Here is a 70,756-nt window from a genome sequence, read left to right as displayed (position 1 = left end):
ACGCTTCGGTCAAGCCAACATCCGAGCCCATTATCTCTGTAGCACCCCAGCCCATTATTACCCCCGATGGGCAAAATCCTACACCGGAGACTATGAGCTCCGTTGCTCAAAATCTAGAGCTAACTCCCGAGCCAGTGGTAAAGGTATATAGTTTTTAAATATATAAGCACTTATTAATTTAAATTGCAACGTGTTTTAATATTTTATTATGATGCTTATTATACTAAACAACACAATTTTCAGGAGGCGACTCCTTGTTCTCTTTTGCTGCCTCAGTTCGGTGTTGCTAGTGATGGCGACTTAATTGAGGTTGCATATGGTGTGGCACAGCTAACCAAAGAGAAACTATTAGATGCCCGAGGTAGTTTCGTCACATGGCCATATGCTTGGGTCCGATTCACTACCATGGTAATAATCATTTGTATCTTATTTTATTTTTATTTTTTTAATTTCATGCTTACACTAATTTAATTGTATAAATTGAAATAGCAAAAGAGTCCAAAGGGCTCTAGGAGATAGATCGGTTCCTCATCAAAGGTGTCGACTGGGTCAAAGTCGATGACAATCACTCCAATTTTGACTGATGCGTGCTAAAAGATCTCCCTCAAGATTACAAATGGCTGCACACATGTGCATCTCGCATGCGTGAGGAGGACCCAATCGTTCTAACCCTACAGAAGAAACAATTTTGCTTTGTTGAGAGCCCATTTGTAATTATTAGTCCTAGTGACATTGGGCAATTTTTGAGAGGAGAAATGTTGAATGTAGCTCTTATCCATGTCTACATAAGGTGATGTTCATTATCTTACAATTTAGGCATTATTGTTTAATTGTTTTAACAACCGAATTACTGACAAAATTTTCTTATTCGTGAGTTTAGTGCGGCTTACGAGGAGCTAAATTCTTGCGAACCTCCAGTAAAAAATGGATGGTTTTGTCCTGAGATGATTTCGGGTACTTAAAGCGTAAATGATCCAGATGACATCAAAGCATACATTGAGACTGCTTTGAATAATTCCCTTGCATCTAAACACACGTTCATTCTAGCTCCACATGTGGAAGAGTAAGTTTTATTTTTGAAATTTAACTTATCTTTTGATTTTTAAGTTCACATAATCTCTAATTTGTTGATTTTAAATTTGCGTTTATAGTTTGCATTGGATACTTTAGGTCATATGTCATCTGACGAATACTGTGCACGTCTTCGACTCATTACAAAAAGTTTAAAGCCCGCCTCGCAACACAAAATTCAAAGCCTTGTTGAATGCGTACGTAATTTTATAAATTTTACCAATTTCATTTAATTAAGTGTTATATAGATATAAATAGTATTACATTAATATTATTACATGCGTTGATATATAAATAGTTATACTTTTCCCATGCGTTTCAGTATAATGAAGAAAGTGTGTGGAGAAATAGATCTATATCCAGAGCCACATTTCTGAAATGGACAGCACTAAAGGTACACAACACTATTCGATTTTATGGGTTTTTAAGCTTTTTTGGCACTTTCGATCATAAAGTAGCTCAAACTTGGTTTGTTTTGCACGAAACTTGGCACACAACACTATTTGGTATATAGTATTGTGTTGAAGTGGTTGGGATTGAAAACCATAGTCATATGCTAGAAATTAAGTATTAAGTTGCGATTTTATGGGTGTTTAATCTTTTTTGGCACTTTCGCGAATAAAGTAGCTCAAACTTGGTTTGTTTTGCACGAAACATGGCACACAACACTATTTGGTATATATTATTGTGTTAAAGGGGTTGGAATTTAAAATCATAGTCATATGCTAGAAATTTCGTGTTATGTTGCGATTTTATGGGTTTTTAAGCTTTTTCGGCACTTTTGCGCATAACGTAGCTCAAACTTGTTTTTTTGGCACGAAAATTGGCACGCAACACTATTTGGTATATATTATTGTGTTGAAGAGGCTGGAAATGAAAATCATAGTCATATGCAGAAATTAAGTGTTAAGTTGCGATTTTATGGGTTTTTACGCGTTTTTGGCACTTTTGCGCATAAAGTAGCTCAAACTTGGTTTGTCTTGCACGAAACTTGGCACACAACACTATTTGGTAAATATTATTGTGTTGAAGTGGTTAGAATAGAAAATCAAAGTCATATGCTAAAATTAAGTTTTAAGTTGCGATTTTATGGGTTTTTAAGATTTTTTGGCACTTTTGCACATATAGTAGCTCAAACTTGGTTTGTTTTGCACGTAACTTGGCACACAACACTATTTGGTATATAATATTGTGTTAAAGTGGTTGGAATTGAAAATCATAGTCATTTGCTAGAATTAAGTGTTAAGTTGCAATTTTATGGGTTTTTAAGCGTTTTTGGCACTTTCGCGCATAGAGTAGCTCAAACTCGGTTTGTTTTGCACGAAACTTGGCAGAAAACACTATTTGATATATATTATTGTGTTGAACTGGTTAGAATTGAAAATCATAGTCATATGCTAGAAATTAAGTGTTAAGTTGCGATTTTATGGGTTTTTAAGCTTTTTTAGCACTTTCGCGCATAAAGTAGCTCAAACTTGATTTGTTTTGCACGAAACTTGGCACACAATACTATTTGGTATATATTATTGTATTGAAGTTTTTGGAGTATAAAATCATAGTCATATGCTATAAATTACGTGTTAAGTTGCGATTTTATGGGTTTTTAAGCTTTTTTGGCACTTTCGCGCATAACGTAGCTCAAAGTTGGTTTGTTTTACACGAAACTTGGCACACAACACTATTTAGTATATATTATTGTGTTGAAGTGGTTGGAATTGAAAATTATAGTCATACGCTAGAAATTTATCAAGTAAATGAGTTAAATCTACAAGAGTGAATCCACAAGGGTCATCATATTTTACGTATCGTCAATTGCTATCTACCCACTTGCATTTGAAAAGACCAATGGTGAAGCTAGAGTATTCAAGATCCCATATTTCATGTACCCGTCCTTAGTATAACAATTTAGCATCAACCTGTCCTTAGTATAACCCTCATATTTTTTGACATCTTCGCGAGGACCAAAAACTAACCACGTAATAGTTTCAAATAATCCCTCGAGTTGTTCACATACTACTCGATTATAAAACTAATCAATAAATATCTTATTATGCAAATGCATCAATGCTTTATTCCCTTTAGAAGGATACTTGGCCACAATATATCAATATGCTCATTCAAAAAAAGATGGACTTCTGGAATATGATGCAAGACATACAAGTGTGCTTGTAGGTGACAGTCTCTAGGAGTTGTGATTGATATTGAGCCAATTTTTTCTTTTCTCTCAAGCCTTTATTCATTCCGAGAGGTAGGCAATGAAATTACCAATCTCATCGCTCATAGTGCCTCGAATCATACTTCGGGTTGTGCTGGATTCCTCAATTTGTTTTGTAAAACTCTCATGTGTCTTTCAAAAGGATAACACCACCTTAATAAAACTGGACCTAAAAGGTTGATTTCGTAAACGAGATGGACAATAAGATAAACCAATATGTCAAAAAAAGAAGGTGAAAAAATACATCTCAAACTTGCATAAAGTTACAATCACGTCGATTTGAAGAGTATCAAGTTTAAAGGGAACAAGCACTTTACTACATATTGAGTTGAAGAATGAACATAACTCGGTAATAGCATATCTTACATGTTTTGTCCGTATTCCACGGATTGGAATTGGTAAGAACACTTAAATCATTACATGGCAATCGTGAGATTTCATGCTTTCCAACATCAAGTCACCATTTAGGGTCACAAATCTTTTCATGTTGGATGAGTACCCAAATAGAACCTTAATGCCATACAAACACTCACAAAATGCCCGCTTCTCTTCCTTTGACAATGTATAGCCAACTGGAGGAAAATTATTCTTATAATTACTTATCTTCTTTATCACAGTATCCTTTTGTTTGCCTTTTCCCTTGTTACTTCCACCTTCTTCTTCAGCTCGATTTCTTTTCTTACTCATTAACCTGTGACCACAACTCCGAACAAAGAACCTTATATTCAAAGTAATCTCGCACCGTCTTAACATCTTTCGTCTTACCCAAAATGTTCATGAACGTCCTGAGTATGGCATCGCATACATTTTCCTCTATATGCATAACGCCAAGACAATGCCTAACCTGTATATCTCTTTAATATGGAAGCTTCCAAAAGATTGATTCTTTTTTTCTATAGTCGGTATTCACCCCGTTGCACATACCCTGTTTTACCAAATATAGTTTCAACTCCCTTAACCTGTTAGTAAACCTCATAACCGGTCAACAGTCAACGAGCTACATGGTGCTCAACCTCCCCATTGAACGTCTTTTCCTTTTTACGATATTAGTGATCTCGTGGGAGGAACTTTCGATGGTGCATGAATACATGTTTGCATTTAGGAATCCACGTGGATTCCAAGTCATCAATACATATTGGACATGCTTTCTTCCCTTTGTTCTTATACCCTAATAATTTGCCATATGATAAAAGATCATTGACGGTGCATAAAAGCATTTTCACATAATGTGAACTCCTCATTAGCATGTGAAGACTCAACTCCTTTATATGATGATATTCAAAACACATATTAGATTAAATAAATTAATTAAGTAATCATATTTAGTTGTTTAACTAGGTCCAAAATCATATTGGATTTAAAGTGTTAAATTGAAAGATAAGATAAATAAAACTTATGTCTTAATAAGTAATTACACGTTTTTGTCATATAGCTTAATTACATGGTTTATAACTTGATAAATTGAATGAGTAATTTAATTGGTAAACAAGTTTATACAAATTATAGGTTTTCCTATAAATATGGAGTTGTTTTTAGCTCACCTAAAAAGTACGAAAAATAATTCAAATGAAGCTAAAATCTAGGAATTTTATGTGGCTTATGAATTTCGTTTGTTTCTGTTTGAATTAATCATTATTAAATGCTTAGCATGAGTACTAACGTGGCAACAAATCAAAGTTTTGAAAAAGCTAAAAATAGTGACAAAAACGTGTGTTGAACAAGTCAAAGTGGAGCATCAGTTTTTACTTGTTGTCTAAGACTTTGAAGACTGGTTTAACATAACCAGTTGGCGAAAATAAAGGAATGAAGTTTCAATTGTTTTAACGGCTATGTTGGAGGCGTAACATATATATAAGAGGCTTCATTCAAGAATTAAAAGATTGCAACACAACTTACAAAATAGCTTTTTATTTACATTGAGTCTTAATATCAAAAAGTGTTGTAAACTTAATTCATCTAACTTTGTCATTTGTAATAGGTCTTAGAGTAAAATAAAAGAGTTAGACCTTTAATCTACGCCTTAAAGCGTGGAATACTTTTTAAAGTATTCATTTGATTTCTCTTTTGTGAGATTGGGATTAGAACTTTTATTAAGGGAACGTATAAAACGTTCTTCAAGTGGAGGAACGTGGTGAGAGAAGATAAATATATCTTCTTAGTCATCTAAGGTTCATTAATAGAAGCTGTTGGGTTGGAAAAGAACCCATAGGCAGGGAGTAGGCTATTGATAGCCAAACGTCGTTAACAAATCCCTTGTTCTTATTCAAGTTCATTTTCGTATTTAGTTCTTAGATTTATTATTCGATATAACAGTTCAAGAAAACTGTTTGAAAAGTCTTCTAAGATAATGAGCTCACCTTCTAGAGAATAATTTTACTCTCTAGAGAGTATTCGATCTCCTAGCAACCGTCAATTGGTGTCAAAGCTAAGTTTCATGTATAAAGATTAATATCTTGTGATGGATACGATAGGAGAAGAGTTGTTTGCTCAAGGTCATTCGTGTTCTAGGCCTCATTTGTTTTATGGAACAAATTTTCCTCATTGGAAAACTTTAATGAAGATGTTTTTGATTGATCAAGATATTGAACTTTAAGATATCATAACTAAAGGACCTAAGGTGCCAATGAAAAAGTACGCTCAAGGCAATGATGTTGAAAATCCGAGTCCAAATACTCAAAAAGTGATTTGGAATTCGTGTCCAAAAACTATAGAGCAATGAATCAATTATGTTCTGCTTTAAATGGTATTGAGTTCAATAGAGTTTCATCATGCACAAGTGCTAAGGAAATATGGGATAAGTTAGTTGTGACGTATGAAGGAACAAGTTAAGTCAAGGACACAAAGATCAATATCCTCATGCATCAATACGAAATTTTCAAGATGAAAAAGGATGAGAATATTAATGAAATGTTTACTCGTTTTACATTGATTACTAAGAGTTTGAATTCTCTTGATAAAACTTTTACTAATGCAGAAAAAGTCCATAAGCTCTTGAGGTGTCTTCTAAGATCTAAATGGGGTCCAAAAGTCACCGCCATTGAAAAAGCTCAAGACTTGAGAGTACTTTCACTTGACGATCTTCTTGGAAAGCTCACAACTCATGAACTTACCCTACATGATGATAGTGAAAGTGATGTAACACTATCTATGAAGAATCTTGCACTAAAGGAAAAGAAATATCAAGAATCCTAAAGCGAAAATAAGGAAAGTGATGATGAGGAAGATCCATTTGCTTTAATCACAAGACGTCTAGAAGGAATTATGAAAATGCGAAAAAGATATAAAAAGTTCAAATCTAGAAACAAAGGTAAATCTTTTAATTCCAATTCTAAAACTAAGAAACTTGCTTGTTTTGAGTATGGATCTACAGAGCATCTTGTAAAGGAATGTCCTAAAATGAAAAAGAGGAATACTACAAAGAAAACAAAAAGAAACAAGCAATGATTGCTAAGTAGAGTGACTTCGAAGGGTCAAGTGAATCGAAAAATAAAGATGGTGGCAAATGATGACAAAGATGACGATTTAGAACAAAACTCTAAGGAGTTACTTGACTATCTTAACTCTTGTTCTAAAGACGAATAAGTTAAAGCTCTCTTTGATATGTTTCAAATTGAACAAATCTTAAAAGATAAGAAAAACATATTAGAATATAGAATTCGTCACTACGTCGAAGGTTGTGAAGACTTATAAAGAAAAATGAATCGCTTATGGCTGAAAAATTAAAATTTGAAGAGACTGACTTAGTCTTGAAAGAACAGAATATCAGTCAAATGAAAAAGCTCATTGATCTTCAGAATAAAAACTATGATCTTGAATCTGATCTTAAGACTTTGAGATATGCGTCTGAGAAAAGTTTACAATCCTTAACTAAGCTAAATGATTCTGAATATAAATTCGTAAAAATGCTTACACGACAAAAAGGATCTAATGCTAAACGTGGTATCGGTTATAATAACGCCAAACATAACTATAAGAATCAAACCACATTTGTTAAAAGTGCATACAAGCATAGACGCATGCCTACTTGCTCCTATTGTTACAAAGAAGGACATCTTAAGTTTGCATGTCCACATAAATGTAAGGACAACTATATCAACAAGAATACCTTTCCTTATGAATTACGTGAGTAGATAAAACAGATATGGGTTCCTAAAGGGACAAGACCACCTAACATGGTCTACCCCGAATATGCTCCCAAATTTGTCACTTAATTAGCTGAGTAAGGTTGCGAAACATTATTTTTTGTTTCGTAGGAAAAGCAAAAATGGATCTTAGATAGTGGATGTTCAAGACGTATGTGTGCTAAAGTTTCTTTGTTTTTAGAGATTAAAGAAAAGTGCAGTGGCTCGATTACTTTAGACAACAAAGCTAAATGCAAAATATTGGGTGTTAGCAAAGTTGGTAAGGATCCTTCTAAAGTTATTGATAATGTTTATTTGGTTGAAGGCCTAAAATTTAATTTGCTAAGTGTGTCTCAATTATGTGATAAAGGTAATCAAGTGATATTTGATAAAGAAAAATGTATTGTCAAAAATCCTAACACCGGAGATACATTTATTACTGCCCGTAGACATGATAATATTTATGCTATGAGTGCTAACGAAATTGAAGCTCAAAATTTCAAGTGTTTAAAGGCTATAACAGATGATCCAAACCTATGGCATAGAAGGCTTGGTCACATCAATACGCACACCATGCATGAATTAGTAAGTAAAGATCTGGTTAAGGGACTTCCATCTCTTGACTACAAGCACAGTCCTTCATGTGATGCATGCATTAGAGGTAAACAATTAAGAAGTTCATTTAAACCGAAGAAAATGGTAAGCACTTCAAGACCATGTGAACTTTTACATATTGATCTATGTGGTCCAATGCGTGTAAAGAGCACACGAAGTAAATCTTATACTCTAGTAACCATTGATGATTATTCTAGATTTACGTGGGTTGATTTTTTGAAGAATAAAGGTAAAGCCTGGAAGCCGTTTTCAACACGTTGTAAAGAAATGCAAACTCTATTGAATCTTCCAATAGTGTCATTTGATTCCAACATTAGATTTTTCTTGAATATAAATTGAGTTAATTTTAATGGCAACAATCAATTTCTTCTCCCCAAATCACGTATTCAAGTTAATCAATTCCTAAAATTTTGACAACATACAACGGTGGCCAAGTGATTAGCGTCTTGGCGGTTGCCGGTTGGGTACTCGTTCTCCGATTCTCGCAAATCGAGTACATTTCTAGTGCTAGTCGAGTATAGTATCAATTTTCGGTTGGGCAGTAGTGAATTACAGCCTGAGCTTACAGGTACTACACCACTACTCATATAGATTTTGATTTTTTTTTTATGTTTAAATTCTTTTTTTGTAATTCTTTTTTGAGGAATATAGATTTGGATTTTACAGTATTGATGTAATTGTATTTTTTTATATTTTTATTTTATTTATGGTGTTATACTTTTGAGAAATTGTGTTTTTGTAATCATAATCGTGTTTTTGAGGAAATAAGATTTGGATTCAAATATATATTGTATTTTAAGGAATTGAGATGAATTGCTTTACAGTTAGTGAATTTCTTTTTGTATTTTTATTTTTGTAATTACTAATAAATTTATATTATATTTGTGATGTTATATTTGTAAAAGTTTACTCATTAAAATTTGGAAATAAATTATATTTTGGAAAATTTGGAGGAAAAAATACATCAATAGATTTTTAGTGATTCTATATTTTAGAAAGTTTATTAGGGGCCTAATTTTTTCAATTGGCCTAGGGCCCATTAAATTTCAGGACAGGCACTAGGTTGAGGAAAGAATACATGTAGTATTTAATGAATCCGACAGTGGAATATTAAGTGAAGGTTTTAAAGAGTTAAACCTTAATAAATGATTTGATGATGTAAGTGACGATGAATTAGATGCCAATAATCATAATGAAGATAAAAAGAAGAATATGCAAGATCCTATACAAAGTCTTGACGAGGTTGAAGAAAACAGGTTGAGCGCATTGAAGACTCACAACCTGATCTTGAGACCCGATCCAATTATTGACAGCCTACAATCCAAGACAAACCATGAAGAGCATAAGCGGACCAACAACTGTGAAGACCATAATTGGATCAACAACACACTTGCTGAACCTACTAAACTTAGCACGAAAACTAAAGAAGACTATCTCCAATCTGGACCAAGCATGAGTATCAGAACATGGCAAGACCAGGAGGGATCAACAGAAGGCCTCCCAGCAACAATCAGACGAAACAGAAGCCTGGATCAAGGCGAACAGACAGCAGAATAGACAGAGCGACAAACTATCAGTCAGCCTACCTTGCAAGATACGGAGAGCCCAACCTGGTGCATGAAAGAATGTGGAAACTCAGAGGAAGGCATCTCTATACATGGACCAAGAAGCCAGGGCCAAAGGACAATGCTGATAGTCCTCACAAAACCCACGAGTATAGCTGCAAGGTCCTGTGTTCGTCAGTTTTCTGATAAGGCTGATTTAGTTGTAAATAGAACTTATTGCATTTCTATTTTAATACTCATGTATAGCACGCGCTCTAAACATTAGACACAGAAGCAGTGAAGTTTGTTAGTCATCAAAACTAGCCGTTAAAGTCCTATATAAAGGGACATCCTCAAGTGTATGATTCATTCAGATTGTTAATAAGAAAATTCCTTCAAGTAAAATGCTTTGCAATTTCCTTCCCTGGGTGAGTTCTTTGTGAGTGAAACAAAGAGGGCATTCGATTTTTCCACGAAGGTTAAGAGAGTGAATCTTAATGTTAGTGTGAGGAAGAGACCAATTGGTTGATATAAGGCCAATTTGTTTCTGTCCAAGGCACAGAACCATTCATTAGAATTGTTCTGGCCACCTTATGTTCATTCAGAACAGAAGGCTTATCGTGTGGCGTTTGATTAAGATCAATCTTGGGGCTGATCTTGGAGGGAATAATTGAGTTCTTGGATCATTCAACACTTGCACACATCAAGACCCAACCTCAAGACCTGAAAGAGCTCCTGAACGTACTGATTTAAATACTCCAACTAAAGATTCCTCAAAGGAAGTAGGAATGAAATCTGTAAACAATCACACACCATCCATACTAAGAAGAAGTTTTAGATTGTCATCTCAACATCCTCCGAAAAACATAATGAGTGATCCAAACACAGGTACTCAAACTTAATCCTCTCGTAAAAATTTATCTGCATTTTCTGCTTTTGTTTCTCTTGTAGAACCAAAGGATATAAAAGAAGCTATACAAAAACCGGAGTGGATCATTACTATGCAAGTGAATTAAATGAATTCGAAAGAAATAAAGTTTGGGATCTAGTTGAAAGACCACTAGATCGTACTATTATTGGAACTAGATGGTTCTTTCGCAATAAGCTTAATGAGGATGGAGAGATCATAAGGAACAAGGCAAGGCTAGTAGCTCAAGGCTATAATCAAGAAGAAGGTATTGATTATGATGAAACTTTTTCACCCATAGCAAGATTAGAATCTATTCGAATTATGCTTACTTTTGCTTCGTATATGAACATAAAATTATATCAAATGGATACTAAATGTGCTTTCTTAAAAGGCTACTTACAAGAGGAAGTATATGTTTAACAACTGTGTTGAAAATTCGAATTTGCATAATCTTGTGTTTAAATTTAACAAAGCATTATATAGCTTGAAACAAGCTCCAAGTGCTTGGTATGACATATTTAGCTCACATTTACTTAAGAATAACTTTCACCGAGGTAAAATTGATAAAATGCTTGTTATTAAGACTAAAGTAAAAGATATTCTTATTGTTCAAGTATATGTTAATGATATATTGTTTGGAGCTGCTAATAATTCTTTATGCAAGGAATTTTCTAAGATCATGTGCAACGAATATGAAATGAGCATGATGGGAGACTTAAAAATTTTTCTTGGACTACAAATAAAGCAAAACAAAGATGGCATATTTATTGTCAAAGTAAATATGTTAGAGATCTTTTAAAGAAGTACAATATGAACAATGCAAAAGTGCCAATACACCCATGAGTGCAACATTAAGTCTAGATCAACATATAAATGGTAAGAGTGTTGATCAAACGTCTTATAGAGGTATGATTTGTTCTTTATTGTATTCAACAGCTAACCGTCCGGACATAATGTTTTTTGTTTGTTTATGTGCTCGTTTTCTAGCTAACCCAAAAGAATCTTAGTTAACAGCAGTTAATAGAATCTTTAGCTATTTACATGGGACTAAAGACTTTGGTCTATGGTACCCTAGTTGTCATAGTTTTGCTTTAATTGGTTTTTCAGATGCGGATTATGCCGGCTATAAGGAGGATAGAAAGAGCACTTCAGGATTGTGTCAATTCTTGGGATCATCTTTGATTTCATGGTATTCTAAAAAGCAAAATTGAGTGGCTTTATCTACGGTAGAAACGGAATATATAGCAGCCGTTGCATGTTGTTCTCAAATTTTATGGATTGCACAACAACTTCATGATCTTGGAGTTGATCTCAAAGGTATTCCAATTAAGTGTGAAACAATACAAGTGCAATTTGTATTACTAAAAATCTAGTATACGTCACCACTTCATACATGATCATGTTGGAAAAGGTAATATTTCTTTATCTTTTACTCCTATAGAAAATCAATTAGCTGATATATTTACAAAACCTTTATGTCCTGATCGTTTTGCATATATTCGTATGGAACTTGGAATGTTGAATGACGTTGCATGAACTTAGGGGGAGTTAGGGTAAAATCAATACTAAGTATGTATTTAAGGGGAGTATTTTAATTAATTATTCTAGTAATTTGCATGATTATCTTACATAAAAATTTTGTGTGATTGCATGAGAAATGTACATGTCTTTATTTAACGTATATTTAAGGGTTGAAAAATAAATTTCAATTGCTGAAAATATACTTTATATAATAAAAAATGGATTTTGAAATTAAATACCTTTAATTAATAAAGGATGTTTAATTATCTTAAACTAATATTGTATTTATGGAAATAAAATTGGTTCATCAAAAGCTATACTTTACAAATTAGTTGATGTATCTTGTCCCATTTCAATTAAGCCATAAATTTCTCTCATAATTGTGATTACATTCACTCTCTCACGTAACTTAATCTCACAAGCTGATCAAATTTTTGTTCATACTCATTATTGCTTTTTTCCAAAGTTGTCAAATCACAACTTTATTGTGTCAAATCCATTGCACTTGTTTTGGCCTTTTAAACCCTTTGTGAATTTTCTCTTTGCATACTGCATTTCGAAACTTGTAATCTTGCCTTTCTATTTCAAGAAATCCTTTCTTTCTCTTTTAAGCATTCAAGAACTCATCTATAGCACTAAAAATGAAAAATCACTCGTTCTTCCACCAAATCTGAAAAAGGTAAATCCTCAAAATCTCCAGGGCTTGAAACCCCAAACCCAACAATTCCCTCACCTCTTGCTTCTTTAAAGTTTTTGAAAAATTAGTTTGAAAATCATACTGCATTTGGGAAATTGATTGATACTTTCAAGCACCGTTCATTATCTTTTATTGACATTCTTGACTATAATTTCTTCTTGTTAAAAGATTTCGATGTTGTTTCCTCCTTATTTCAAACAACTCCTGGAAATTGTTAGATGCAGGTTCAATCACTTACCCTACTCTTGTTAAAGTTTTCAATCGTAATCTTTCTTTCATAACCGTTGATGGGTTTTCAGCCTTAAGGAGTTTTGTCAAAGTCCAAGAGATTGTAATCTCTAGAACCCTCATCAATGATTTGTTTAAATTTTCACTTGATTTGAAGATTCTACCCCTAATGGCTTTTCGAAATGCCAATGATATGATTGTTCTTGCCTCCCATTCTGATTTTTCTTCAACAAAACAACTTACCCATAATGGCTTGAATTTGTGTGGGAAGTTACTTCATAATCTCCTTGTTAAGACTGTCTATTCTCGAAACTCTTCTTGTGAACTTGTTACAGATGCGCACATTAATATCATGTGGAAGGTTGCTTCTGTAAAAAACAATTGATTATGCCTTCCTCATCATTTCAAACTTACCTTTTTGTAGTTCTCCTCTACGAAACATTGCTCTTCCCTATGCTAATCTATTGACATTGGTCTTTGACCATTTTACTCTGCTCTCTAATTTAGAGGAAGTGAATTATTCTAGCCCTCAGTCCCTCTCTAACAATGTCCTCCCTCCCCTTGGCATATTCAAAGTTAATGGTAAGTACTTACACTCACACTTATAAATATCTAAAAAAAAGGATCTCCAAAACATCCATGGAAAGAAGCTTACACGCCTTGAACCACAACTTAAAGAACACACCACCTACTCTCGCCTCCAGTCTCTTGACTCAGAGGTTAATGAAATGAAAATGTCCATCCTTGTGTTACACGATAAAGTGTCTACCCTGACTTTTATGTTGGAAACTTTCATGAAAGAGATGAAAGGCATGGTTGTTGAGGATGTAGTATTGGAAGAAGAGGTAGAAGAGGGAGAGGCTGCAGAGAAGGAGGAGGAGGTAACCAAGGATGAGTTTGAGCATACAGTTTAAGAAGAGGAGATTGTTGACCCCATTACATAAGCACCACCACCACCAACTATTGAGACTACTCTACAAGCTGACGTGAAAACTTCTTCTACTGGTAAATCAAAAGCTTCCAAGAAGGGGAAGACTGGATCCAAGTTGTAAATTTGTTAAGTTTGATGAACAATATTTTATTTTTGGCAAACATTTTAGTTTTTGGTACAATAATCCCAAACATTTTAGTTCCCGATTTCTTTTTTGCTGAAAGTCAAAAAGGGGGAGAATATTTTATTTTGGTTGTAATAGCTTAGATTAGTTGTAGTTTGTTTTGCATAGTTGTTTTACACGCTGCTTATTTCTTTTGCTTGCTTACTGTTTGATTATTATGCTTGCTGCATTATACATATTAATCATGTTCATTATCATATTCATGTTGATACTTATGCTTGGTGGGTAGTGTTGGTCGTTAACATTGATTGTTGTTCATATGTTGGTTGATGATGCTAGTTATTAATGATCGTGATAAATTATTGATGATACGATCTAAAAATTAGGATGATTGTCTCTTTGCATGAATTATGGTTGGTTCATTGGTTGCTTAGCTTGTTGGTTTAGATAACGTTTTATTGATATTAAATTCTATGCATGTATTGTCATTGGTTTATACATATGTTATATTATGCTTACAGTTCTGTTTTGAGACAGATTTCAAAGTCTTGAAAATTTCTGCTTAATAATAACATAACAAGGTTTATAGATTTATCTAAGTATTTGTTCGTATCATGTTTTAAATCATGGTCACCTAGTAATATGATTTAGGAAAATATGATTTTGACTTTCATCAAGGGGGAGATTGAAGACACATATTAAATTAAACAAATAAATTAAGTAATCATATTTAGTTGTTTAAATAGGTCCAAAATCATATTGGATATAAAGTGTTAAATTGATAGATAATTTAAGTTCAAAAATATGTTGAAATAAGTTTAAAAATAAATTGTCTTAAGTTTAATGTTTTTATAAGATAAGATTAAATAAAATTTATGTCTAAATAAGTAATTACACGTTTTTTTCATATACTTTAATTACACGGTTTATAACTTAATTAATTAAATAAGTAATTTACTTGGTAAACAATTTTACACTAATTATAGGTTTTCCTATAAATGTGGAGTTGTTTTAGCTCACCTAAAAAATACGATAAATAATTCAAATGAAGCTAAAATCTAGGAATTTTATGTGGCTTATGTATTTCGGTTGTTTTTGTTTGAATTAATCAATATTCAGTGCTTGGCATGAGTACTAACGTGGCAATATATCAAAGATTTGAAAGAGCTAAAAATAGTAACAAAAACGTGTGTTGAACAAGTCAAAGTGGAACGTCAATTTTAATTGTTGTCCAAGATTTTGAAGACTGGTTCAGCATAACCAGTTGGCAAAAATTAAAGAATGAATTTTCAATTGTTTTAATGGCTATATTGAAGGCGTAACATATATATAGGTGGCTTCATTCAAGAATTAAAAGATTGCAACACAACTTACGAAATAGCTTTCTACTTACATTGAGTTTTAATATCAAAAAGTGTTTTAAACTTAATTCATGTAACTCTCTCATTTGTAATAGGTTTTAGAGTAAAAAAGAGAATTAGAACTTTAATTTATGCCAGAAAAGCTTGAACTACTTTTTAAAGTATTAATTTGACTTCTTTTTTGCGAGATTGGGATTAGAACTTTTATCAAGGAAACTTATAAAACGTTCTTCAACGGGAAGAACATGGTCAGAGAAGATAGAGAGATCTTCTTAGTCATCTAAGGTTCATTAATAAAAGGCGTTGGATCTTAAGGGTTGGAAAAGAACCCATAGGCGGGGAGTAGACTATTGATAGTCGAACCTCGTTAACAAATCCCTTATTCTTATTCAAATTCATTTTCTTATTTAGTTCTTAGATTTATTGTTTGACCTAAAAGAATTCTAGAATACTGTTTTGAAAGGTCTCCCAAGCTCTTGAGCTCACCTTCCAATGAAATATTTTAAACGGGCATACTCTCTATTCACCCCCCTCTAGAAAGTATTCGATCTCTTATCAATCTTTAGCATGTGCATCAAACACAGTACCCCTTCATTTCATATCTTTCTTAAATCCTCAACGAGAGGTGCAAGATATTTATCTATGTCATTCCCATGTTGTTTAGGACTCGAGATTAGAAGAAAAAGCATACTGTACTTACGCTTCATACATAACCAAGGAGGCAAATTATAGATAACTAATAGTACCGGCTAAGTACTATGTTGAGAGCTAAAATTGCCGAATGGGTTCATTCCATGCATACACGACTCAAGACTTAAATTATGATCTTCATTCCCAAATGTCTTATGCAACCTATTAATAATCTTATACTTCAGAGAATCAGCTGGATGTGTGAGCAAGTGACCTTTCTTCACACTATCAGCATGCCACCTCAAATTTGACACATCTTTCTTTATTGAAAATAAGCGCTTGCATCTAGGTATTATTGAAAGATACCATTATAATTTAGGAGGCCCTTTAGGATCTTGAGCCCATGTATACTTATAAAGCGATAACCCACACCTCGAACACTCTTCTAAGTTTTCATTTTCATTCCGATAATTACACAGTCATTCGGACACGCATGAATTTTCTGGTACTCTAAGACGAAGAGTTTTTTGGCATAATATGTCGGCTTTGGAAGTTTCATTTCCATTAGGGAGCATCACACCCAACGCTTCTAATAACATTGTGAAACTATTGTCACTTCAATTAAACTTTGATTTACTGTTGAAAATTGACAAGATGGTTGTTAGGTTGGTGAACTTTGTACATCCAGGGTACAAAGGCTTTTGAGAAGCCACTGTCAACAAGTCAAAAACACTAGAACGTTTTCTTAACTCATCCTTGACCCCCTCCATCATCTCTTCAACACGATCTACATTCTCATTGACATTCTCTTCATTTGTCTCAAACCTATTAACACGATCTACATCCTCATTGACATCCTCATTAACATCCTCATCAATAATATTTTCTTCGTAATACCCCTCCTCACCATGCCAAAACCAAACATGATATTGAGGCCTAAATCCACGTCGAAGTATGTGCTCCCTAAGGATGTTAACACTATTTACCTTTGATACATTGCCACACTTGACACATGGGTAACAAAAACAAACCCCCCCTCCTAACTTGATGTTCGACGGTAATAATAAAAGATTCTAATACCCCATTAACAAATTGTAACGATTTAATGCTACTATACATCCAAGAACTATCTTTTGTCCTAAGTGTGATTAATTAAAAATAAATATAAACTTAAACCTAATCAACCCAAATTAACTCTATTTAACCCTAATTAACCTAATGAGCCTTCATATTATTTAAATTATTCTTATGTATATTCTAATTACAAAACATATATAAACAAAAAAATCATTTTTTAAGAAAATACACATAAATAAAAATAATTAACAAACTAATAATAACATAAACTTGAAAAATGTAAAACTTAAAAACAACTAAAATAAAACAACTTTATTAATCTACCTTAAAATTATAATTAATCTAAATTAGTAGTTATATACACATAAAAATATCAAAGACAAAACTTGATAGTTGAATAGAAATTACCTTGGTATTTAGATGACAATATTGTATCTATAATTGGGTTATGTAACCTGCAATGAAAAACAAAAAACAAAAATTAGTATAAAAAAAACTCGAACCAAAAACACCATGGAGCTTGAAGAAATTATACTTAAATGCTTTAATTTCAAGGGTTGAGCAAGAACAAGAACAAGAACAAGAAGACACAAAAAAACTAAAAATGGCGAGAACTTGAAGAAGAAATAAGACAACAAAAGCTTGAAGAAGAAGAAAATGGTAAATTTCATGCAAGAAGAAGAAGAGTAACAAGAAGAATTTCCTGTGGGTGGAACAAAAGTCGACTCAGCTTTTTGTTCTAATCAGACTGTTGTGTCTTTATGTGTTCTTTGAATTAAGTGCATTGGATTCCATATCAATTTTGATTTTACAAAGGCATAATGCGGAGGAATAATGCTCATGAATAGCATAGTTACAATGGTGTTTATTGATGGTCATTATGCTTAATCATTAATGTGTGATTAAATGTTGATGATTCATTGGTATAGTTGAAATAGTATAGAAAGGGCTTGCGGAAGGATGTCACACACACACACCTAATTTTTGATTTTTTTTCCTTGCTTTCTCTCTTACTTGTGTTCTTTCAAAAAGAGTTATAAACTTCTTGATAGAATTTCCAAAGTTTATAATTCACTAAACACTTTATTATTAAGTGACATACCCTAAGTACTAAGGGTGTGTCGTGTTGTTTGTATCTCGTTGTGAATTTTTAAGTCTCAACCCAAGTACCTTTGTGGGGGAAGTATCACAAAAGGAAAGTGATTACACGCATAAAACAAGTATCCAGTTTCCGGGTAACGGTTGTCATTACAAAGTTTATCTTCAAGTTTGTTCTTAGTGTAATTTGTGTAAATTTTATTTTAGCCATCAACAAAGGGAAAAATACAATTTTCCAAATTGTAATTTGTATTTTGCATTACTATTTATAAGAGCAACATATTGACATTCTAATATTTTTATTCGTATTCTTGTTAAAAGAAGAATATATGAAATTCGACATTTTAACTTGTAAAATAAAAAAATGAGAAATTATCAATGGGATTCCTAAGTTTTAACACTTTATCAATGGTACCTCAAAGTTTTTTTTTTATTATAAATAGTACCCTCGTACTATTGAGCATTTTACACTGTAATCTTTTTAAAATTTTTTCGTCAAAAATTTTCCAAACCCTTAACTTTTTTTCTTTTTCTTTTATTTTTCAATTCAAAACATAAATAAAGTTAATGGTTTTGAACGATTTCGGACGGAAAAAGTTTAAAAAAATTACTATTGTAAAATGCTTAATAATATAAGAATACCGAATCATTTCCCTAAATAATGCAATTGTATAAAGTATTTCCCATTTTGCTTGAAATGGAAAACTAATTCCCACATTACCGTCCACGTAGGATAGCTTTGAGAAATTTTTTTTTTTTTAAATATAACCGCTACATGAAGTAGCGGTTTTATTCAGGCATCTGGAGTAAAACGCCATCTGAGATGGCGGTTTGGTAATGGGAATTTTTTTTTTTAAAAAAAAAATGTTAAGTAAACCGCCACTTGAAGTGGCGGTTTGGTAGCAGTACAAAGCAGCCAGAATGTCGTGAGTTTTCATTCATTCCATTCCATTCTTAGTTGCTGCTGGTTTTGCTAAAAAAAAAAATTCTTCACTCTCATTTACTTCAAATTTACAATTCCTCTCATTCAACTAAGCTAATAAACTACATTCCCATCTTCTCCTTGTGTACTAGTTCATTTTCATCCTCATTTAAGGTATGAATAAAACCCTAATTTTTGTTCAATATGCAAATTGTTTTTTTTGTTCATTATTGTTTGAATTGAAGTTATAAAAACGTTAATTGTTTGTTACATTCTATTGTTTTCATGATTTAAGCTTACGTTTTACACATTTGTAGTTGAATTTTAGGATTTGTTTTGTATGCATATAAAGTGTTTGATGAAATGCTTCAATGAAAGTTTATTACTTTGTAGGGTTAGTTTAATGGTTTTTGTATATATTCATGGTATTTTTAGCTTTTATATTTGAAATGAACCTTATAATAAGTGTTCTAATACCTTAGTATCACAAATTCTTGTATTCAAATTTACACTTCCCGTTATAGTGTATTGGGGTGAGGAAGTCATGATATTGGTTGCAAATTGGTAGCAAATTGGTGGAGATATCACATGAAAGATCATTATCCCATTGAAAAACATGTTGAATTGGTTGCAAATTTAGATAATGCGAGGGAAGTCATGATATTTTTATGATTTTTATAACACTTATGGCGATGAAAAACACGTAACAGCGATCATGGCGATGCGGGGCCCAGTTGATCCATCAGTGCTTACGCTTCAGGCGACACACAAGAGCGTAGCTGCGAGGGAGGGCTCCACTGCCCAATTGGTTACTCGTCAGCACTACCAGGCGAGTACGTTACGGTGGGAGGTGGATGACAGGGTATTAGACGTAGTCGAGCTAGCTGGTTTCAGATACATTCACCGGTTGTTGGGCGGGGGCTTAGAGCTCGATCGAGCTCTTATCACTGCATTGGTGGAGAGGTGGAGGCCGGAGACACATACCTTCCACCTCACAGTTGGCGAGGCAACGATCACGGTGCAAGATGTGGCAGTTATCATGGGAATGCCGGTTGAAGGACAAGCAGTCATTGGTCATGGGGAGGGAAATTGGCCAGCATTAGTACATGAGCTGCTAGGGGTTTGGCCGGAAAACCCTCAAGACCCCTCACAGCCGAAGATCATCGTTGGATCGTCATTGAAGCTGACTTGGCTTCGACAGCATTTTAGCGCGCTTGAGGATGATGCAGATGATGTGACGGTTGACAGACATGCCCGAGCTTACATCTTGTACCTGTTTGGATGCATCTTGTTTCCGGACAAGAGCGGCGACTCGGTACAGTTGATCTATCTCCCTCTACTGGGAGACTTGGAGCGCGTAGATGAGTACAGTTGGGGAAGTGCTACCCTAGCGTATCTGTATCGTAACTTATGTCGAGCATCTCGTAAGGGTGCCAAGGACATGGGTGGATGCTTGATGTTGTTACAGATATGGTCATGGGAGCACATTCATATAGGGAGGCCCATTATTCGGACGGTTCGACCGGATGGGCAACATGATCAGGAAGATGACGCGGATGATTTTGAACCGATATTAGGGTCACAGCATCGGCGCGGGATGGATCCTTTGGCAGTAAGGTAGCAACACTCAATTCACTATTCAAATTCATAATTTCACTATTTTATGATAGATGAAAATGTTAATCAATGTTTATTTGTTTGCAACTGGCTTCGCGTATATCTTTCGAGATCCCACTCCCCACATACTCTCGTCTACTACAGGGACGCACTAGATCGACAACGGGACGAGCAGGTTAGTAACATTTACTATTTGTATTAGTTATGAATAAATTGTATACATTACTAAGCATATTGATTTCTATTACAGATGACATGGCAGCCTTACACAGCGGCTAAGATGGAAGCTCTACCGCACATATGTACATCGGGCCACGAGATTTGGAGATCGCGTTGTCCTCTTATTTGCTTTAACATCGTCGAGCTACATTTCCCGGATCGTGTCATGCGTCAATTCGGTTTGGAGCAGGTAATTCCGCAAGCCTGTGACACCCAACCTCAACTACATGCGATCGATCGGAGGACTGGGGACAAGAACTACCTCGTACGACATAGATCGCATGTAGATGCGTGGAACGACCGAGCATCTACATTGGTTGGAGGAGATAACTTCACAGGTCATAGCTCTGCTATGTACATGAGTTGGTACAGGCGCATCTCCATATTACGCCTAACGAACACCGCATTTGCGCAGCCAGGATCACATTACCATCCGACATCTACGTTACTGGTACGTTTTCTTTCAACACTCATAACAAATAGTAATAGTTTTAAGTAACTCTTTTAACAACATAATGATAACAAACAGGCTGAGCGCATCCGATCGGTACTCATACAATGTAATGACACGATTCAAGGGGCCGCTACATCGCCAGTTGACGTGGGGTATCGGCTATGTTCTCAGACCTTAGGCTCCATTAACGCGTCGTTGACCGATGCATTGAGTCAGGCGGGTTATGAGTACCTCATACCGACTCCACCCGTCATTGGCGAGGTAGATGACACATTCCACACTCCTTCTCCAAGGAGTTCAGCCCATAGAGGTAGCTCTTCCGGAGGATCCAGTTCTCGGTCCACAAGAGGCCGCCAGCGTTCATCTACTCGAGGTCGGTCTTCCAGATCGCCATCGACATCCGCTACTATGTCGCCGTTCGTTCCCCCGTCTTCCATCAACACTCCTCCGCCACATCCATCGCCTCCGCAAAGGATTATCACATATCAGCGTGCTAGTCAACGACGAGCTCCTGCTCTTAATGTCATTGCGGAGGTTGACGAGTTCACACCATCATCATCCACCGGTGCGCAAAACAAAAGGGGCCGGGGGTTGTAGTTTAACAAACTTTGTATATTCTTATATGACTTGAACTTCTTGTATGAGTTTCCATAATTGTAATATATCTTTGTATTATTTTCATAATTATTTTTTCCAAAACAAGCTGGTTCGTAATTGATTATTATGGAATAGATGGTATTGAACTACTTTAATGCATGTTGCGTTCACTATTTTAAAATGAAAGAAAAAAAAATAAAAAAAATAAAATGCCATAAGCAAACCGCCACATGAAGTGGCGGTTTACCAGGGACCAAACCGCCACATGAGATGGCGGTTTGCCTTGACCAAACCGCCACTTCATGTGGCGTTTTTCTGCTTAAGGCAAACCGCCATCTCAAGTGGCGGTTTTGTCTGAAAAAATTTAAAAAAAAAACACTTTTCCTCGTGGACGGTATTGTGGGAAATACTTTCCCAAATTATTTAAAGTGGGAATTTTTTTTTACGCAATATAATAGGAATAGACTCAAGAATACCATTAATAATAAAAAAAATTAAAAATACCATTTATAATAAAAAAATTGAGCGATACCACTAATCATTTCTTAAAGTAATACAAAAAGTAACAAATATGGCCAACCTTCTCCTTGCTTCCTTCTTTCCCCGAGTCTCGACTTTTTAACCATCGAGATCCCTTGCTGGAACCGGGAAGGGAATGTTCTCTTATATGTACTCTTCTTTCTCTGTCTGCCCACTATCTTTCTCTCTCCAAATTTCCAAATTTCGATTCTTGCTTCACTTTCTCTCTCTTCCTCAGTTTTTGGATCTTTCTAAAAAAAAATCAAAATACAGGTAAATTCCATCCATAGAGAACCGCGTAATCTGGAACAAGCTTTAACAATGATGAAAAACATTCTGGTCACTGGTGGAGCCGGTTACATTGGTAGTCATACAACTCTTCAGCTTTTACTAGGCGGTTTTAAAGTCGTCGTTGTTGATAATCTTGATAACTCGTCCGAACTCGCTATTCAACGAGTCAAGGAACTCGCTGCTGAGTTCTCATCAAATCTTTCTATTGTTAAGGTAAATTAAATTTCCTAATTTAATTGCTTTTTGTTGATATTGAGACTCAATTAACGATTCCTGTGCTGGATTTTGATTAATTTATTATTTTTGGTTTATCGATATGTCGGTGGATCGTATTCGTGGAACGCTAGAAATCTTCTGTTCATTAATTTTTAAAATTTTTAGGTGCAATTTGTATTCGTGAAATTATATTGCGACGTTTCGACTCAATTTCGTCGTTGTTCTTTTACTAGAATTTGAATTTGAATATGAATTTGTTTAATTTTTATTCTCTAATATTTATTAGCTATTGTTGGGGAGTTGAATGAGCATGTAATCTCTTGCAAATAGTAATCACTGCTGTCATGTTGGTTTTTATATTTTTGCGCTTGGAAGAAAATTGGCTTTCTTGTGAGGAGTAAATTCTTCCATTGCAATGAAATGCTGTGTTGGAGAAACGTTTAATTTTGTAACCTTTAGTGGTTTATTTAAGTCATCGGAGTATTTTGTTCTAATTATGCTGACTTTTAAAATTTGTTTTAATCTAATTTAATTTTCTGGCATTAGAATATTACTCCCTCCTATTCAGCTGAACTGTCCCATTTGACTTTTCACACTTGCCGAGGCAACATTTTAACTCTTAATATTTCAAATTATGCTTAATTAAAAATTATAAAAAGTTGATATTAATAATCCTTGTATTGAGACGAATCAAACAAGATCCCATATGACTATGTTTTAACTTATAGATTAAGAGTAAAATACAAATTAAGAGTGATAAGTGAATAGTGCCAAAAAAAAAATGGGACAATTCAGCTGAATAGGAGGTAGTATTAGTTTGCATTTGGCTTTATTTGTTTTCCACCTAATGTTTGTTTTGGAAGATTGACCTCAAGTAAACAAAGCTAAAAGTGGAAATAATTGTTCGTGGTATTATCATTGAAATTCTATTTCTATACCTTAGTATAGAAGTATTAGAGGTGATTTTGTAGGCTTCTAATTCATTGAAAATTTACTTCCTAGCAATTATTTATTTACATAGTTAAATTGACATAATTTTGGCAAGTGTAGGAAATGAAATTTGCTTTGGAAGTCGAAATCCTCACAATACATTAAGGGTATCGGCAACTCCAGATTTCTATGTCAATTAATGTTCAATAAACTAGAAATAACATTTCCTAGAAATTTGAAAATGTATGTAAATTTCAAGGAATTTGAAATTCCTATTGGAATTTGCATCATGTGTCAACCATTGTTAGAAAATGTGTTTAATATATGTGTTATTTTGTGTCGTTGTTGTTTAAAACAATTGTCTATGGTCTAGTGTGTGGTGTCCATGTATGTGTAATGTTGTCATGTAGGTCCATATTGCTTATTGCTAAATCTTACCAGTTTTGCACTAATGTCTCATCTCCACTCCGTCTGATGTACTTGTGAAATTTGATTCTCTTTTAATGCTAGTTGAATTAAGGATCATTTTTAACTGAAGTAAAGGTGAATTTTCCAATAAATACATCTTTGTTGACTAAAATATAAATAATACTCCCTCTTATTCACCCTAATAGCCCCATTTAATTTGCCAATGCTATAATTCTATCATTAACATCTTTAACTATGCATAATATAAATCGTAAAATGTTGATATGAATGATATTTGCTTTGAAATGAATCAAACAAGATCCCACATGACTATATTATAACTTATAGATTAAGAATAAAATACAAGTTAAGAACGATCGATAAACTGTGTCAAAAGTCAAATGTGACTATTAGGGTGAATAGGTGGCCGCATATAAAAATCTAGAAGCACTCATACATTTTTACTTTTGTTTGTTGCACTTAGCTTTGCTATATTTGATGCTTTTATTAGAGATTGAACATTAACCCTTTTTTCTCTTTAATTTATTGGTCATGATCTAATAGCTATCGTTGTCTTCTCCCTATAGTCTTCTCTACACAAATAATAATTCATCTGAGATATTACTTCTTGGTACAGGTGGATCTTCGGGATAAACTAGCTGTTGAGAAACTTTTTTCTTGGACAAAGTAGGGAGACTGATTCATTTCTAGAACTTATCTATGTTGTTCTTTACTACATTTGATAATTCTCTTGCTAAAATTGTACTCTGTCTTGTGCTTGGGGAGCCAGTGAGGTATAATAATGTTTTTATTATACTGTGAGGCTTCCGATCGAATGTTGGTCTTGACTTTTGATGTCATGTCACCTCCTTCCTTGTATTTTGAGGTCTCCTAATTTTCAATGATAGAGATAATTATGTTGTGACATTTGATATTCTCTTCTCTGTTGCAGATTTGATGCTGTCATTCACTTTGCTGGATTGAAAGCAGTTGGTGAAAGTGTACAGAAACCACTGCTTTATTACAATAACAACATCATTGGTACAGTTAATTTGCTGGAAGTCATGTCTCTTCATGGATGCAAGAGGGTACATTAATCTCTTTTCTAATACCATGGAGCAAATTCTTTCATATTCCTAGATTTATATGAAATATTACTGCTGATTCTACCTTTTCAATTTGGTTTAGCTAGTCTTCTCATCATCGGCAACTGTGTATGGCTGGCCTAAGGAGGTCCCTTGTACTGAGGAGTTTCCATTGTCTGCAGCAAATCCATATGGACGAACCAAGGTGTGTTGAGTATTAACACAAATTTCCTATTTGTTTGGTTCTATGTCATGCTAAATTTGATGAAAAATTAATCAAACTACTCTCTCTGGTGTGCTTTTTTGGTTCAGCTCTTCATTGAAGAAATATGCCGTGATGTTCAGCGCTCTGATGCTGAATGGAAAATCATTCTTCTAAGATACTTCAATCCAGTTGGTGCACACCCTAGTGGGCATATTGGCGAGGATCCACGTGGAATTCCAAACAATCTTATGCCCTTTATGCAGCAAGTAGCTGTTGGAAGAAGACCCCACTTAACCGTCTATGGGACAGATTACAATACTAAAGATGGCACCGGGGTATGTTATCCAGGAAACATGTTATTGTTTTGATTTCTTTTTGCATTTTAGATTTCTTATGCTTCTTTTGTCTAGTTTCTTTTGGTCTTCCTGTATGGACTTTATATTTTCTATCATGGTGATTTGATATACTCAAAAAATCTTTTTAGTTTCTCATTTACAAAATTTTTCAATCCTGCAATTCGTGGTGCATTAACTTTGTCATATGCCAATTTTTTATGTTCTGTGCAATTTTGAATCCCTCTTATTCACATTTCTGACAAAAGATGTATTTCAGGTCCGTGATTACATTCATGTTGTTGATTTGGCTGATGGACACATAGCAGCTCTGAATAAGCTTTTCAAGGCTAACCTAGGTTAGTAAATGTTAAAATTCATAAAGTGGACTTCATTCAGCCAAAGTTTTATTTGGTAATATCATATATTAGAGAAGTATTTATCATTAAAGCTCGTGAGTCGTGGCTTAAGTCACAGTTTCTCGCTTTGCCTTTAATAATATACTGAACTCTCCATAAAGAGAGAACAATGATGTGCAGTAACAGACAGGGGAATTTATTTACAGCTTGTGAAGTCTACAATTTGGGAACTGGCAAGGGCACAACAGTGTTGGAGATGGTAGCTGCATTTGAGAAAGCATCAGGAAAGGTAAAGAGCTCAAGCCTTTTGCTCCCTTTAGGGTTACCTGTGTTTGTTTTCTTGTGGATGATATGAAGGCATGTTTATTACTGAACAAATTTCATTTTTATGGTATTCTGATCAGGTCTTTTGTTCTGCTTTTCTGGATTCTTTCCATTACCGTAATGCCATATGATGGCTCGGTAGGGCTTATGAGATATCAGATGTACTTAACCTTAGACTTGCAACAACAATTAGTCGTTCCAATTGACCCTTGATAGAAAACATAATTGCTTTATCTGGTTTGACCATATTTGGCTCATCATTAGAAATTTTGAATTGAAGTTGTTTGAGGGCACTATTGTAGAATTCGTGCAAAAATATGTACTTGCAGACCTAGCTATCCTGAACTTTAAGGCGTGGTAATAGGCTTTTCTGTCTAATTTAGTTCTTTTCCGATCACATTATGTAGGATTAATTGCTTAAGGTGACATTATGGCTTGTCCGAGGCCAGTAAGATTGCACTGGAAGAATGTCTTTTTATGTATTGTCCCTTCTGTTTATTATCGCTTTGGATTTTGGACCCTTTTTAACTAACCACTAGCAATGCCTATCATTTCAGAAAATCCCTATTGTAATGGCTGAAAGACGCCCTGGTGATGCTGAGATTGTATACGCCTCAACAGAAAAAGCAGAACGGGAACTAAATTGGAGGTAAGTACTGTTGTTGACTGATCTACATATGCTCATTAGCCATGTCACTTATTTTTAAATTTTAGTCAAGTTTATTTTCTCCAATAAATGTCGTTATTAGTTCTACTATGACAACAAATGGGTACTTGACATTCACCTTCTGCAAATCTTGATGTGTTTTCGCAGGGCCAAATACGGAATCGATGAGATGTGCCGTGATCAATGGAACTGGGCTAGCAAGAATCCTTATGGTTATGGCTCACCTGATAATAAAGATGATTGATTTACCAGGCTGAACAGACTAAAGAACAAAAATACACTCAACATATGTACAATCTAATCCCATTGGTACAGCTTCCACTTGTTGCTACACCATCATACAGCTTTTATCCAGCCTAACTTTAGGAATATAAGTGATTGATATGAAAAAATAGTCCATTTGTTAAGCATATACTTCTATGTTAGTATAAATAGGCCAAGTATGACATGTATTTACTTAATTTATAGGCTATATTAAAAAGAAAAAGAAAAGAAGAAAAGAGCATAATGTATTTAGAAGATCAATTATTTTTTGCATGTGCTCTCATTTTGGCTGAAAATACTGGAAGCTGTTATGCGTGGGAATATTTGAGACTTTCTGCCTTCTGCTGGAAAGTTCAATGCTTCAGGAAGCCGTTATGCTTGTGAAGCTTGCTAACGAGTGAAGGTATGGGCAACAACTTGGAAAGCTCGATTTCGGCCACAGGTCTGCTGTGATCGAAACATTTTTTTTGGGGTTTATTGTAGGATCATAACGTGGTTTACATAACAAATTCTAGAGGGTTTATTCTTTGTTTAGGACAGTCTTTTTTTATGATTCGTTTAATTCTTTTGATTGATTATTTATATAGTTATAGTGAATTTTGATATGATTCCTTATTGGTACTATACTATAATCATTTATTTAATGGCTCGATAGTCTACGTTTACTTGAACTCTTCATGCGTATATAAATATATTTATCTAAATTACAATTTTTTTTTCTTGTTTGATGGATTACTAAACCTTTATAATTTCTTTTAATTCGTTTTTGGAAAGACGTACTAAAGTTTTTAGAGGTCGTTTGAATTGAGTATAAATATTTAGGGTTAAAAAAGTCAAAATAATGAAATAAAGATAAGTGGAGGTGCAAATTAAGTAATTGAAATACTTGTTAAAGATGTAAAATGAGAATAAACTAAAAAAGATGAATAAAAAAGGATGATGATTTTCCTCATTTGGAGGAAAGTATTCCTCTATTCTCCCCTAAGGTAAATTTAAACCCTCAATATGAAGAAATAATTGTTGTTTTATCCATTTCATTACCTTCTAACCGGTTCTTCTACCTCTCTACAATTAAATTTCTTTCAACTTCTTTTTAATTAACATTGTTTTTTTTACTTTGACTTCTATTTACCCCTTAAATTTACCCCCAATATGAAGAAATAATTGTTGTTTTATCCATTTCATTACCTTCTAACCAATTATTCCACCTCTCTAACAATTAAATTTTTTTAAACTTCTTTTTGATTAACATTATTTTTCTACTTTGATTTTTATTTACCCCTTAAATATTTACACTCAATGCAAGCAAACTTTTAATAATTTTTATATTTATGTGAAGTTTTCCTCTTCATTCATTCAAAGATTCAATCAATGATGGTGAAGTTGCCAGTTTTCCTCTTCATTCATTCAATCACTGTTGCCAGGACTTTAATTATTACAGGATAATACAACTATACAAGGTTATGATTTCATTCTTGTTTGTCGGACACAATTATCAATCATGGTTACTGCGTGCTCTCTACTTTGTGAGAATTATGAAATGGATTAGGTAAAATAATGTGAGGTTATTATGTTGATATCATATTGCGTTGGTATATACTCATTAACATGCAAAGAACGTGCCATTATCGCATTGCATATTGTCAACTTCTGTCCTTTCGATTATATATATATATATATATATATATATATATATATATATATATATATATATATATATATATATATATATATATATATATATATATATAATATTGACGCTGTAAACCGGATACAATGTTTGTCCAACCAACCCAATTATAACATCACAGTGGATGATGTTTTCGACATATTTGGCTTGTTGTTGAATCCCGAAAAGCAACAGTTTGTGCGCATATTCTCTTATCTTCCATCCACACCCTAAAAAATATAATATACTTTTATATTCCCAAGTAAAATCTATTATAATACCAATTATATTACATTATAATACTAAAACAAATATATTATAAGATCAAAATATACATATATGTATATATATATATATATATATATATATATATATATATATATATATATATATATATATATATATATATATATATATATATATATATATATATATATATATATATATATATATATATATATATATATATATATATTGTGACAGCAAATATAATATTTTATAATATCAGTTATATTGTATTATAATACCAAAATACATTTATTGTAATATCAAATATAATGTATAATAGTATCAAGTTAAAAAAGTACAATACCAATTATAATGTATTATAATATCGAAACAAATGAAGATTAGACCAAGTTTAAACTTACTTGTATACTTTTAATCCTTTATCTTGCGTAACTTCAATCACATAACATGATATAGCTATTTTGAACTCCTCTTCAAAATCTCTAAATAGAGTTGCAGTATAAACCTCAGTTGTTTGTTTGAGCAAACCAACAATATGTAGACTAGAAGATGGTGTTGTTCTTGAACAGTAAAATTCTGCTTCAATCTCTCTTTTACCTCCATTGTTCAATGGTGTTTTGAAAAATCTTATAAAATTGTGTCAAACTTATTGTTTTTGTTGCTTCAAATCCAATAGCACTGTTTGTTGATTCACTCCTTTGAGAGCATAGAATCCCGGCTGAGAAGAAATCTTTACTTAATCTTGTACACCATTTGTGTCTTATTTTGTGTAGTTGATCAAACTAGTTGTAGAATTCTTCATTCTCTTTCATGTTGTATGTTATTACCATATTATTCCAACACTGATTAAATTCCTCCTCATTGTTGCATCCCATCAAGCATTTATGAAAAGCTCCGTTGAATCCAGCTTTTGACTTTAACGATCCAAAACGTGACACTGCATTTTTTAACAGGTGCCACAAGCATAATCTATGCTTTGTATCTGGAAATACCTGCAAATTATAATACTAAATATAATATTGTATAACTCAAAATGTACTATTATATATCCCCAAATATAATACTATATATAAAAAAATAATAAAATATAATAACAAATATAGTTTATTTATAACCAAATATAATATAACATAGTGTCAAATATTTGTTACCTTTTCAATTGCTTTTGACATCGCAAAGTCTTAATCAGTGAAGATTGAAATTGAAGATTAATTATTCATGACCTTCTTAAACTGTCCAAGAATCCATTCAAATGATTCCACCTTCTCGTCTGCAATAAATAAACACTCAAACATAACAGTTTTTCAGTGATTATTTATCCACACTGTCCACATATGAGATTATAACGATTAGTGCGATAAGTTGTATCAAATATGACCACGTCTCTGTAATTTTGGTAGTCTTTCCTCATCATACTTTTACTTCAGAATAAAGCTATAAGTTGAACCTTGATCATTCAATTTTACGCGATAGAAAAATCAGGATCTTTTTTCGACTCCTCTATTAACTTGTCAATTACCATTTGAGCATCATCCCCTTCTATTGCTTTCATCCTCAATCTGCCGAAAAAATAATACCAAATATGTGCTATTATAAGACACAATATTAACACATAAAACCAAATATATATAGTAAAACAAATTTGGTAACATAAAACCAAATATTGTTGACTATAAAGCCAAATACAAGCACATATAATATCAATTATATATTATTTAAAGACTAAACACAATTACACTAAATCAAATAATTCATATTACAATACCAAATATTTATGAGTATAATAGCAAATGTATTTTATCATAAGCCCAACTATATATTACAGAATGTTATCTATTGACATAGTTGATATGATCAGATAGTGTATGCCCCACAACCTCGTCACCCCCTACATTTTGAGACAGATATCTATAAGCAGTGGTTAGTCTTATGCTTGCTTCTTCAAACGAATTAATTGTATCAATCTTCTCTGCAATTGATACATGCCTTTCAAATCGATGTAGGTCTTGCCATTCAGCCTTGTCAGCTCATGTGTGTGCAAAATTATGTGTTGTTTAATAGTATAGTATAGCCCACTGTCATTGTTCAATTTTATTTTGCTCGTTAGTACCTACAATAGCGGCAGGAACATTAGTAACAACAACAACATCGAACAACAGCATCCTGAATGGAATTAGAAACATACCTAACCAAAGAGGACTGATTTTCTTTTGCTCGTTGTATGTGGTGTTTACTTCTAGTCTGAGAAGTGCAGTTTCTTCTGCTACAAGTTTAGAAAGTTTATGGTTTTTAAGTATATTTATATTGTACGTTTTTGAAGGTGCCTCCTGTATGTTTTCAACATATCACACTTGGTTAGTTTTGGTCTTGTGATTTTCAAAGGAAAAACTTATTTTGTAGTTTGTGTAGCTAAATCACTAATTACAATTAATTGTAAATAAAAAATGAAATAGCGATGGCAAAATGGAGAGGGAAAAAGTTGGTCGCCAGTGGCGACGGCAAGGCGAGGGTAAGGTTAGTCGCCAATTGGAAAAGTACTTTGGCGACCGGAAACGTGGTCGCCAATCACTCGCCAAATACAGTTATTAATTTTTATTTTTTTACAATAGGTGGCGACGGGTACAGCGGTCGCCAATTAGTCGCCTAATACAACATTAATTTTTTTTTTGTTTTAATCTTTTGAGACGGGTTTCAGTGGTCGCCAATTAGTCGCCAATACGATAATTAATTTTTTTTTTATTTTAATCGTTTGCGACGGGTTTTAGTGGTCGCCATTTGGTCGCCAAAAGACAGTATTTTTTTTTTAAATTGTTGACGAAGAGGATTATAATCGCCATCTCGTCTCTAATTTTTTTGTTTTATATTTTATTTTTTTTTAAATACAGGTGACGGATAGCTTGGAAGCCTTTTGGTCACCACTTGTTTTTCCGTATTTTTTGAATTTGAATTTGGAAAATGGCGCTGGGTTTGTAATTGCCGTGTTGTCGCCATATTTTGTATAAATAAGATGCAGAATTGTTGTGCATTGTATATCTCGGAAATCAAAGAATTAGAAGAGGTTAGTGATTTTCTTATTATGTAGCTTCTTTTTTATCTTTACATGAGTTGTTTTATTTATTTTTATTATTTTTATTTAATTTTTATTGTCATTAATTTGATTTAATTTGATTATTTAATAGTACATATTTTATTTTCTTTGTTATTTACATGATTTTTTTATATTTTTTTTATTTTATTTTTATTGTCATTAATTTGCTGTAATAATTGTTATTAAAATAATTATATTATTATCATATATTGTTATTTTCATGAATTATTTTAAATATTTTTATTGTCATTAACTTACTTTACTAATCAGTTGAATAATTATATTATTATATTATATATAGGTGTTAAAAATGAATTTTAGGTAAGAAAGAAGTTGGATGTACAACCGACGAAAAACTGGAAAGTTTAGTTTAAGATTTATGAGAGGGTTGGAAGAGTTTTTAGATTTTGCTCGTACAAATAGCATGAGTTCTGAGATTATCTATGTCCTTGTAAAAAGTGTAAAAATTATTATTATAAGGAACCAGATGAAATACTCCAAGTGATTCCATAAATAATATGGAAGAGGACGATGGAGACGATCCTCGTCCGAATCTTCCATGGCTACTAACCATAAACAAGTAAATTTTTTTATAATCTTATTATCATTAATATTTTTTCGTTATTAAAATTTCATTGTAAACTGATTTTGTTAATTATTGTAAGATTTAATCTGATATCCAAGAATATCATCGCATCAAAAATAAGAGCAACCTTTAACTACAAACAAGATGTTGAAGGTAGTAATTGGAAGGGTGTCACCAAACCCACGAAAGATTTTTATTTTAATGAATTTAAGGTATAATTATTATCTAGCTGTTTATTTTCAGACCTATTATATAGAGATTATTTTAAGTATTTTATTTGTTGAAACATATATGTATTTAGAAACAATACAAATGGGATCCTCGCCTCGAACATTTCGGTCGGAGGTCATGGGAGGAAAAAGCCGCAAAGCGCTATGCGGATATGCTTTTCAAATGGCGCAACACATTGAAAAGCAAGCCTGATTTTAAACCTCCTTCCATCGATAATGATACCTGGGCGCGATGGAAGGCTAATAGGGAACGCCCAGATAATAAAGCTGTTTCGACTAGGAATTCGTCCAATCGACGTGGAGGAAGAGAGAAAGCTGAAGCCACCCATATAGGTGGCTCAGTCCCGCATGCCAGGACAATACGGGATTTGGTGAATATTTAGTTAATTAAGTAGTATTATATTGAATTTTTTTTATTCTTTTTTGTTTAATTTTAAATCGTTTTTTTTAAATATTTCAGGAACAATCAAAAGGTCAAAGACCCACAGCCTATGAAATATTTACACGAACACATGGGGTCTTTGACACTGAAATAGGGGATTGTTCTCAATGGACTAATAGCAAGTCACAAAAAGTTTATGTAATAATCTTTTAAACTTGTTTATTTCTTTTTTTTTAAGTATCAATTAATACTTTGTTTATTTGTAATTGATTTCTTTGTTTCATTGAAGGATGAATATCGTTCTTTGATGGAGGAGCATCCAACCCGCGACCCAAGTCAAATTTGGTTGGATTCTATTAAAAATGTAGAAAGCGGCTCAAGAAAAAAAAAAGCAAAGAGATATTTGAGGTTGGGTCTGCCTCTCAAATTATTTATCTACCTGAGCCAATGGATATTCCGTCTTCTCAGCCCGCACAACTTGATTATGATGCCATTATTCAACAAAGGTTTGTGGATTTAGAAGCATGGCAAATGGAGTTCAATAATCAATTATGGGAAGCGGTATGAATGGGAAATGCTCAGACTGCCTATGAGACTCACCAAAGGCTGACTGAACAAATTCAAAGAGAACGAGAACGCTTTTTGAAATTCATTCAATCGCATCTCAATTTGTATCAACCCCCTCCCCCACCTCCTCCAAATGAATGAATATATGTAATTTTTGTGACTTTGTAAATAAACTTTAGTTTTATATATTTTCAGCTCTTTATTTTTATTTATTTGTTTTATGTGTATATATTTTTATCTTAATATTACAACAAATACAAAATATATATAAATATAATATATATATATATATATATATATATATATATATATATATATATATATATATATATATATATATATATATATATATATATATATATATATATATATATATATATATACATATATATATATATATATACATATATATATATATACATATATATATATACATATATATATATATATATACATATATATATATACATATATATATATATATATATATATATATATATATATATATATATATATATATATATATATATATATATATATATATAAACGTGGCTAGAAAGTGGCGACCACATGGTGTCGCCTGGAATTGGCGACGAAATGGCTATGTATATATATATATATATATATATATATATATATATATATATATATATATATATATATATATATATATATATATATATATATATATATATATATATATATATATATATATATATATATATATATATATATATATATATATATATATATATATATATATATATATATATATATAAACGTGGCTAGAAAGTGGCGACCACATGGTGTCGCCTGGAATTGGCGACGAAATGGCTATGGAAGGGTGGTCGCCCAGCGAGCGACGGGCAGTATGGTCGCCATTTCACTTTTCTTTTTGGCGATGGAAAAGACGTCGCCCGTTGGTCGCCAAAATTTTTTGAGAAAATGGCGAGGAAATGGCGTCCATTTTTAAATTAGCGACAAACGAAATAGCGACCGCCTTTGATCCCGTCGCCCGGCCCACTTTTGGACCATTTAGCTATCAAATGGTGACGAAATGCGTTGTCGCCAATTCAATACTTATTTGTAGTGATTACTTTATGAATTATTCTTATATGTTTGTTTGTTGTTGTGTTCCAGACTCAGTGTTGCATGGTTCTTTACAATCTTATACAAACAAGAAAGTAGCATGACTTGCTAAGCAGCAAGAGGCAGCTCGAGAAACTAATGTAGAGCGGGTGGCGGAGCTTAGAAAACTCAATGTGACTTGTGGACTACATTGCACTATTACATTATTTTGTTACTGTATTTGGTATGCTTTTGTATCCCAATATCCTATGACACCAGTTGACATTGGTTTGTAGAGTGACTGTTTAGTATTGGAAACACATAGCCTGTGATAAAAATCGAGGTCTCTTTACTGCCACATTTGAAGGAGCAATTCTAAGGGCCATTGAAATTGCAATGTAACTGACAACTGCAAGTCAAGAAATAACAACACGGTTAAATTAATCCTTATTGAACAATGAAAACCCTTAAGATAATAATTGTTATGAATCTCAATTTGAGTTAGATGTTGATGTTTGCGTTTCACTACGGTTGATAATTTATTTTTAACAGATTAGTACTACTTTAAGGAGGTGTTTGGTATGGAAAGAGAAAATGTAAGGGAAAGAGAATTAATAAAGAGGGGTAAGGGTAAAGGTAAGGGTTATGGTTATATGTTGTTTAGTATAACAATGTAAGGGAAACACTTGTTTACGTTTCCCTTACTTATTGTTTGGTTTGTCACATAAGTTGATTTTTTTGTAATAATCTGCAAAGGGCATTTTGTCCATTTTTGTACAAAAATTAACTTAAGCAAACATTAAAACAAGATTTCCTTGATAAAACTCAACATAGTTCAAGCCTAAATAAGATAAACATAGCAATTTGCAATACTGTTATTCAAGTATTTAACTAATAATCTGCAAGCACATACTACAAGTTCAACCACTAATAACAACATCTCAACTCATGTCTTTTTAGAAGACCACTTTCACTTTTTCTTAAGAAGATCGAGCACATATTGTTTCTTGAGGTTCGAATGAGCTTGATAAAAGATGTGAAGCTTGTGTTCTTCAGCAATGAGAATTGTAGCTACTTTTAAAGCTTCAGAGGGTGAGATGCCATCTAATTTCATAACCTCTTCCAAGACTTTATTCACTTTTTCATCCATCTTCTGCTCTCTCTCCTCGGCTTTGGCCCACGCATTAGCCATCGTGCCAAGATTAGCATTAATATTATCAAAAATTTCCCCGAAATTACTTGTAGCTTCATGAAGAGAAGAAACCAAATTATCAACATCACTTTGAAGATTTTTCTTTCGTTTCAATTCCTTGAGCTTGGGTTCTTTTGAAGATGTTGAATTATCATTCTCTTGTTTAATCGAGCGCTTCTTGAATTGTATAGAGTGAGTAGTCGACCGGCTTCTTGAATCCGCATCATCCTCCTCATCACTAGCTATGAAAATTGACTTCTTTGTAACTTCAACATCTATGCTATTGATTGCTTCCACAAAAGACTCACTTTGATCACCCGTGGCCTTATCTTTAGCATAAATCTCCTAAAGGATGTCATAGTGAGGAAAAGGTACCCCATACAATCCTTTAGCCTTCTTATGAACCTATTCCAAAACAAGAAAGTTTAATGAAGTGTACAAAAGCATTGAATAATGGCACGAAACTTGCATGTACCTTTCAAAAACCCCATCTACAAAACCCAAAACAAGAAACAAAAACATACCAGTAGACCTTTTGCACAATATTCAGAAAGTAATGTATAAAAGATCTCAGAAAACTTTACCTTTGCCCGTTCATCGAACACTGCTCTCTCTACTTGCAAAATCTTCTTATCGGCATCCCATCCAAATCCCGAAGTAGATAACATCTCAGCTAGTGCACTGTATTTCTCTGACTAATGTTTGATTCTTGATTCAATGTGCGGAAAAGCCTTCAAACCACAACTAGGAAGCTCACCATTAATCAACTCTTCCAACCTACTCATGTAACCATTTTTAAAACCGCCCTCACCTTTCCACTTAGGATCAGTAGACAATTGGTGTAAATACTTTATTAGCATCGAATCTTCTTGACATGTCCAAAAGCGCTTATTCTTGCCCCTCCCTCTACTACTTCCCTCTTGGCTAATGGTATTCACCTCCATTTCAAGTACCTGCAATATACATATAAACTAAAGTGAAATTATTTATATTTTGTCACTGCACAATAATCAGAAAGTATCAGGAACTAAAAATGTATGAATCTTGTTCTTAAAGAATCTATTGGTATGATTGTGTGGCAGACGTAGCATTCAAACAATTAAACAATCGTTTAGTACAAACCTTGTCTAACTCTTGCCCTCCAAGCATTAAACAAATCTTGAGCTAACATATTTCTATAATTAGTCCATCGATCAGAAGTAGCTATTGTAGTAATGTATTCAACTTCATCATCGGAATCGTTATCGGAATCGTCATTACTCATATTCTCTTCTTCTACATCATCTGTGGGCATCACTTTCCTTATTAAATTATGAAGTAAACAACAAGCCATCACAATACGTCCTTGAGTTCGAATAAGGAAAAAGGAGGGGCTTCGAAGTATACTCCATCTCCCTTTAAGTAACCCAAAACATCTTTCAATTACATTTCTTGCTCGAGCATTCTTCATATTGTAATACTCTTCTGCAGTTAGTGGTTGTCTATCTGTCCATCCCTTAAGATGATATAGTTGCCCTCTATATGGAGCAAGAAAACCCTCACAGTTTGTATACCCCCCCCCCCCTCCCCATCGACTAAATAATAGTTACCTTCAAAATTATTGAAATTATAGTTGCCCTCTATATGGAGCAAGAAAACCCTCACAGTTTGTATACCCCCCCCCCCCCCCCCATCGACTAAATAATAGTTACCTTCAAAATTATTGAAATTCGATTATTAAAGTGAGTTTTATTAACTATATAATTCTTCTTTTAATAAATACATGTTAAATTTACCTCTAGGAACCCTAAAGCCATTTGACCTAGTGAGAGCATTGTCGGACATCGTGAGCAGAGCCTTCCCAACCCGGAAGAACAAAGATAAATTGCATGTTGGGTGCACAAACACCTAACACATTCATAGCAATGGTGCTTTTTCTTGTCCGATATTTACCACGTTCTTGGGGATGTACAGTTACATTTATGTAGGTACCATCCAACGCTCCTAAACAATTCTATAAAATCAAATAAACAAAATCACTCTTATAAATACACGTAAGATTATGGGTAAAAATTAGATGATTAAGCAACTAGTACCTTAAAAGGTTTCCACCTTTCTTCTTCACATTCTTCTAATATTGGTTTGGGCTTGTAAAGCAAATGGTCATGCAACTTAAGTATAGCCCTCAGACATAAGTTGAATTGCCGACTCACGGTCTCTCCACTTCCTATGGAAAAGAGAGCAATAGATCTATTTTTTTATGTTGAGCTAAAGTGTACAAAAACATGGTAACTATCTCATCAAGAGACATATTTTTTGTCCGAGTGAGGCCTCCAATCTCCTTAAGCATCTCACAAATAATATTAAAGGTTTGTCTATTAACCCGAAGTTCACTTTTGCAATGCACATCACTTCCTTGTATTAAGCGATGCATAATTTTTAAGCGCAATATTTTTCTATTTCGTTCTTTTACTTTGGATCAATTGAACACCCCTAACCGTAGCAACACTTGTCATATACCAAACCCAATACATCATAAGAACTACAACTACATTTGTTACTACCAATTGAAGTTGTTTTAGATGTCTTTTTGTTCGTAAGGATTGCATAATTCGATCCATTTATGAGAATTGATTAGAAGCTGTACAACAAAAATTAGACTCAAAAATCAAAATCAAACAAAAAATTTTCACTATCATGTAATTATATATACAAGCATAATTATTGGATAAGATCAATTAAATATAGCTGAAAAATGATAGTTCCATCATAATTTTGGTTCTATAAGAGCATGTTCTACTGTTCATGAACCAACTGTTCTCATCCAACGTGTCATTTATAGTCTTCCTAAAAATTAATTAATCTGAGTAACTTATAATTTTTAAAAACAAATTGAATTGAATGATTCTTGCTTAGTAAATTTAGCATCTTTATAAACTAAAGAACCTTTAAACCAAATTTCTGCATTTTCACTCATTTTTCATCTGAAAAAAAACAAAGTCCATTCACTCAATTTTCCCTTTCTTCCTTTATTCAATTTCAAAAAGTATCTTTATAATACTATTTCGATTATTAGTTTTAAATAGAAACACATATCTTTGTATTTTTCAAATCAAAAATCAAACAATCAACTCCTAAGCTCTATGAAATGCCGTTGAATCGACATCTTCTCGAAAATCTTCTTGAATTTCAGATGATGAATACATTCATAGACCGAAGAAAAATTAACAATTTGTGTTAATCTGATGTATGCTTTTTTGGTATGTCTTGATTTTTTTACAAATTCTTTTTTTATTTTTATGATGTAGATTGTTTAATTAGATCTTAAAACACTATTTTGCATTTAGTTAAAGCTCGAATCATATCTGAAAAAATGGGTTTCACATTAAATTTTTTGGTTCATACATAGATTGGAATTTCTTCAATCCATGTAGATTGAGATGATTATTGAACAAATAATATGTATGTGAATTGTAAACAACAACCAGGAGAAAATCTGTAACAAGAGCGGCAATCTCGATATATAATTAACATTTAATAATAATGTTTAATACAAAAAAAATATTGCGGAAGTCTCAACATACCGAATTGTTAAAAACTTTAAATCATAAAACTAAAACTGTTTAAAACAAAAGTAAAATATTATTACGTCTGATAAGAAATATTGTTTGCTCAAAAAGAAAAAAAAAATACATCATCACCAAGTCATCAATAAAGATACAAAAAGCAGCTAAGTTCTCGATAAATAGTAACTGCTGCGGCCTGGATCGGAACCTGAACTAAATCCTGCAAAATGCTGCCATCCATGATACAGATGACAACCGATTGAATCGGTCAGCGCTTAACGCCGAGCATAACTTCCTATCCAGCTCAAAATACGGAAATTATACGCTACATTTACAAAATAATAATTTAAGTACGAACTTATACTTAATTGACACCACCGTATACTTTAACCATGTTCTTTTTCTGTTACATACTTTTAAGTCATTAAGATACCATTTTTGATCCGGACAGAAGTACGTTACTGCCACTTATACAATTCGGTAATCTTAACACTTGAGTAAGTTCATTTGGTTAATACTCATAACCGTACCATGCATCATAGCATCAACACTAATCAAGTTTATCACTTATCAACAAGCACATCAATATGACACCTGATATATGTAAGGGTCTGGTTAGGTGAGAACCGTAGTCCTAAACCCTAACTGTGGTGGGAGTCGTCACCCCTCCAATACAATATTTATGCTCGAGCTCTACAGGATAGGTAGTGAACTCCCTGTCTTACACCGCATTTTACGTGCCGGCCAACACGGACGCCGGGATTTTACATGCCGGTCCATGGTTCGACATTACCTTACTATCAGGGTCATTCAATCAATACATTTCACACAAGTACATCACATTTTTATTACTCCAAATTGACTTTGAATTTGAATTTGACCAACCTAAGTGGTAATTTCATTTATTTAATATAATTCTTGATCATAACGTTTGATTTACCTTTACGTCTTTATATATTCATTACTTAATTTTTACACATTAAATTTTATTTATAACTTTATTTTAATAGGTCAATTCACACTAATAACTTAATATTTTATTAATAGTCTCCAAATTAGTATTTTCCATAAGTAGCTACTAAAATCTATTTCTCTTGAAATAAGTTTTCAAAATTAAAATTTCCAACTTTAAAATAAATAAAACTTTATTCTCCTCACAAAATCAAACATTCTAATTAAAACTCAAGTTAAACTGCAACCTTTTGATAAGTTTTCAAAATTCAACAAGTTTACTAAAAATAATTATTTCAAGTTTGGAAAAACATGTAAACTTATTAGATTCGCAAAAAAAATCAACATTCTAGTTATAAAACAAATAAAACTTATAATTTCACAAAAATCAATATTTCACACATAGTTTAAGAACAAGTTTACTAAAAATACTTTTACATCTTTTTATATAAATTTTGGTCAAATAGTTACCAGATAAAATATTATTTTGTACTAAATACTAATTAAATGTCACAAAAGTTATTTTTTTTTATTTTTAATTATGAAATCTCATATATTCAAGAAAATCACTTCAATATTTAATAACTTATAAAGCCTTTTCAAAAATAACTTTTAAGATTTTATTTTAATATTATCACAAAATAGCTTATAATAATATAAAAAAAATAAATCAAACTCTTTTTCTTTTTAATATGATAATGGTCGAATGGCATATGAGTATTTTGAGGCCTTTTTCGCTAATAAAACAACTTTATTTAATTTATTATAGTAAATTCAAGATTTAAATAATTAACATCACCACTAAAAAAAAAATAAAAAACTTTACACAATAACTTAGAAATTTACTATCACTTTAAGGATAAACTTAAATCTCAGAATAAAGTATAATAACAATATTCTTAATATAATCATACTTAGTAAAATACATTCAAAAAAATATAACTTACTACCTTATAAACTAGTTTGAAGGCTAAAATAAACATATTAATACAAAATTCTAACATAAAATAAATTCTTAAATATAATAACATTTCTAATGTAACACATAACTCTCAAATATACTAGCACTAGTTTATAACATAAATCATGCTTAATATCACTAGAATATAATTTTGCACTCAACTTCCTAAACTTATTCAAAGATTATTAAATTAACATACTAAAAATACTTTTAGCATATACATACTTAATATAATCTTGATCATAATTTCATTAAACTAACTTCCACTAAAATATATCAACATATTTCATACTTTGCATAATATAAAGTAAATATAATGTAAAATTCCACAAAAAGAGTAGTATAAGAAGTTATACCATACTAACACCAAGGATTAGTACTAAGTACTAAAATTGGGAAAATAATAAGAAATAAGATCCTCCAAGATAAATAATAATGCTCCAAAGATAATTAATTCCAACTCCCAAAATAATGATGATGATTTAAGCTAAATAAAGAGTGTTCTGAGCTCCATGTTCTTTAATTTTTTTCAATTAATAAAGGTATTAATGTAGTAAGATTTTAATGAAGTGAAAATATAAGAAAGAATGTTAGAAAGATTTGATGATGGTGGTGTAAATGATCTCATGGCTAAGGGGGGGGGGGGGGGGGGGGGTATTTATAATGGGTTTGGGCAACTTTGTAGTTCATTAGGTTGTATGAAAAAGAGTGTTAGGAGTATAGAAGAAGGTTAACTTGTGTAAGTGATTTAGAGTGTGTAAGTGAATGTGTAAGAGTTGGAGTGTGTAAGTGAATGTGTAAGAGTTTGGAGTGTGTAAGAGTTTGGAGTGTAGAAGAAGGTTAGCTTGTGTAAGGAAATGGTGATAGCTTGTGTAAGTGTTGAACATCATGGGTTACCATAGAAAGGATTTTGGTTCATCAAAATTTTGTTCTAGTATGTATAAGTGAATATACTTTAAAATAATGGGTAAATTTGATCATGAAAATATGTAGTTTATTTAAAATTTTGCTTAAACTATACTTAATGTTAAAAATACAACTCATTTTTATGTATAAAATAATTATATCAAAATTATAAGGTTAAAATAATAAGTAGTAATGTTAGTTTAAGGAAGAAAGTTAAAAAGTAACGTTTTACAAAACCGTGAATATAATAATAAAATTTTACTTTTCGTACTATAAAATAATAAAATAATATTTTAGTGCTTATAAAAAGATTTTAAACAAAATACTATTTTAAAGTTTAATATTTGAAAGAAATTACAAAATCGGAAAAGATTTAGGAATTAAAGATGGTTTAACATGGATAATCAAAGGATTACAGATTTGAATTGAAAGTTCGGATTAATTAATCGGAAGATTAAAATTAAGAATTTTGAGTCTGTTACAAAATCATACTAATCAAATACCACATATCAAAATAAGGTAGAATCAAAGAAAATCGTAAACAATTCAAAAAATTAGGGTTCATCTTACACAACCAAATTGAGCAAAAAAATTAAATTCAGAACAGGAGAAATTAACATCAAAGAATCAAAAGGAGTAAATATCAAAAAATTTAGAGAAAACATACGAGAATTTTTGTCTTGTTGAAGGAGATTTGAACGAACAACAAAACTGAAAAAGCAATGGAATTTGAGTAGAGAGTTAGCAGGAAATAGAAAGTGAATTGTTTTGTTATTGGATTAAATGGACCAGTAACAAATAAGGGTAATGGATTCCTTGAGGTAATGGATTGGGTTACAATAATTCTTTACCAAACATTGGGTAAGAGATTGGATAAAATAATTCCCTTATTTGGGCCCAAAATTCTTATACCAAACAGGCCCTAAGTGTAAATAGTGTTACTTTGTTTTTGTATAATAGACTCTCAAGCAAGGAATACAACTTTTACCTTTTATAAATTTTTACTAGCCTATTAGCTCAACTTAGTAGAGCACTATGCAAATGCATAGAGGATGTAGGTTGAACTTCAACATAGGCTATTTCCTTTTTCACCTTGCATTCATGTATCCCTTTTTAGTTATTGCACAAGTTGACGAGTACACACTAGCAGCTTCAAGGGTGCCCTTTTGGTGCTTCAACTCCTACATAGGCTATTTTATTATTAGATGTGTTGTAGGAAATAGAAACCACCAGTAACACTTTTATAACACAAAGAAACACTTTTTCACCAGAAAGTATCGCGCTTCATATAACTTATAAATAAGTAATCACCAAATGAAAAACTAACATAGGTATTTTGTTTCTGTAAGACACGCTCGTTATCAAGGTTTACTCGAAAAACAACAAAAATTATTTCTCAGGAAAACAAACAAAGAAAATTAGCTTACAAAAAAACACTAATACCACACCTATAAACAACACCAATGATACTTTTAAAACCCAAAGTAACAAATTTTCACCTCAAAACAAAACACTTGGTATAATTTACATATAAGTAAATTTTATAAGGAAAAGTACCAGGAAACCACACATTTGTTATACGTTTATAACATAATGAAAAAAAAAATTCATCACAAACAACAATAGTAACATTTTCATTATGGAAAGTATTACTGATGTTACACACTTTGTATAAATTTTATATAAGTATTTTGCCAACATACTCCATTTCTCAGCTGCCCCATTCAACCAAGAAAAAGAAGTGTTTAAATCATTATATCCAATTAACAACTATTAATTACAATTAACCTACAACTTTACGCATAAAACTAGCTAATTTGTTCTAGTTATGTCTAAAAATAACACCAGTAACACTTCTATAACACAAAGCAATAATTCTTCACAACAAAACAACACACTTAGAGGTGTTTGGTATGACAACTTAAAATGTAATAGTAAGTGGTGTTGTTATTATTTGTTTGGTATGAAGAGAGCAAAGGGAATAAGGTAAGGGAATTTGTTACACCACTATTACGATCGGTAAAAAATTAGAGGATTTCATTTCCTGAAAGTAACGTAAACGATTACTTTAGAGTCAAAACATACAATATGTAACGATTTGAGTTAGGCGTTTCCGTTAGTGACCTTCAAAAAATAAATACCAAACAAGCCCTTAGTATAACACTTTTTGTAAAAACAATTCCTCATAATTTATTTAGATGTCCAATTTGCTTGGGTACGGTTATTAAGGATGGTGTGGGATCCATTAAAAAGGGTAAGTAGTAAAGAGTAAGTAGTGAAGGGTAAGTAGTGAAGGATGGTTGGACAAGTAAGGTATATGTGGGTATATTCGTAATTACTTGTGTGAACTAAGGATATTTAGGTAAAAAAAGATTGATAAAAATAGAAATGGGACAACTAAAAAGACTTTGCCAAATAAGAAAATGGGACAACTAAATTGGTTCGGAGGGAGTATGAAATTATTTAGGCTACGTGGGAGTTGAACCCACCTCATGTTCATTATAGCACATTGTTCTATTAGTTTTGAGCTAATAGCCTTGAACGCATATGTAAAGAACACTTTTATAAATTGAAAGTAGATCGTTATATACTGTACTTTATTTCTTAATAACTTTAATCAAATAGTCTACAAATTATTCAATTAATTCATCAAAGGTAAGCATCATACATTCTACTACAAGGAGAGTAAATATCCAGATGTCATCATAGCATTAATCCTGACATTTGGAACAAAATGATTGGACTGAAATATTTTTAATTTGCTGGCTATATTAATAAATTACAGAATTGCATTGATTGACTTAACATTCTGATTTCCAAAATTTGCCGACTGTATTGTTCCATTGCAAAATTTAATTGATTGCCTTAATATTCTGATTTCAAAGATTATACACGATTATTTGATTACGATAAATGATGCCTCATGAAAACAATATTTTAATATTCAGATTTCAAAAAATATACCCATTGACTGAAAATAGATCATTTTAATGTTCATAATCCCTTAAAATTATACATGATTTTCTACTTTCCTTACATGCAGCCCCATGAAAACAATATTTTAATATTCTGATTTCAAAAAAAAAATAAATAAATAAAACTCATTGACTCAAAAAAGATCATTTCAATAATCAGATTCCCTAAAAATTATACACTATTTTCTACTTTCTTTAAATACTGCCCCATGAAAACAACATTTTATTATTCTGATTTCAAAAAAATACCAATTGACTGAAAATAGATTATTTTAATATTCATAATCCTTTAAAATTATACATGATTTTCTACTTTCCTTATATGCAGCCCAATGAAAACAACATTTTAATATTCAGATTTCAAAAAAAATAAATAAATAAAACTCATTGACTCAAAAAAGATCATTTTAATAATCAGATTCCCTTGAAATTATACACTATTTTCTACTTTCCTAAAATACTACCCCATGAAAACATCATTTTATTATTCTGATTTCAAAAAAACCAATTGACTGAAAATAGATCATTTTAATATTCATAATCCCTTAAAATTATACATGATTTTCTACTTTTCTTTTATGCAGCCCCATGAAAATAACATTTTAATATTCTGATTTCAAAAAAAAAATAAATAAATAAAACTCATTGACTCAAAAAAGATCATTTTAATAATCAGATTCCCTTAAAATTATACACTATTTTCTACTTTCCTTAAATACTGCCCCATGAAAACATCATTTTATTATTCTGATTTCAAAAAAATACCAATTAACTGAAAATAAATCATTTTAATAATCAGATTCCCTTAAAATTATACACATTTTTTAGATTTCCTTAAATATTGCCCCATGAAAACAACATTGCATTATTTTGATTACAAAAAAGAAAAAACCGTTGACCCAAAATAGATCATTTTAATATACAGATTACCTTAAAATTATATTCGATTGGCTAATTAATTTTCTTAAATAATACCCCATAATTCCTCAAAATATAGCATTTTAATATTCTAAATGAAGCAAAATTTAAGGTAATAAGTGTAGTTAATTCTAACAACCTAATCTCATTTTTCATTATAAAAACACTGTATTGACAGCTTATGTTTCTCACCCAACTCATATTTTTAATTCAGTTAATAAATACACTATATTGGCAACTTTTGTTTCACATTCAACTCATATTTTTTATTCAATTAAATTTAATACATTGAGAAACAAATAGTTTATTGAATTCATAATAAGGATATTTGATATGGTAGCATTCAGTTTTTATGAAATGCCAGTAGTAGCACTTTTTTAAGAAAATTCCACATAGTAGCAACCAGTTTATGCACAAATTAATTGTCGTAGCATTTTCCGTTAAGTTCTTGTTAAATTTCATTTAATTCATCATTTTGTAAGTTTTTTCCACATGGTAGCATCCAGGTTTTGTTTAATTCACAATTCTAATGTTTAATTCACCAATTTAATGTTTAATTCACCGTTTAATTCATTAACGCCCAAAAATATTGTAATAATTTTGTTTTCATTCAAATTGTTAGCATTATAAAATTCAAAAAGTAAGTAGCCAAGCACTAATACTAATACATATTTACTTCAAGCAAAATTAGAGATAAATCAAGCATTATAAACTGGATGCTACCATCTTAAAAAAGTGCTGCCACTGGCATTTAATGAAAACTGGATACTACCATGTGGAATTTCTATAATGGGTCTTAACTATCTAAGTGAAATTAAAAGTGATAGAGGAACATGAAAAGTAAAAGTGAAAGTTATTTATATATGGGAGTACAAAAATAGTTGAGAATCAAACACACAACACATGATTATGGCCGATAAAAAGGTACACTTAATATATAATGCTAAATATGATATTAAATGAATTTAATTTTGGTATGATTATTTAATTTGTATTAAACATCAATTTTTCCATAGGGTTCTACAATATAATTTTGGCCGTCATAGGCAAAGCAGCTTATTCAACCTATGCACAAACAATAGGGCTTGGAAAATCCTATTTTTTCTCCAAGTTTTCTATATATCCAGTTGTAGGAGAATATAGACCAACAAAGCATGATTTTAAAATGTTTTTTTGGAAGACATCTATTATTGAAAGAATTTCAGACATAATACTAAACTCTTCAATATACAATTTTGTTCCATTTGAAGATATCCATGACTAAAATTATCTACTTGGTTAGTATTTTTGCTAAAATGAAGTCTTGGTCATGTATTATGATCAATATTTATGTTAAATATCAAGTATAAAGATTTATTATTTTAAAAAACTCAAAATTAACGATTAATACAAATATGCCAGAATACCAAATTTTAAGAGCTCAAATATACTTTTAGAGCTCAAAATATACTCTTTTTAAATACTCATTCTTTAAATCCAACTACTTTACAGGAAAACTGTACATAGAAAGGAAAATAACAAAGACATTATAAGAAATAAAAGAAATAAAAAAAAGGGGAGAAAATTTTTTCAGATTGTACAAAGAGATCATGGGCAAAGGCAAAAGATGAGGGGTATAAAGTTCCATGGAAACTCCCAAGCCTCTTCTTCCTTTATGCCTCGTTCAAAATATATGTAAAAATGTAAGAATTGATATTTGAGAGTGAAAAGTGAGGATGAAGTATTTTATAAAATGGAATAGGAGAGAGAAAAGTAAGGAGATTATTGGGATATGTAAATGGACGGATGGCCTAACCCTTAGTCCCTTACAAATTACTTACACTACTCACAAAACTATTGGGATATGCAAAAGCTGTGTACAAATTAATACCCTCACAACTCACAAATTAATAACCCTCTGACATAAAAAGTATTTTATCAAGTATCATTTAGACTAGGGGTCTTCAAAAATATTCTGTTTGAAAAACCCAATTCGGTAAACTCGGTATCCGATTTTTAAAAATATTCGGGTCAAATACGGATTGCAAATTTTGGGAAACCGGGTACCAAGTATTCGGTTTTTATTTTTTTTTTTTATATTTATTTTCAAAACCCTAAATCAGTAAATTGGCTAAATCTACCTTTGGAATCCAGCAGCCTTGTCTTGATGGTGTCTAATGGCATTGTGAACAAGGCGAAAGCGCCATCACCACCTTCGAATCGAGTTTATAAGGATCATTATCACGTTTACAGAAGTAACACCCAATTAATCAAATCAAATCAAACAAAAAAGAAAAACCCAAAAAGAGGACAAATAAAAGGAGATTAGAACCTTTAGAGGTAATTACAATGATTGGATTTGATTCAAACAGGGAAAAGTTAGATTAATCTAATTGATGAAGAACAAATCAACAAAAAAATTCAAAAAAGGGGATTTAAAATAGTTTTAAGGAGTGAAATGAGATTTTTTTCGTTTCTTAACCCAAATTTTAGAACAAAAGAGAAGAACAGGGAAAAGATCAAGCATTATTTATCAGACAAAAAAGGGTTAGAAATGGTAAGAAGAAAGGAACAATCAGATGGGTTTATGTAATTCTTACCGATTTTTGGGATGGAAACTCAAGATTTTAATCATTTTTTCAGAAAAGGTAAGTATTTTTATCATTATTTCATTTGATAATATATTTGATGAGAATTTCTTGTTTTTTTTTTGGTGGGTTGAAGGAAAGACGAAGGCAGAAATGGTGGAAGGAAGAGTAGGGAGTAGAGTAGTAGAGGAAAAGGAAAAAAATGTTAAAAAAATAAGGAAAAAAAAGTTTTTAACAAAATCGGGTATCCGGTATCCGATCCGGTTTAAACCGGGTACCCGGTTAAATCGGATCGGATCCGGAACAGAATTTTAAGTATTCGGAAAACCGGGTACCCGGTTTTTCGGAACCAGGTATCCGGTTTTGAACACCCCTAGTTTTGACTATTCAATATCACCGTTGAATTGTGTTTGCATAAATATTTCACCAAGCAATATGTCAATTTATTACGCCCTCCATTTCAATGACTTTGTCTGATTTATTTGGGTACGTTTGTTAAGACATATATGGAAGTCTTAATATCTCTAACGGTACATAACTTAAAAAATAAAAAGTTAATATTAATAATCCTTGCGTTGAGACGAATCAGACAAGATCTTACTTGACTATGTTTTAACTTATAGATTAAGACAAATTTGAATTGTGAATAGTATTAAAAACTCAAATAGCACAAAGTCATTAAAACAAAGGTAGTACAAAATATATACTTCTCTATCTTTTTTGATTTGCATCAAAGAGAAATTGAGTTATTTTTAAGAAAGTAATACTACATGAATTGTATGGATGAAATTAAAAATAGAATTAAAAATGTATGGATAAGATAAAAAGAAAATGGTGAACCATTATACAAAAATAAAAATTGTTGACTCTCTTAGGTTTTGATGATGACTACACTTAATATAAACGACTGTATTTTAGAGATTGTGTGCAGGTCGATATCCGGTCTGGATAAAAATCGTTAATAGTGGTGCCTAAGACTTGGTCCATGAACTGTATATATGTCAAATATATCTAAGGAAGTTAGATAAGAAAGATCTCTTAGGATGTCAAATATACACAGGATGTCTACTGTTTCCAAGTTTAATGATCTGACGATACTTGTTGATGGACACAGTGCTTTATTCCCAAGACTGAAGTCTAGAAGAATCAACGTCAGCTGAAAATTCTGTATAATATATTTTTCTGATTTTTAGTTGATGTATTGCTTAAATTAATTTGTTGCATTATTAATTTAATAAGTTAATTGGCAAAATATTTTTCTAAAAAATAACCCTACATTTACTAAAGTGGAGAAAATTTCTCCTTATTTTTCTCCACATAAATAGGTTTGCAATATGAGTTTAATTAAGAAAAAACTACCTTGCCTATTTTTAGAAAAGTAACCGTGGCTATTTTACTTGCTATTCAAGATCCACTTACTTCTCTTTAATCTTAGGAATAAGGATGTAGTAGGTAGTTATTTCTTTTACTAGCTACATGAGCTCCTATATAAAAGGGAGTTGTTTTTCAACCGGGTTGAGAGAGGAGGAGTGTCCATACGTGAGATCAAAAATTAACAAAAAATATTTTTGCTCAAAAATTTTCCAATTTATTTAAAATATTTTCTTGTGCAACTGTACTCATTAATTTTATCCTTAAGAATTTGTCCTTTGTAAAGGTTTTTTTTTGAGAGAATTGTTATAACTAGACTTGGAGAAGCCTTGGGGAGAAGAGGGAAGCTTCGATTTAAGCAAAAGAAAGAGAAAGAGAAGGAGAAGCAGAAGCAGAAGCAGAAGTTGGCCTAGTTTTGTTTATTTGTTTTATTTAATTGTAACTAATTGCCTAAAACATAGTAGAGAATTTTGAAATCCGAGGGGGTGGTGGTTTTTTTCCTTCTATTTAGGCCTAGAAGGTTTCCACGTAAAATTGTGTTGTCTCTTTCTTATTTTTTGCATCAAGTTTAAGTTTTAATTCCGCAATCTAGTTCCGCAAAAATAGGGCAAAAATACTTAAACTTATCAAAAAACAATTCACCCCCCTCTTATTGTTATCCACCATCTAACCATTTCTACAAAAATAAAGCAAATTAAGTAAAACAAACAAAAATATAAAATGGTGCAAATTCAATGGGACAAATAGAGTATTTACTTTGGTCCTATAGTTTTGTTCTTCCTATTTAATTAAATTTCTTGGAATTAACGCATCTGAATCCAATCCTTTCTCGAAGTCCAATATAGAAGTATAACCCAAATTTAATTTCACAAATTTTCACTAAGACTATTTTTGTTTAACTGGTTTATATACTTATTATCTTAAAGTGAATAAGTGATCACTTATAACTTTAAAGCTTAAGGTGATTATTTATATTTTTAAAGTGATTAGTTTTTATAATCTTAGAGTGAATATAATGTTAAAGTGCTCAATTAGAGCAATAAGTTAAAGTGATCATTTATAGTTTTAAAGAGATGTAAAAAATTGATATTAGTACTGATTTGTATCTTGAGAAGCAAATGAAATGGAGCATTTTTCTCAAACAAATTTTCTCTTGAGATTTGTATGATTAATTTTGACTGTTAATACGTGTTATAGTTAAACGGTCTAGATGTGTAGAAAGTTCGTATTAAATTTTGATTAGACACTTTTAACTTTAATATGTGGTATACTTTGAGATTTCGAATGGGCCAATTATATTTGCCTTTTTATATTATTTTTATGTTTAGCACAATTTGATTCATTTATTTTATGCATTTTATTTAAGATACTTATTCAATCCTTAATATATATCTAATTATGTATAGACAAAAATTTTAAAAAAGTTAGTATTGATAAACTTTACATTAGTACGAATCAAATAAGATCTCACTTAATTATATTTTAACTTGACTATATTTTGACGTCTAGATTTTAAGAATAAAATACAAGTTAAGAGTGATCGATGAATAGTGTCAGAAAACTAAGAGACAACTGAAAAGAATTGGAGGAAGTATATTTAGGGGTCGTTTGGTTCGCACAAAGGAATCGGAATGGAATGAGGAAAGGGAATGAAGGAGAAAGGAATGGATTCCCCTAATTTAGCCTAGTCGTTTGGCTGTGTTCATGAAACGGAATGAACTGCTCATTAATTCCCTTTGTGACTGTTTGGTTCATGTTAAGGTTTCAAATTATGAGTTTTTGAATTCTTTTATATTTTTTCCATAAATAACTAGTTATTATATGATAAACTTGAAAAACTTATTTAAATAAAATATCATTAACCTGTATCATCTTTTCCTGTAATATGAAGAAAAAAAACATAACTCTAAATAATATCTTTCTAGCTCCATTGATTATAAATCCAAATAATCACTTGTTTCTAGATCAAAATTCATACCAAAAGTGTTCTAGTAAGACCCAAGTCTTTGCCAATAGTCCTTTCTAGATAAAGTTCATGCCAAAAGTAGTAGTTTGTGAACAACACCTAATTCAAAATTATACCTTTAATATCAAAATCTTGCCTTTTCTTGATTAAATTTTAAGCAATTGGAAGATGGATGAAGTAATTTGTAGGAGAAAAAGAAAGTGTGAGTACTAATGTGAATGAATTAAGGGTAATTGGTTTAATTTATAATAGATAAGTGAGGTTAGTTATAAGATTTAGAGGGAGAAATGAGAAGTTATTTGTTAATGGGGAGTTTTTTTTTTTTAAATTTTTGAATTTTTTTTTTGAATTATTATTACTATATTATTTATTATTATTATTATTATTATTATTATTATTATAATTATTAGGGTTTGAGAGGAGAGAGAGAAAGTGATGGGTAATGGAGTGGGGAGTTATTTTTATTTTTTTTATTTTTAAATTTCTAAATTTTTTTTCTTTTTAGAATTATTATTACTATATTATTTATTATTATTATTATTATTATTATTATTATTATTATTTAGGGTTTGAGAGGAGAGAGAGAGAAAGAGATGGGTAATGAAGTGGGGAATGAAAATGGAAAAGTTTTAGGAACTGTGGGGAATGTGTGTGGCCCAAAATTGGGTAAACCCAAAAAAAAGGGGAAAGAGAATGATAAAAAGTGACAATCAAACAACAATAAAGAGAATTGGTTCTATCCATTCCCTTTCTCTGTGATTATTACACCCAACCAAATAGCCCTTTATTATGTACAACAATAAAAATTTATTTTTTATTATACAACTTAATTATAGAAAACAAAGAGCTCTCATTTAGTGCAACTTCTATTAGACATGAATTGATCAGCATTGAATTGAAAATTCCTTTTTTTTTAAGTTATTAATTTTCCCTAAACCATTGGAAAATGGAATGCATGCACTTTGGTAAGTGTTGTGGGTAGGTAATTTATAGCTTTTTACTAAATATTACTCATTACCTTGAGTTTTTAGTACTCTTTGATTTTCGATTGGTTTAGAACATCTATAAGTATTATGTATATTTTTAATTTTCTTTTACTTGAAACTTATTTTGTATGACACATCATGGATAACCTGATCTGAAACCGACCCAAAATTAACGGGTTTGGGTTTAGATTTTTGACCCAATTAATTAAATGGGTCAACCCGACCTGATCTGTTTATTAAATGGGTTAGGTTCAGGTTGAATATTTAAACCCGAAAAAAACTTGTTTAACCCATTTATTAAATGGGTCAATTAGGTCAGGTCGACCCATATTTAACCCATTTAATAACCCAATGAAAATTTTAAATAAATTAATAAACTCATAAATCATAAAGATGATGACTAGAAATTTATTAACCCAAATAAGCTAATAAAGTCATAAGAGATAAGACCCATATTCTCATAAGCTGATACAGACATTTGTGCGCCTCCTCATATTCTCATATTCTCATAAACCCTAAAAATTTGTGCGGCTCCTCAGCTCCTCTGTGACTGTTCCTCATCTCCTTCCTTTTTCAATTCTCTGTTCCTCAGCGCCTACAGCCCTACACCTTCTCCTTCCTTTTCTATTCTCTGTTCCTCAGCGCCTACACCTTCTCCTTCATCTTCTCTGTGGCAAGGTAAGTATTATTTCTTTGTTGTCCGATTTTTCTGATTTTTTTTGATCGATTTTATTTTTCTGATTTGGATTGTGTTGGATTTTTTTGATTTTTTTGTGTTTGATTTTAATGCTCATTGCTATTACTGCTATTTTCATTGTTCTTAATGCCATCTTTGATTTTTGTGTTATTTAGGGTTCGATTTTTTCAACTTTGTTTGGGTTTTATTTTCACAAAACTGGTAATTTGCATCTTGTTTTTGATTTCATATCCTCATTAAATCTCAATTCTTTCTTCCTATTATTCTATACTTATTCTCTTTATTTACTTCATTTTTTGGTTTCATGACCCAATTTTTGCAAGATTCATATGTTTTGGACTTTGAAGCATGTTTAATTTCATTATGAAATGTGAATATAATATTTGGGTCAGATGGGTCAAATGGGTCAAATGACCTGAAATATGTGGGTTTAATAACCTATTTAATTAGCAGGTTAAATGGGTCATTAGCAGGTTGACCCGACCTGCTACAGATCAGGTCGGGGTTTCAATTTTTGACCCATTTAATTAAATGGGTCAGGTTCAGGTGAAGGGTCTATTGACCCATTTATATATGACCCGAACCTGAAAATGACCCAACCCGACCTGTTTGACACCCCTATTTATGAGTTTATTAATTTATTTAAAATTTTCATTGGGTTATTAAATGGGTTAAATATGGGTCGACCTGACCTAATTGACCCATTTAATAAATGGGTTAAACAAGTTTTTTTCGGGTTTAAATATTCAACCTGAACCTAACCCATTTAATAAACAGATCAGGTCGGGTTGACCCATTTAATTAATTGGGTCAAAAATCTAAACCCAAACCCGTTAATTTTGGGTCGGTTTCAGATCAGGTTAGCAGGTCGGGTCAGCTTTTGCCAGCCCTAGATAATAGAGAATATAAATAAACATATAAGCTAAAAATTTTAATCAATTAGGAGTATAAAGAAAAACAAGGTTGTTTTGATTTAATTTAATTTATTTTGATTAATTTTTCTATTCATCATGTATTAATTTTTGCGACTTACAGCTTAAAGAACCTAAACTTTAAGACTTTCATTGGCAAATAATTTATAATATATTCCTCAATATGTGTGTCAAAAATCAAAATGGTTAGTTTCACAAATAAAAAACAAAAGAAATATATTGATAATATATCAATATTAATAAATATGAATTTATTTGTATTTTTTGGTTATTATTTGTTTGTTGACCAGCAATTCGTTATAATAACATTAATACCCTTATGTGTTACTAATGGACTAATTACATAGTGCATGTGTTTGAAAAATGGAGAAGAAAGAGACTATTGATAACGAAAACGGTTATAAAGGATTGAAGAAACTAATGAATATTTTAAATTTTAAATTTAATACTCCCTCCGTTTCTTTTTGTTTTTCCACCTTACTAAAACGGGTAGTTCCATAAGTTTTTCCACTTTAGAATACTTTTCATTTTTGAAAAGTTATTTTCCCATTTATACCCCTCAAATACCCTCTTTTACCCTAAATAATTCTATTTTAACCCTTGGATTCTTTTACTCCCCTTGGGATCAGCGTGTGTCATTTAAGGTCATGAATATATTCTGCTTCCTCTCCCAAAAGAAGTCGTTGCTTTCTCTCTCTTCTTTGAGTTTCTTCCATGGCTTTCTTAGCTTTTATCCCCTGTTCATTCCTCATTTTTACTCCATTTTTACTGCATTAAAATGTAGATCGGAATTTGGTCTTCATTTTGATGTTCGTTTTGTGAATTTTGGTTGAGTTTGATTTTTTCAAGCCCTCTGTTTTGCTTTCTTCTTCGACTTCCATTGTTACTGTTTGAAGCTTTTGTTTGTCCATGACAACCGTCGAATCTGTCGAATCTAAGAGTGATTCGACCATACCATCATACCTTTATGACGGTTTGTGTGACCGTGGAGAATTTTGTTCTTGTTCCATTAATGGGAGGTCACACTCTTATTCAAATGAAATTCTTAAATGGACTAAAAAAGATCTTGAGGCATATCAAAAGGCGATGGAGGATGATGCTACATCTAGGTTTCGTGATTCTACTCCTTCTCCTAATGTTGAAGAAGAATTACCACAAAGTGTTCTTGAGTATTATTTGGAGTCTCCATCTCATGTTAATCCTTCAACTCCATCTAAGATTCATGAAGACCAAGTTAATTTGGTTGTCCCTGACACTCCTGAGGAAGTTATTGCTTCAAGGGGTAAAAAAAAACCCTAAAAAACGCACGTGAATTATGTAATTTTTTCTTGAATTTCCTTTGAATTGTACACTCATGATAAGTGCTGGTGATGTTTGCTGTTGGATTTGTTTGATTTTGTGATGTTTGATGTTGGATTTGTTCTAAAACTTTTTGATTTCGTCTTATTTTTTTGGAAGTCTGTTCTTAAAATTTTTGGAAAAACCACTGTGATGTGTTTATGCAATTACTTGACTTAAAATCTGAAAAATTATCTATAATTACTTGGTTGAGTAGCAATTGTGTACAATCGACGCATCATATGATTTTTTTATTCATGTACAGTAATTTGCGTCATTTCTTGTTGAAATTTTAAAAAGCTGAGAGGTTCAAAGACCTCAATGATGAATCAGGGGGCAAAAAAACTGAAATGATCATTATATAATGACGTAAATACATATGCATGACCTTAAATTTCCATTTTGATGTTGATTTCATAATTAGTTGCTCCTAAGTTTTATAGAAACAATTTTGATGATGATAAAAAATAAACTGAGGGGCTGTAATTTATAATAATCTTTGAGATTCTTCCACTGCTTTATCATATGCTTCAAGTATTTGTTGATTATGTTGTGCAGCATCTTCATTTTCTGTTTGTGTGCCTTGCTGATTTGTGCTTGGGTTAAGGAAACGTACACATTCCCTAACCAATTGTGATGGTACTCGCACTTGTATTTGTAACTTTCCATTGTCTTCTTGAACTTTCTTCCCTAGGTGTGGCTGAACATAGTCATTAGACCCTTTAACCTTTAGGATTTCATTTAAGTGGTGTTGTAATGAAATCCAAACATTGGTTAAAGTCTTTGGATGTAACTCTTCGAATGCATCTTCCACTGCTTTTATTAACTCTTTCATGTTCTTTGGAATTTTCTTATGCATAAGTGATTGTATGCTCCTAAAAAAACTCAAATCTAATATTTTACAATCGGGACTATTTGGTGGTTGTTGAGTTAGAATGAATGTAAAAGCCCCTTGCCTGTTGTTTTGTTGCCAAATTGGATCATCATTTGTTATGTGAACCCTTGCATTATCTTGTTGGATGAAAATTATCGATGGACCATCACTTGGCCATTTTCTAAGAATTGCTGGAATTAATTGTTCTATGAGCATGCTCCTATAAACTTCCTGAGTAACCGAATCAGTTGGTTTAATTTCTATAGACCCCCTTGGACGGTTAATTGAATTTCTTTGTGCTGCAACCCTACTTACGAAAGGGAAAATTCCGATTTTCCCATCAAATGTGCATTGGCCATATTGATTCCATTTAGGCCTTGCAACCGCACCTAAAAACATGGCTTTTGGAATGAATTTTGATGACTTTTTCGCCCTATATGGAATTTTTTCTTTGTGTGCTAGATAAATTCTTTGTGTCTTCTTGGTTAAGTAAAACCATTTTTCATCAATATGTATGAAGTCATACATACCTTTATACATTGGATGATGATGAATTGTATCTTCTTGAATGAGACTTAAAATCCACTCAACCCTTCTCGCCTTGTTTGCATCCGTTAAATAAGGGTGTAATGGATTTGAATGTGCCTTAATCTCCCCCCTTCGTATCAATCGCCAAACCTTTGTTGGTGCCAAGTCTAAACATGTTGCAACATCTCTTATGCATGTACGTTCACCCATTGCTTTTGATTCAAGTACGTTTGGTGGCACTTGAACTCTTTTTCATCCACAATTCTTGTACTTTGAATCGACAACATAAGGCTTGTTTTCTTCTTTGGTTTCAATTGCACGTTTCCATAAGTTTCGAATTGATCTTGGTGTGTAACCGTATTTGTTTGCTATTCGTACGAATGTACCATGTGGGAGTGTGTCACTTACTTTAAGTGACAACATTTCATGTAAAATGAGATGCCTCAACTCGTTTGTAAGCCTTGGTTTACGTTGATCTTGCTATTCTATTTGTTGTGCATCAATTTCTTGTCGTTCCTCGTCAGAATTGGAGCTTGACTGTGAATCATATGCATTTGATCCAAAATACCAAGCCCCCGGTAGCTCATCGTCATCATTTGAAGCCATTACAAGGCTAATGATGCAAATGAGGTTGCTGGACAGTTGTTTTTGGTACTGTGAGGCTGCTGTTTGGGTTAATATCGTGGCTGGACAAAGTAATCCATGTACTGTGAGGCTGCTGTTTTGATTTTTATGCTTGAAGCCTTAAATCAGCAGCTTAAATAAGATGATTAGGAATTTGTAAGGTCATATTTTGGAGATTGTACTTGTAATTATTCATTTTAGTAATCCATGTATTTCTAATTTGGCCAATGCAAGGACATATTTTGCTCTCTCTACAATAAAATGTAAACTTTGTGATTACAGTTCCCTCCTTTTTTTTTAGAAACAAAAATGGAAACTTTCCCAATTTGGAAAGTGGTTACTTTCCCTCCATGTAATTTCTCTCTCTACAATAAAATCAGATTTTTTTTTGATTATTTAATTATATCTACAATTAATTGCTCTCTCATTATTCCAATACAATCATTACTTCTCACTATTATATAATTAAAATAATACCCACTACCACCAAATATTCTCTTTTTCTTAATCTTTGTGAAATACCTAAATAGGAAGATCAAATAGGAACGGAGGGAGTAATGATTTATTTATAAGTCAAAAATTAGATGTTTTGATATTCGTGGCACGCTATCCGTTGCACTAGTTAGATCTTATTTTCATTGCCCTGAATTGAAGAGAGTATTTTTTAGATTATATTGTATTATTACATATTATATATTGTTTTTAATTTATCTTAAATTTTATATTCTATAACAAACTAATATCAACATTTAATTTAGTATGCAAGATGTTAATTCACCGAAGCGTTGTAGAGGAAGACCTTGCAAAAACAATAGTATGAAGATGTTAAGCCCAAATATAGGTAACTTTTGTTTATTTCTCATTGAATATTATTTTTTGATTGATAACTTTTTAATTGAATATTTTTTAAAGTTGAAGTTTATTATAAGAATATAACTATCTTTAATTTCAATCAATAACGGAGCCTTCAGTTATAAATGATGAGATTTTTCGAGAAAACTCAAAGACTGCGAGGTCTAATATTATGAAAATAATTAAAAATAAACAGTTAAGGAAATCAATTAGGTCTACAAACATTGGTGACTTATTTTTTATTTGTATATTTAAATCACTAAATTATGTAATAAATAATGTGATTTAAAGTATCAGTTATTTCGAAATTTTGTTTGTTACAGGTGAGACATCATTACAAAATAAACCGAGTACAGGATCTACACCACAGATGCCTTTTAGAGACCTTACAAATGGTTTGTCTTCCATTCAAGAATGTTCAATTTACTAAATAATTTATTTTGAGTATCTTTATATATGATGATTACGTTTAAGGTTATATAATGTATTTAATGTTTTTTACAGTTGTATGTCGACAAAAAATCAATTCAAGTAGCCAATTCAATTGTAGCTCGGCTGCTTTTTCAAACTCCATATCAGATCCTTCAAATTCAGTAAATGAACCAATAAAGGCAGTTACGACAAAATCCTCCACTATCCAAGATGTTTCTCGAAATTTAGGTGAAGGTCATCATCTAATAACAATTTTATAACATTAATATTAATTAAAAAATTGATATATTTAAAATGTGTTACTACTATATGTGTGACTAATACATTAAATATTCCATTTATTATAGTGCGCGATCTAGATATGAAGCGTTTCCAAATGGTTGTATCATAGGAAAAGGTAAAACAGGTATAAAATAGTTTTATTATATGTGTTAATATACCTTTGTGGAAATTAGTTATATTAAAGAAGTACCTGATTCAACTTTTTTTTATAGATGCTGACCATCTTAATCATTTTAAAGGTTAATTGTAACTTAAAATAATTTTATTCTAAATAAACATATACTAATAGTTAGTAATCATTTATGACAGGGTATATGAATATTGGAGATCAAACATTTTGGTGTGAAGAGTGCAGTGCAACTATGTGGAACCTTGAAATAAAGGATAAGAGGCTTAAAAGCAATTCACCCAGTTTCTAATTGTGTTGCAGAAAAGGGAAAATTGCACTTCCCGAGCTATAAGAACCTCCACAATTACTCTTATCTTATGCATGGTCATGACATGCAAAGTAAACACTTTATGGAATGCATTAAAAAATATAACATGATGTTTGCTTTTACTTCTATGGGTGAAAAAATTGATAAAACCTTGAATATGGGTCGTGGGCCATATGTATTTCGAGTTCGAGGGCAAACATGACATAGAATTGGTAGCTTACTTCCAGATGGATCAACTTCAGCGAAATTTCAACAACTATACATCGTTGACACTGAAATTTCAACAATTATCTTGCGCTTCAAAATTCCCCCGAGGTGAGGATTGTTAGAGATTGAATATATCTCATAAAGGGGTTGAATTGGACGCAAGTGGTCTAACTGCCAAACTTATTCCGACAACTGTAAAGAAGCAATTATAGTTAACAATGAGGGAGTGGTTTTCGTATCGAATAATGGATAGAAAGGACGAAGCTAATGCTATTTTACATTCTGGTAAATTGTTCCATCAATTTTTGGTCGATGGATAGACAATGATAGAGTCTGAAAGACTTTTATCAATAAGAAGGAATCAAAATGTTCTTACGGCTGACAAATATGTGAATCTTCAAGGTGCTGTATCAATTTCGATGGCCCTTCTAACATAATTAGTAGACGTATGATCTTACCATCTACATATCTCGAGAGTCTGCGGTTTATGACTGAAATATATCACGATGCTATGGATATATGAAAGACATATGGGTATCTAGATGTATTTATTTCATTTACGTGTAACTCAAAGTGGCCTGAGATTACCCTTTTGTCACCTCTAGAGGTTTGCGTCCAGATGATCGGCCATATATACTATCTCGAGTTTTTAAAATGATGTTGGACAATATGGTTAACGATCTGAAGAAAGAAAATTGGTTTGGAAGAGTAATTGTATGTAAGTTATAATCCAAATTAATCCTTTTTAAGTGTTCATATTAATTTTTGATGTATTTTAATTTATATTTGATTTTCTTGCAGTGGTATATAGTATTGAATTCCAAAAAAGAGGACTTCTGCATGCACATATAGTATTGTTCTTGCACCGCGATGATAAGATTTCTAATCCAGTTGATATTGACAAGTTTATCTCCGCCGAGATGCCTGACAAGGAGAAGAACCCTTCATTGTATGCCTTGGTGACATATTTGATGATTAATGGCCCGTGTGGATTGTCAAACTCAAGATCACCTTGCATGCGCGATGGAATGTGTTCTAAACACTTTCTTAAAAGGTTTAATGAAGAAACATTTGTCGATGGAGATGTTTATCCCTGTTACAAGAGGTTGGATATTAGTGTAACTATAATCAAGAGTGGTAGTGAAGTGGACAATAGATATGTTGTCCTATACAATCCATCTTTAATTTTGAAATACAATGTACATATAAATGTCAAATGGTGTAACCAATCTCGCGCAATTAATTATCTCTTCAAGTACATCAACAAGGAACATAACAGAATTATAGAGGTTTATCTAGTTCAAATTGATGAAATTCATGAATACTATAATTGTAGATATGTGTTCGCAAGTGAAGCTTCTTGGCGCATCTTAAGATTTGAGATTCATCATCGTACTCCATCAGTAGAAAGGCTTACTGTTGTGTTCAATGATGATGACACAATCAATGATGTAATGTCAAGGCCGTTGAATGAGAGATCAATGTTCATGGCTTGGATAAAGTGTAACAAATGATACGATGATGCTCAAAATCTTCTATACAGTGAATTCCTAGGAAGTTACATATGGCAGAGAAAAAGGAAAGTATGGACTCCGCGTAAAAGAAGATTCTCAATAGGAAGATTGTATCACGTTGCACCAGGCTGTGGCGAACGTTATTATATAAGAAAACTTCTTAGCTTTGTCAAGGGCCCGACATCATATGAAGATATCAGAACTGTTGATGGAATTATTCATCCTACATTTAAGGATGCTTGCTATTCCATGGGCCTGCTTGATGACGATAAGGAATACATTGATGGAATCACTTAAGTAAGTTTTTGGGGATCGACAATCTATTTGAGGAACTTATTTGCAATGTTGTTGATGTCCGGTAATGTATCAAGGCCAGAATATGTGTGGGATAACACATGGAAGTTATTGTCTGAAGATGTGTTAATTAAACAAAGAAGTTTATTACAAATGCCAAGTAATATATATTCACCGTCTTTTTATCAATATTTTCTATTTAAAATGTAAAATTATATTGTTGATAATATATCAAAATAATACACTTACATGATAGATTTGAACCTCACGGATGATCAATTGAAGTGTTATGCCTTTAGTGATAATGAGGATATTCTCATAAAGAACGGAAGCTCTTTGATGAATATATGTCATGAGATGTGTCCAAGTGATATTTTCGTCAAAGATGGTCAGAATAAGCTAATCTAAGAGGAGCTTAATTATGACAAGGATTCCTTGAAAGCTGAATTGCTTGAGCTACTTCCAAGGAAGACTAAAGAGCAAACCTTGATATATGATGAAATTACCATAGCCATTGAAAGCAGTAAAGGAGGTGTATTTTTTCTGTATAGATAGGGTGGAACTGGAAAGACATTTATGTGGAGGATATTATGTGCATTGTAGAACCTGTTAGAGATGGTGAACGACAACAAGAGGGGGGTGAATTGTTATTTGATAAGTTTAAGTGTTTTTCACCTGTTTTTGAGGAATTAAAACTTAAACTTAAAGCGAAAAAAATAAAAGAAGACAACACAATTTTACGTGGAAACCGTCTAGGCCTAAATAGAAGGAAAAACCACGACCCCTCGGGATTTTAAAACTCTCCAATTTGTTTTAGGCAATCAGTTACAATTACATAAAACAAATACACATAACTAGGCCAACTTCTCTTTCTCTTTCTCTTGCTTCACTCGAAGCTTCTCAAATTTTTTTTGCTTCACTCGAAGATTCTAAATTCTCTAGCTTCACTCGAAGCTTCTCCAATTCTCTAGCTTCACTCGAAGCTTTTCCAATTCTCTAGCTTCACTCGAAGCTTCTCTAATTCTCCCCTAGACTTACCTAAGTCTAGTAAAACAAATTCTCTCAAAAACCCTTTACAAAGGATAAATTCCTAAAGATAAAATTAAAGAGTTGCACAAGAAAATATTATAAATTAATTGGTAATTTTTGGAACAAAAATATTTCTTGTTAATTTTAATATCTCATGTATGGATTCTCCAAGTCCCATACATACGCCCATTGAAAAATAAACAAGTCCCCTTTATATAGGAGTTTATGTAGCTAGTAAAAAGGAACAACTACCCATTACATCCTTATTCCTAAGATTAAGGAGAATTAAGTGGATCTTGAATCTCAAGAGAAAAACCCACGGTTAATTTCCTTATTCTTTTGATCTAAGAAAAATAAGTGGATGCTTTATTTTCAAGTAAAAAGCCAGGGTTTATTATTTCTAAGAATAGGAAAAGTAGTTTTTCTCTTAATTAGATCCAAAATACAAGCCTATTTATGTGGAGAAAAATAAGGAGAGATTTTCTCCACACTTAGAAAGTGTACGGTTATTTAAGGTGGTTTAAAAATATTTTACCAATTAACTTATTAAATAAATAATGCAACAAATTAATTTTAACTAATACATCAACTAAAAATCAGAAAATATATTTAACAGAATTTTTCAGCTAACGTAAATTCTCCAGACTCCAGTCTTGGGAACAAAGCACTATCTCCATCTACAAGTAACGTCAGATCATTAAACTTGGGAACAATAGACCTCCTGCCTACATTTGACATCCTAAGCGATTTTCTTTATCTAACTTCCTTGGATACATTTGACATGTACAACGTTCATAGACTAAGTCATAGACGCTATCAACAATCTCTATCAAGATTGGATATCGACCTGCATACAATCTCTATAATACATTTGTTTATATTAAGTGTAGTCATCATCAAAACTTAAGAGAGCCAACATGCATGCTTAAGATCAAAAGGTGAAACTTTTATTCTTGTTGCATCAAGTGGTATAGCATCTTTGTTATTACCAAAGGGGAGGACTGCACATTCAAGAATTGGAATACCTCTTACTATAACTGAAGATTCAATGTGTAGAGGCATAGAACCTAACAGTCAGTTGGTAAGCCTACTTAAAAGAACCAAGCTTATAATTTGGGATGAACCTCCAATGACTCACAAGCATCGTTTTGAAGCCTTAGATAGGAGTTTGCGCGATGCCATTCGTTGTCCCAACGGTAAGCCTTTCGAGTTAAGCTTTGGAGGCAAGGTTATTATGTTTGGTGGTGATTTTAGGCAAGTTTTTCCGGTTATCCCAAAGGGTAAAAGACAAGATATTGTCTTCGTGGCACTTAACTTTTGAAAAATTTGGAATGAGTGCAAGGTATTACGTCTTACGAAGAACATGAGATTGCGACCAGGATTGGCCAATGTTGATGAGCTATGAGATTTTGCAGAATGGATTCTCAAAGTTGGGGATAGAAAGCTTGGAGGACCCAACAATGGAGAGACTACTATCGACATACCTGAAGATCTATTGATAAAGGATGCATATGATCCAATGGATACAATTATCGAATCAACTTATGATAGGGCAATACTGGCACCAACAAATGAAATTTTTGATAAAGTCAACGAACATGTATTATCAATTTTTCCAGGAGAAGAGAGGTTGTACTTGAGTTCAGATTCAATTTCAAAATTTAACAGTAACTATGGTAGCAACAACGATGCATTTTCAATTGAGTTTCTCAACTCAATACGTGCATCTGGAGTTCCTAACCATAAGTTATTGTTAAAAGTTAGTGCTCCAATAATAATGCTACGAAACATGAATTATTCAGCTGGCTTATGCTAGATATTTGGCCACCTAACATGAATGATGTGGATGATGATTTTTTAACTTTGTTATCTCTATTTTATTCTTGAATTCAAGAGGATCTGGGATAAAGACTCTTTCATCCAGATTAGGGTAGCCTGTTCCCTAGCTCCCCATTATGAGTTGGTCTCTGCTACAAGAGTTGAGGTCATAACTAACATAGTGACTTCATCCATACTTCCCACTCCAACAGAAATTCCTCTTACAACTATAGCACGAGGTTAGATGTCAGTGATTACCTAGGAAAACCTAGGATCCTCTGCTCAACACTAATTGAAAGAATCCTCTATTCCTAATCCCTTGGAAACAAAAGAGCAAACTAATCTTTATTCTTATGTGATAAGGGTGCGCAAATTTTTAACTTGCTTTTCCCAGAAGGAGGCATCTTCTTGTAGTCTTAGAGGGTCATGCGACATCTTATGAGGCTGCCCTTGCCCAAAATCAACTTGATCATTTTCCTTTTAGCCAATATAAGAACTTTTCTAAGGTGAGGAAATCGTATTTGACAGCTTCATTCATCTTCATATTTCAACACAATTTTCGTCTTCCTAGTATGTCAAATATAGCATGTCCAAACTAGAGTCTTCTATGTTGGAGTTCAAGGTAGACATTGAACATACTTAGAGAAGCATAGGGGTTGCATTAGCTGTGAAGATTCATGAAGTAAATAAATTGGGATTGGAGTTGTACTGGGTGACGTTTAACATGGAGCAATACAAGTCTCATCTAACCATCAAGGATAAGATCATTCGCGACCTATAGGTTAATTGAGACTGATCAGTTAGCACAATAACTAGATCATGTTGATGCGAAGATGATCAAACTTCGTGAAAAGTTATCTACTCTCTTGTAGTCATTCTCTGCAGCCAAAAAGGATAAGGACTAGGATGAACATAAATACCAACATCTCAAGACTCAACTAACTAATTCAAGAATTCAGATCAAAACCCAGCGGACCCTTCTCCGAAACTTTATGGCTGACATTACTAGATTTAAACAGTGCATCATAGTGTAGGAGGGGGAGGACTTCAAGCGGGAGAAGTAGAGGAAGGGTTTTTACAGCGTAGCCAAAGCTATAACTAAGGATGCAACTAAGGCTCATTATTATAGTCAGGCTACCAAGTCTGTACAAGAAGCTGGAGATGTTAGTTTGTGGCTTGTTGCAAATGCCTTCTTTAGCTTATCCGGATCTTGATCGGGATAAGTTAGAGCCTAATCTCTCGGCGGAGGAAATTTTTCATGTATGAGCGAAAGCCAAGGTGTTAACGTAGAAAAATGAAGCTTCCACCGATCTTGCTTTTAGTTCCCAGCCTTCTAAGATTTTCTAGTTATATCATAGTAGCTTGAGCATAATTGTTCACACATTTCATTGTATATTGATATTTTTTTCTTTGGTTTTGGTTTCTTGTATTCCATTGCCTTGCCCCCTTTCAGTCTAGTTGTCTTTCTAGGTTACGTAGACTATAGAGGGCCAATAAGGAATTATTTAAGTTTTTTGGCAATATCATCAAGCACCTGAATTTTTTGGTCTTAGTAGGTGTGGGTAGCTCTTTGAGTCTAGCATAATTCACGTTCCATCATATTGGATATTGGATTGTGTTATTTTAATAGTTGTTAAGACTTAACTTTAGGCTTTGTATTGTTTTCTTAAATTTTTATAATGTTAATGCCCGTGTCAAATCATATTTCTAAAAACAATGTGTCGGTGACTACCCTTAAATACTGTAGACTAACTGCATAGACAAATGCAAGCTTTTTCAGCGCACTTTAGGCTCACTCGTGCCACCATGGAAAACATTCCAGAAGGTCACTTATCCTAAAATTACTTTCCACCAAGCACGCTTAAGTATGGAATTCTTAGCAAAAGGACTCTTATTAAAATAAGATGCACCTTGTTGATATGAGTAATCTAACAATTTTTTTAAAGCTCAATAAAGGGTATCACACTCACCTCTACTTAGGAATTCAATGTCCTCGATGGACTTAGTTTTAAGATCTTTTTTCTCTTCCTAGGTGCACTAAACACATAATCAGCCATGGTCGCAGAGTTGCTCTGATACCACTTATAATACCTTGTTCCATCATACCGTTGGTGATTATCCATGGAGACTATAGACTGGCCCCATAGGCAAACACATGTCTTTTTAGCGCATTTTGGCCTTACTTGTGGGCATCTAGGAAAAATTCCCAAGAGGTCATCCATCCTAAGATTGCTTCTTACCAAGCACGCTTAACTGTGGAGTTCTTAGCAAATAGGCTCCTATAAAAAGAAGATGCACCTTGTCTATATGAGTATTCTAATAACCATTTCTAAAGCTTAATACGGGGTGTAACATATATGAGTATGCACCATGAACACTTGCAATTCAAATTCATTTAGATTAAAATTTTCAGTAGTTTAGTTACAAAAGTCAATCATATGTTGTTTTCTTTAACTGTGTAACATCTAGAGTAGCAAAGATTTTTAAAATCTTGTGTTAGACGAACAACTATATTTACACTATGGGCTTAGTATAAAAATATCACATCAAGTTTTTTGTGACGTTGTCGGGAGCGTTACAGTTACATTTTTTTATTATTCTCTTAATTTCATAATAACTTCTTCTTGTTTTCCTCCAATTCTCAAGAACTTACACTTGTCTTGTTGATTTTGAATGTGCAGGAGAGATTGATCTCTAAAACATTTTATCCTACAGATCAAATCTAAAGCATGTATGCTAAATGTAGAGAGCATTAGAAGGATTATGAGACACAAGAAAGAACAAGAAATGTCAAAGGAGCTTATTTAAACCAAGAAAGCCATCCCACAAGAGTGGAGTTTGAAGACTTAATTCTTTCCTTTACTAAGATGCTAAGTATGATGCCCCCTTGGTGGGTATTGATGTAATCAACTAGAATAGGAAGACCATTCAATAGATTTCCCTTTTCTTCCTTTTTAAACTAATGAGGACCGTTCCAATTTTTTGAGGCAGTCTTTTCATGTATATCTAGAGGGACGATTGACCTTCTTTGTAAAACTCTTCCTTATGTTGTGTTTTGTGGTTTTGGCCAGAGCATGATGTTGGGTATTTGGCCACCTAACCTGAATGATGTGGATGATAATTTTTTAACTTTTTTATTTTTATCCTATTGTTGCATTTAGGAGGATCTGGGACAAATACTATTTCATCCAGATTAGGGGAGCTCAATCCCTAGCTCCCCATCATGAGTTGGTCCCTGCTACAAAAGTTGAGGTCACAGCTCCCATAGTCACTTCCTCCATACTTCCCACTCCAATATGAATTCCTCTTGCAACTACAGCACGAAGTCAGATGTCAATGATTACCCAGGAAAACCTAGGATCTTCTTCTGAACACTAATTGAAAGAATCCTCTATTCCTAATCCCTTGGAAACAAAAGAGCAAAATGACCGTTGTTCTTATGTGATAACGGTGCGTAAATTTCTAACTTGCTTTCCCAGCAAGAGCCGTCTTCTTGCTGTCTTTACCCTAGTTAAACTTGATCAAGTTCCTTTTAGCTAATATAAGAACTGTTCTAAGGTGAGGAACTAGTTTTTGGCAGCTTCATTCATCTTCATATTTCAGAACATTTACTAACATTAATTTTTTTATGTTCCTAGTATGTGAAATCTAGCTTGTCAAAACTAGAGTCTTCTATGTTGGAATTTAAGGTGGACATTGAACATACTTAGAGAAGCATAGGGGTTGCATTAGCAATGAAGGTTTAAGAAGCAAATAAACCGGGATTGGAGTTGTGCAGGGTTACGTTTAACATGGAAAAATACTAGTCTCATCTAGCCATCAAGGATGAGATCATTCGCAACCTTTAGGTTAAGGATGGTGAGTTAGCATAAAAACCAGATCATGCCGATACGGAGACGATCAAACTTCGTGACAAGCTATCTACTCTCTTGGAGTCATTGTCTACAGCCAAAAAGGACAAGAACCAGGAAGAAAATAAATACCAACATCTCAAGACTCAACTAACTAATTTAAGAATTCTGGTTAAAACCCAACGGACCCTTCACTAGAACTTTGTGGTTGACATTCATAGATTTAAACAGTGCATCACAGTGTAGGAGGGGGAGGACTTCAAGCTAGAGAAGTAGAGGAAGGGTTTTCACAGCCAAGCCAAAGCTATAAGCCTATAACTAAGGATGCAATTAAGGCTCATTATTATAGTCAGGCTGCCAAGTCTGTACAAGAAGCTGGAGATATTAGTTTGTGGCTTGCTGCAAAAGCCTTCTTTCTAGTTTATCCGGATCTTGATCATGATAAGGTAGAGCCTAATCTTTCGGCTGAGGTACTTTTTCGTGTACGAGTGAAAGCCAAGGTGTCAATGCAGAAAAATGAAGCTTCAACTGATCTGCTTTTAGTTCCCAGCCTTCTAAAGATTTACAAGTTATATCATAGTAGCTTGAGCATCATTTTTCTCACATTTCATTGTATAATTATATTCTTTTGTTTGATTTTATTTTCTTGTATACCATTGCCTTGCCCCCTTTTAGTCTACTTGTCTTTCTAGGCTACGTAGACTATAGAGAGCCAATTAAGAATTATTTAAATTTTTTGGCAATACTATTAAGGACCTGAATCTGCTGGTCTTAGTAGGTTTGGATAGCTCTTTGAGTCTAGTAGAATTCGTGTGCCAACTAGATTACCAGCGTCCCATTATATTGATCCATCTTAGGTGTTCCAGCTTCAACTACGTGGATCACTAAAAGGTTTCAAACCATATAGTCAATCTCTATGAATCGATTTAGGTTTGCTAGGTAACCTTTGGCTTTATTAAGTCTTATACCTAGCATGGATGTTCTTTTAATATTTCCATGCTTCTGGATTGTAGAAATTTACTTAGACTTTTGATATTTCTCAAAACGATATGATTTCTATTAATTAAAGAATGATAAAAATATAAATACTTACAAATAAACTAAACATAATATTTTTAAAGCATTTTAACATTCCACTTATTCCTTAATTCTATTGCATGAAGGTGCTAAGTTAAGCACCATTATCAAAATCTTCTTTGATGATCTAAGGACCTTCCCATTTCTCATATAGCTTACCACACACATTCTTTAGGTTTCTTTTGCATTCCTTAGCACCAAAATTCTAATTTGGAAAGTCCTCATCATGACATTCCAGTCA

General features: G+C 32.4%; 5 protein-coding genes across 5 annotated transcripts; 4 read left to right on the top strand and 1 right to left on the bottom strand.

Moving 5' to 3' along the window:
• The first annotated feature begins 20,071 nt into the window (after positions 1–20,071).
• On the top strand, positions 20,072–21,014 carry LOC130799831 (serine/threonine-protein phosphatase 7 long form homolog). Its single transcript, XM_057663084.1, has 2 exons — positions 20,072–20,857; positions 20,933–21,014. Exon 1 carries the CDS (start codon positions 20,105–20,107, stop codon positions 20,684–20,686), a length of 582 nt encoding a protein of 193 aa, XP_057519067.1. The 5' UTR covers positions 20,072–20,104; the 3' UTR covers positions 20,687–20,857; positions 20,933–21,014.
• A 72-nt stretch (positions 21,015–21,086) lies between these two features.
• On the top strand, positions 21,087–21,996 carry LOC130799867 (uncharacterized). Its single transcript, XM_057663140.1, has 2 exons — positions 21,087–21,352; positions 21,431–21,996. Exons 1-2 carry the CDS (start codon positions 21,254–21,256, stop codon positions 21,950–21,952), a joined length of 621 nt encoding a protein of 206 aa, XP_057519123.1. The 5' UTR covers positions 21,087–21,253; the 3' UTR covers positions 21,953–21,996.
• Positions 21,997–22,508: 512 nt separating this feature from the next.
• On the top strand, positions 22,509–28,397 carry LOC130799889 (UDP-glucose 4-epimerase GEPI48-like). The gene is made up of 9 exons (XM_057663167.1): positions 22,509–22,975; positions 24,954–25,003; positions 25,269–25,404; positions 25,505–25,606; positions 25,714–25,941; positions 26,219–26,297; positions 26,504–26,586; positions 27,179–27,270; positions 27,436–28,397. The coding sequence occupies exons 1-9, from the start codon at positions 22,793–22,795 to the stop codon at positions 27,530–27,532; spliced, it is 1,050 nt and encodes a 349-aa protein (XP_057519150.1). The 5' UTR covers positions 22,509–22,792; the 3' UTR covers positions 27,533–28,397.
• A 28,786-nt stretch (positions 28,398–57,183) lies between these two features.
• LOC130799371 (uncharacterized) lies at positions 57,184–58,308 on the bottom strand. The gene has a single exon (XM_057662470.1). The coding sequence runs from the start codon at positions 58,306–58,308 to the stop codon at positions 57,184–57,186; it is 1,125 nt and encodes a 374-aa protein (XP_057518453.1).
• A 3,278-nt stretch (positions 58,309–61,586) lies between these two features.
• On the top strand, positions 61,587–62,743 carry LOC130799370 (uncharacterized). Its single transcript, XM_057662469.1, has 3 exons — positions 61,587–61,650; positions 61,734–62,383; positions 62,504–62,743. The coding sequence occupies exons 1-3, from the start codon at positions 61,587–61,589 to the stop codon at positions 62,741–62,743; spliced, it is 954 nt and encodes a 317-aa protein (XP_057518452.1).
• Positions 62,744–70,756: the final 8,013 nt, after the last annotated feature.

Source organism: Amaranthus tricolor, chromosome 14 (assembly GCF_026212465.1).
Source record: "Amaranthus tricolor cultivar Red isolate AtriRed21 chromosome 14, ASM2621246v1, whole genome shotgun sequence".
Taxonomy (NCBI): domain Eukaryota; kingdom Viridiplantae; phylum Streptophyta; class Magnoliopsida; order Caryophyllales; family Amaranthaceae; genus Amaranthus; species Amaranthus tricolor.
This window is presented reverse-complemented; position numbering and strand designations above follow the sequence as displayed.

Excerpts from the sequence above, each read along its gene's own strand:
- LOC130799831 (XM_057663084.1), top strand. The coding sequence starts at position 20,105 with ATGGGAATGCCGGTTGAAGGACAAGCAGTCATTGGTCATGGGGAGGGA.
- LOC130799889 (XM_057663167.1), top strand. The coding sequence starts at position 22,793 with ATGATGAAAAACATTCTGGTCACTGGTGGAGCCGGTTACATTGGTAGT. Across the intron at positions 26,298-26,503 it reads GCTTTTCAAGGCTAACCTAG|CTTGTGAAGTCTACAATTTG; the intron begins GTTAGTAAATGT and ends ATTTATTTACAG. Across the intron at positions 27,271-27,435 it reads GAACGGGAACTAAATTGGAG|GGCCAAATACGGAATCGATG; the intron begins GTAAGTACTGTT and ends GTGTTTTCGCAG.
- LOC130799371 (XM_057662470.1), bottom strand. The coding sequence starts at position 58,308 with ATGGGTGAACGTACATGCATAAGAGATGTTGCAACATGTTTAGACTTG.
- LOC130799370 (XM_057662469.1), top strand. The coding sequence starts at position 61,587 with ATGATGTTGGACAATATGGTTAACGATCTGAAGAAAGAAAATTGGTTT. Across the intron at positions 61,651-61,733 it reads GTTTGGAAGAGTAATTGTAT|TGGTATATAGTATTGAATTC; the intron begins GTAAGTTATAAT and ends ATTTTCTTGCAG. Across the intron at positions 62,384-62,503 it reads ATGATGACACAATCAATGAT|AGAAAAAGGAAAGTATGGAC; the intron begins GTAATGTCAAGG and ends TACATATGGCAG.
- LOC130799867 (XM_057663140.1), top strand. The coding sequence starts at position 21,254 with ATGTACATGAGTTGGTACAGGCGCATCTCCATATTACGCCTAACGAAC. Across the intron at positions 21,353-21,430 it reads ATCCGACATCTACGTTACTG|GCTGAGCGCATCCGATCGGT; the intron begins GTACGTTTTCTT and ends GATAACAAACAG.